General features: G+C 41.9%; 3 protein-coding genes and 2 long non-coding RNA genes across 8 annotated transcripts; 3 read left to right on the forward strand and 2 right to left on the reverse strand.

Annotated features, from left to right (window-relative positions):
- Window positions 1-239: 239 nt before the first annotated feature.
- LOC127374579 (cytochrome c oxidase assembly protein COX18, mitochondrial) lies at window positions 240-13,948 on the forward strand. Its single transcript, XM_051420104.1, has 6 exons — window positions 240-800; window positions 5,665-5,765; window positions 10,440-10,594; window positions 12,269-12,384; window positions 12,459-12,566; window positions 12,995-13,948. Exons 1-6 carry the CDS (start codon window positions 414-416, stop codon window positions 13,154-13,156), a joined length of 1,029 nt encoding a protein of 342 aa, XP_051276064.1. The 5' UTR covers window positions 240-413; the 3' UTR covers window positions 13,157-13,948.
- A 2,518-nt stretch (window positions 13,949-16,466) lies between these two features.
- On the forward strand, window positions 16,467-24,509 carry LOC127374603 (insulin-like growth factor-binding protein 7). The gene is made up of 5 exons (XM_051420153.1): window positions 16,467-16,991; window positions 18,721-18,830; window positions 22,543-22,650; window positions 23,227-23,350; window positions 23,935-24,509. The coding sequence occupies exons 1-5, from the start codon at window positions 16,562-16,564 to the stop codon at window positions 23,955-23,957; spliced, it is 795 nt and encodes a 264-aa protein (XP_051276113.1). The 5' UTR covers window positions 16,467-16,561; the 3' UTR covers window positions 23,958-24,509.
- Window positions 24,510-25,153: 644 nt separating this feature from the next.
- LOC127374471 (DNA-directed RNA polymerase II subunit RPB2-like) lies at window positions 25,154-37,868 on the reverse strand. Its single transcript, XM_051419808.1, is given in 26 exon segments — window positions 25,154-25,342; window positions 25,973-26,168; window positions 26,244-26,404; window positions 26,753-26,866; window positions 26,955-27,062; window positions 27,182-27,271; window positions 27,364-27,614; window positions 27,761-27,855; window positions 27,945-28,041; window positions 28,270-28,438; window positions 29,325-29,523; window positions 30,093-30,247; window positions 30,457-30,568; window positions 30,768-30,907; window positions 31,085-31,228; window positions 31,347-31,533; window positions 31,734-31,853; window positions 32,047-32,243; window positions 34,446-34,610; window positions 34,777-34,935; window positions 35,655-35,690; window positions 35,692-35,875; window positions 36,212-36,324; window positions 36,428-36,578; window positions 37,020-37,092; window positions 37,737-37,868. Coding segments are annotated over 26 exon segments (3,525 nt in total). The 5' UTR covers window positions 37,756-37,868; the 3' UTR covers window positions 25,154-25,252.
- LOC127374673 (uncharacterized) lies at window positions 32,254-34,439 on the reverse strand. Of its 4 annotated transcripts, XR_007887097.1 has the most exons (4): window positions 34,102-34,439; window positions 33,882-34,046; window positions 33,776-33,830; window positions 32,257-33,720 (listed from the first exon to the last, which is right to left on the reverse strand). It is a non-coding gene; the product is annotated as an uncharacterized LOC127374673 (long non-coding RNA). The 4 variants fall into 4 exon arrangements; XR_007887099.1 differs by lacking the exon at window positions 34,102-34,439 and having other exon boundaries at window positions 32,254-33,610; window positions 33,882-34,084; XR_007887098.1 differs by lacking the exon at window positions 34,102-34,439 and having other exon boundaries at window positions 32,254-33,665; window positions 33,882-34,084.
- Window positions 37,869-58,841: 20,973 nt separating the features above from the next.
- Window positions 58,842-67,274, forward strand: LOC127374738 (uncharacterized). Its single transcript, XR_007887252.1, has 3 exons — window positions 58,842-58,907; window positions 66,277-66,345; window positions 66,442-67,274. It is a non-coding gene; the product is annotated as an uncharacterized LOC127374738 (long non-coding RNA).
- Window positions 67,275-72,089: the final 4,815 nt, after the last annotated feature.

Below are 72,089 nucleotides of genomic sequence, written 5' to 3' on the forward strand. Positions count from 1 at the left end.
ATCGATTAAACAAGTATTTCAAATTAGCTCCATTTACAAGTTTAAAAGTCTTCTGACACATTTATTCATCAGTAATAAAGTAACAAAGGTAAAGTTACCTCTCTGTTGTCTGGTCGCTGCTCTCATTTATTATTTGTTTGTTAGTTTGCTTTTAATTCATTTATATTGTTTTTATTTACAGGAAGTTTTATTTTCTTAACGGCGCAATGACGTCACATTTATCAGACGCGCGGCGGTAAACAGTGTGAGGTCACAAGTGTGGGACGCCGCGCTGCCGCTGGATGGAGGGATGAAGGTGAAAGAATAGAGAATAAAAGTTTATTGATTAGCACAGCAGTTATTGGTTTAATATCGTAGAGAATCAATAACAACAAGATTCCGAACTGGTCTCTGATCCTGAAGAGGAGAGATCCATGTTGAGTGTTGGGGGGTCGCTGAGGTCTGGAGTCCTGCGGATTCCTGTTCGGGGACTCTGTTCTGCTGTCAACAGGAAGTCACCTGGACCTGGTCCCGTCTGCTCCGGACCGCCGTCTGCTGGACTCCCTGCAGCCTGGACCCGGTCAGGTTCCAGGACTTCCACAGGGGTCAGGAGGTTCTCAGGCGGAGGCGGTCCAGGAGCTCCGGGCTGGTACAGCAGACTCTCAGACTCGGCTCCGGTCCACCTGTGTGAGGACTTCCTGGTCGGGGTGCAGCAGGTGAGCGGGTTGCCATGGTGGCTCAGCATCGCCATGGCGACGCTGTCGGTGAGGACGGTGGTCACGTTGCCGCTCGCCGCCTACCAGCTGATCATCCTCGCCAAGGTCAGTTCACCACAGACCACATCAGACCCAGACCGGGTCTCTGATCCGATCCACAATGAAAACAACATAGATTTCTTTATGAGCAACAACAATAAATACAGTAACAACAACAACATCACTAATAATAATAATAATAATAATAATAATAATAATAATGTTATAATGTGTGTGATGAGCTTCGGTCTCCTGCAGGTGGCGACAAAATATCACTGAGACAGAATAACCTTTATTATTATAGTGGGGAAATTCTACATCAGCTCCTCCTCTCTCCTCTTTCCTCTCTCCTCTTTCCTCCCTCCCCCTTCTCTTCTCCTCATCCTCCTCTCATTGTCTCCTCTCCTTTCTCCTCCCTCCTCCCTCCTCCTCTCATCGTCTCCTCTCCTCCTCTCTCCTCCTCCTCTCTCCTCTCTCCTCTCTCTCCTCCTCTCTCCTCTTTCCTCTCTCCCCCTTCTCTTCTCCTCATCCTCGTCTCCTCTCCTCTCCCCTCCCTCCTCCTCTCTCTCCTCTCTCCTCCTCTCTCCCCCTTCTCTTCTCCTCGACCTCCTCTAATTGTCTCCTCTCCTCCTCTCTCCTCTTTCCTCTCTCCCCCTTCTCTTCTCCTCGTCCTCCTCTCCTCCTCTCTCCTCTCTCCTCGTCCTCCTCTTCTAGTTCTGAAAAACAAGCCGCCTGTTCATCAGCTGATTGAGAGTGGAGTGTTTATCAGGGACTTATCTGTGCAGGTCTCCCCGCTGTCAGCACCCTCCACGCGGGTCACCGTATCCGGTGTTCCGCCGTTTATTCTCAACGAGCTGTTAGGAAATGAGCTACGTAGGTTTGGATCAGTCAGTTTGGGATGTAAGGTGTCATTTAGGGTAAAACATGGGGACGGGTCATACATGGTGTACGCCAGCTCGGGACATATTAAGTGCTTTGAGTGTGGAGATGTTGGGCACAAACGTTTTGCATGTCCGCATAAACAACAGGTAGAGGCTCAGTCGGGGAGGACGTAGCTGGTAGCTCTGCTGGCGCCGGGCTCGCAGCGGATGCCGCGGCCGGTGCCGGGCTCGCAGTGGACGCTGCGGCCGGGAGTAAGGTGGCGGATTGTGGAGCTGCAGCTGCGTTGTCTGCTGCCACTAGTTCACATTGGGAACAGAGTCTTATTGAGAAGCAACAGGCTTCTGGGGCTGCAAAGAACCTGAGCATCTTGCAGTCTGCAGAGACTGAAAAGATTAAAATACAATCAAAGTTGACAGAAAATGTTGAGGACAGAGCTTCCACCAGTGAGTCAGAAAAAAAAATGCCCCAAATCAAGGAAGAGAGAGAGTAGCGTTTCTTACCTGCTAAAAAATGAACTGAAGAAGTATCATCAGGACCAGTTAATCATTGATGAGGATTTTAACTGTACATTAGATTTTACTGTAGATAGGATGAGTGAGGAACCCCACCCGCAGTCAGCACAGTATCTGCAGTACCATCACACATCTGGACTCATTAGACACATGGAGAGTTAAACATCCACAGTCCAGACAATACACATGGGTGAGGGTAAACAATAACAGGGTAAGCGCAGCTAGACTAGAAAGGATTTATGTTTCCAAGAGCCTCAGTTCCAGACTAGTGATTAAGAACATTGAGGAGGGTTTACATAGGGTTCCTGATCCCACTGTGGGTCATCTGCTGCAGGAAAAGAGGGTGGCTTTGAGGTCTTTCTTGCAAGAGAGGCTGAAGGGAGCTCTTGTCAGGTCTCGCTTCCTCCAGTTAAAAGACATGGATGGCCTGAGCTCTTTCTTCCTCAACTTGGAGAGGTCTGTGGCAAAGAGGAAACAGATGATTTGCCTTCAGCTTCCAGGGGGGCAGCGTGACCACTAGTCCTGGTGAAATGAGGAGTCATGTGATGGATTTCTATGCTAACCTCTTTGGGGCAGAACAGTGTGGCATGGATTGCCGTGAGGAGCTCCTGGAAGGGCTTCCACAGCTCAGCCCAGGAGAGAAAGCTGGTTTGGACTGTGAGCTGACTCTAGCTGAATTGACAGTTGCTGTCAATCAGATGACGTCAGCACGGGCACCAGGGATTGATGGTCTCTCAACTGATTTTTATAAATACTTTTGGAGTATTCTTGGACCTGATTTACACCTTGTGCTGCTGGAGTGCTTTAGGACAGGATCCCTTCCTGTTTCCTGTCAACGAGCAGTGCTTTCCCTGCTGCCTAAGACCTGGCTTTACTCAAAAACTGGAGGCCAGTTGCTCTAATTTGTACGGATTATAAGGTTCTCTCTAGAGCCTTATCTAACAGACTGAAAGGTATACTTGAAATAATTGTTCACAGAGACCAGTCCTATTGTGTACCAGACCGGACAATAATGGACAACATTTTTCTCATGCGTGATGTTATCGATGTATCTAAATGTTATAATATTAATTTTGGTATTGTTTCTTTGGACCAGGAAAAAGCTTTTGATAGGGTGGATCACTCTTATTTGTTCTCCACACTTCAGGGTTTTGGTATTGGTGATGGCTTTGTGGATTGGGTTAGTTTATTGTATAGGGGTGCACAATGTAAGGTGAAGATGGGGTCAGGGCTGAGTCGGCCGATCTCTGTGCAGTGAGGGATAAGGCTGGGTTGCCCTATTTCTGGGCAGCTATATAGCTTAGCAATTGAACCTTTATTGGTTAAGCTGAGAAGTAAGCTCAGTGGTATCTCACTGCCTGTATCCTCTAGAATTGAGCATCCTCCTCCAGTTTCTGCTTATGCAGATGATGTCAATATCCTTGTTTCCAGCCAGCAGGATATTAAATGGCTGCAGGATACTCTGACGCTCTATGAAAGGGCTTCTTGGGTGAAGAGTAAAGCCTTGTTAGTGAGGCAGTGGAGGGATAGGGCAGTACCAAGTCTGCCTGGAGGACTTGAGTGGGGAAAGGAGGGGTTGAAAGTGTTGGGAGTGTTTTTGGGCACTGAGGGGTTTCAGGCTAAGAACTGGGGAGGGAGTGAAGGAGAAAGTGTGCGCTCAGTTGTCTCGATGGAAATGGGTGCTACCTCAGCTGTCGTATAGGGGAAGAGTTCTGGTTGCCAATAACTTGGTCGCCTCGACTCTTTGGCACAGACTCACTGCTCTGACACCGCCAAGAGGCCTGAAAGAGGACGTTCAGAGAGCCATACTGGACTTCTTCTGGTCTGGCAAGCACTGGGTCCGTGCAGCTATCCTCTACCTACCTGGGTTGAAGGTGGGCAGGCACTAATGAGCATCCAAAATCGCCTCATTTAGACTGCAGACTGCACGATTACTGCTGTACAGCTGTGGCCCAGGATGGTGTGATATGGCCCTACTGCTGCTGAGGAGAGCTGGGCGGTTGGGCTATGACAGACAGCTTTTCCTCCTACACCATGAGAACGTGGATCTTACTGGCCTGACGTCATTCTACAGCTCTGTGTTGCAGGCATGGCAGGTTTTTAAGTTTGATTGTGAAGAAAGTCAAACTCCAGGCATGTGGCTGTTTGAGGAGCCATTGTTTTTTAACAACTTTATAAGAACTCAAACAGTGCAGTCTGTGAGTCTGCGAGTCAACTTCAGAGAGGCTGGCTGCACTAAACTGGGCCATCTGATGAAGATGACAGCTGTGGACACTCAGAACAGTAACATCACCTCTATCAGGTTAATCAACAGAGTGGTGGAGGAGGTCTGTGCTGCCCTGCCACAATCCCTAAGGGCTTTTATCACAAACCGAGCTCTGTGTGACCAGTGGGATGAGGAGGGGGAGTACAGTTTCCCCTCTCTGGTTATCACTCCCGCTGTGGGAGCGTGGCGGGAGGGAGGCACTCAGCTGCTGTCTTTCACAGCTCCTCACCTGGACAAGTGTAAGGCTGCAGGGAAACTGGCAGTATATCAAACCTGTGTGAAAGTCCTGAACTTGCGTTCCTTGGTAGGGGTGAATGAGTCGAGGTGGACTGAGTTTTTTGGTCCAGGTTTTTCCCCGAAAGGCAGGTGGCGGTCCCTGTACAAGCTGTAGAGGGTTGTACATGGGGCAATAGCCACGAACAGATACAGAGTGCACCTGGATCCGGAGCTGGGGGAGGAGTGTATATTCTGTTCTCAGGTTGAGACTCTGGAACATTTAGTTACTCAGTGTCCTTGGCTGACGGTACTGTTTCAATTCAATTCAATTCAATTTCAGCTTTTTAAAAGGTGGGTTCAGGGTCTTGGGGAGGTTTTCTTTTTTTGTTTGTTTATTTTTGGTCCAAAGCACTGTGCTAAAAAGAGATCGGTGCATACATTGATTCACTTTTTATCTGGCTCTGCCAAGTTGGCTATTTGGCTGACTCGAAGAAACCGGGTTCAGGGTACTGGCGGTGTGGAGCTGCTGCTGGTTCTGGAAGGACTGCTGAAGTCACGACTGAGAGTGGAACATGCTTATTATCACATGATGGACAATATTCAGGCATTCAGTCGCATATGGGCTGTTGGGGGGGTTCTGTGCTCTGTGGGGGCAGACGGGGAGTTGATTGAACATTTTTTAAATTTGTTCCTGGTTTGTCCTGAAGTGATGATGCAAAGTGATCTGATTTTATAGTTGAAATGGAAAAATAAAGGGATTTTGAAAACCAAACCTCCTCCTGTCCTGCTCTCCTCTCCTCTCGTCCTCCTCCTCTCTCCTCCTCTCCTCCTCTCATCGTCTCCTCTCCTTCTCTCCTCTCCTCCTCTCCTTCTCTCCTCTCCTCCTCTCCCTCTCTCTTCTTCCTCTCCTCCTTCTCTCTTCCTTTCCTCCTCCTCCTCCCTCTTACTCCTCCTTTCCTCCTTCTCTCTTCCTTTCCTCCTCCACCTCTCCTCCTCCCTCCCTGTATGAAGCAGCAGTTGACAGTAACCATGGTAACCTCCAGGTGTTGTGCAGGTGGAGGTGCTGCAGGAGGAGATCTCAGAGCTGGCGAAGAGGCTTCGATATGAAGTTTCACTGAGAGCGAGAGAGAGAGGCTGGACGGAGAAACAGAGCCGGTAAGAACAAACTAACAGGGTTAGTCCTGGTCTGTGTCCCCTATGAAACCTGGTCTGCGTGTCCCCTATGAAACCTGGTCTGCGTGTCCCCCTATGAAACCTGGTCTGCGTGTCCCCTATGAAACCTGGTCTGCGTGTCCCCTATGAAACCTGCTCTCTGTGTCCCCTATGAAACCTGCTCTCTGTGTCCCCTATGAAACCTGCTCTCTGTGTCCCCTATGAAACCTGGTCTGCGTGTCCCCTATGAAACCTGGTCTGCGTGTCCCCTATGAAACCTGCTCTCTGTGTCCCCTATGAAACCTGCTCTCTGTGTCCCCTATGAAACCTGGTCTGCGTGTCCCCTATGAAACCTGGTCTGCGTGTCCCCTATGAAATCTAGAATGTTAGCGCCGCATGAGTGGCAGCTAGTCACAACAGCTCTTAACTTTGTGGATCTTTTTAGTGTTTTTGTATAGTGTTTTAGTGTTTTTAGTGTACTTTTTTTATATATCGTGCTTTAGTTTACTTTTTGTTGCTCACATAGACAAATGACAAACTTTAAGCAAGTGCGAAGCTATGGATGCACACTTCTTGTTTTTTGAATTTTTTGGTGCGGCGTCAGGAGACCCACTCAACCACGGCTCCCTTGTTTACACCCGGGATCAGCTGTTAGCCCTGTGCCACACACCCCTTCGCTGCGCGGAGCGGCTGGAGATCCCCAAGGAGATACGGCAAAGGAGGAGAGGATGCAGAGCGGGAGTTAAGTGCAGACAGCGAAAAAGACGCTTTAAACCATGTTTGCCGTCTGTCATCATGGGGAACGTAAGATCTCTCCCCAAAAGATGGAAGAACTAACGGCGCTAACCCGGCTGCAGAGGGAGTACCGGGAATGCAGCCTTATGTGCTACACAGAGACGTGGCTGAGTGAACTTTCTCCTGATTCACACGTCATTATAATATTCAGATTTATCATAAATAATTGAACATGCACATGTATTTTAAGTTCTGTTAAAGAGGGGTGGAGGTGGGGTCACATTTGAGCATTTAAAAATGTACTTGAAAGTAACGCAATAGTTACTTTCCCTAAGTAACTAGTTACTTTTGTAATTTGTAACTGAGTAACTAATTTAGTTACCTTACGGAAGAAGTAACTATTAACTGTAACTAATTACTTTTTAAAAGTAACTTGCCCAACACTGAGTATGACCCACGGCAATACAGACTATATTAATTTCTGTGTGGAGAACACTGTGCCCTTCAAGTTGATGAAGTGTTTTCCCAACAACAAACCCTGGGTGACCTCCGAGATTAAGGCCCTGCTGAATGAGAAGAAGAGGGTCTTAGATTGGGGGACAAAGAGGAGCTGCGCAGAGTCCAGAAGGAACTCCAACAAAAGATCAGGAAGGGAAAGGACAGCTACAGGAGAAAACTGGAGAAGCGGCTGGAACAGAACAGCGCCAGGGATGTCTTGAGAGGCCTGCAGAACATCTCAGGCCATTGAAAAGGAGTGGGAAGAAACCAAACCAGCAGGGACAAGGACTGGGCAGATGAACTTAATGTTTTTTAACAGATTTGATTCTGCCTCCTCTCCCTCTCCCCTCACCCACCCTGCTACCACTTCACAACTTCCCTGGCAAGCTCCCCCTGCCCCTCCACTACTCAGCCTGCCATCTTCAACACCTGACCTCCACCAGTCCTCCCGTTACTGAAGACACCGTGCCCCAAGGAGGCTAACCACTTCAGACCTGTTGCCTTGACCTCCCACCTGATGAAGACCATGGAGAGGATCATCCTGAGACACCTGCGACTCCTGGTGGGCACACAGCTGAACCCCCTGCAGTTTGCTTACCAGCCTGGTATTGGGGTGGACGACGCAGTAATCTACCTGCTGCACAGATCCCTGTTACACCTGGAGGACAGCGGGAGCACAGCGAGGGTCATGCTTTTTGACTTCTCCAGTGCTTTCAACACTATCCAGCCGTCACTGCTCAGAGTGAAGATTGACAGTGTGGGAGTGGACCAACACCTGGCTGCATGGACAATAGACTATCTCTCTAACAGACCACAGTCTGTGAGGCTACAACACTGTGTGTCTGACGTTGTGCTCTGCAACACAGGTGCCCCTCAGGGTACAGTGCTCTCTCCCTTCCTCTTCACCCTGTACACCTCAGACTTTACCCACAACTCCACGCTCTGCCATATCCAGAAGTTCTTAGATGATACAGCCATTGTTGGATGCGTTTCTGAGGGGAACGAACTTGAACACAGGACTGTTATCAGGGACTTTGTCAGCTGGTGTGAGCTCAACCAGCTTCCGCTTAACACTAGCAAGACGAAGAAGATTCAATTAAATTCAATTCAATTCAATTTTATTTGTATAGCGCCAATTCATAACAGAAGTTATCTCAGGACACTTTTCAAATAGAGCAGGTCTAGACCGAACTCTTTAAAACATTAATTACAGAGACCCAACAGTACCACCATGAGCAAGCACTTGGCGACAAGGGCAAGGGAAAAACTTCCTGTTAAAAGGCATAAACCTAGGACAGATCCTCCGGCTCTAGGTGGGTGGTCGTCTGTCTCGACCAGTTGGGGTGAGAGAGAGAGAGAGAGGCAGGGAGAGAGAGAGACAGACAGGTGCACAGCAACAACAGTATTGGCAATGGCAATCTAGCAGGACCATGGCAGGAGGCTCCACCAGGATCGACAAGAACCTGCGAGACGAGAAAGCACAAGAACTCCGGGGAAGAAGTGAAGTTAGTAACATGCATTAATGGGACATGAATGAGTGCAGAAAGAGAGAGGAAGGGAGGAGCTCAGTGCACCATGGGAAATCCCCCGATAGTCTAGGCCTATAACAGCATAACTAAGGGATGGTTCAGGACTCACCTGATCCAGCCCTAACTATAAGCTTTATCAAAGAGGACTGTCTTAAGCCTACTCTTGAATGTGGTGAGGGTGTCTGCCTCCCGAACCACAAATGGAAGCTGGTTCCACAGGAGAGGAGCTTGGTAACTGAAGGCTCTGGCTCCTGTTCTACTTTTAGAGACTATAGGAACCACAAGTAGCCTAGCATTCAGAGAACGTAGTGTTCTAGAGGGGTAATAGGGTACTATGAGCTCTTTAAGATATGAAGGGGCCTGACCATGAAGAGCTTTATAGGTGAGGAGGAGGATTTTAGATTCTATTCTACATTTTACAGGGAGCCAATGCAGAGAAGCTAGTACAGGAGAGATGTGATCTCTTTTTCTAGTTCCTGTCAGTACTCGTGCTGCAGCGTTCTGAATTAATTGGAGCGTTTTAATGGACTTATTGGGGCAACCTGATAATAAAGAGTTGCAGTAATCCAGCCTTGAAGTAACAAATGCATGGATTAGTTTTTCTGCATCTGTCTGTGATAGTATGTGTCTAATTTTTCTAATATTACGTAAATGAAAGAAGGCAGTCCTAGAGGTCTGCTTTATGTGGGAGTTAAATGACAAATCCTGATCAAAGATAACTCCAAGATTCCTGACAGTGGTGCTAGAGGCCAAGTTAATGCCATCTAGAGTAACTATATCTTTAGACAGTGAGTCTCTAAGGTTTTTGGGGCCAAGAACAAGAATTTCGGTTTTAGTTTAGTTTAACATCAGAAAATTGCAGGTCATCCAGGATTTTATGTCCTTAAGACATGTTTGTAATTTAGATAATTGATTAATTTCATCGGGCTTGATTGATAGATATAACTGCGTATCATCTGCATAACAGTGAAAGTTAATGGAGTGATTCCTAGTAATGTTGCCTAAAGGGAGCATATATAAAGTAAAGAGATGATCGTTAACTTCAGGAGGAAAACATCCCACTTCACCCCGGTGAACATCCAGGGATTGGACATCGAGGTGGTAGATAATTATAAATTCCTGGGTGTTCACCTCAATAAAAAACTGGACTGGACTGACAACACCCATGCTCTCTACAAGAAGGGCCAGATTGTGGGCCTCCACCTGCTGAGGAGACTGAGGTCCTTCGGAGTAAGCAGGGCTGTCCTTAAGACTTTTTATGACTCTGTGGTGGCTTCAGCCATCTTCTATGCTGTGGTCTGCTGGAGAGGGGGCAGTACGGACAGGGACAGGAAGAGACTCAATAAACTGATCAGGAGAGCGAGCTCTGTCCTTGACTGTCCTCTGGACTCCATTGAGGAAGTGGGTGAAAGGAGGATGTTAGTGAAGCTGACTTGCATCATGGACAACACCTCTCACCCCCTACATGACACTGTGGGGTCCCTGAGTAGCTCCTTCAGCAGACTGTTACACCCACGGTGTAAGAAGGAGAGGTTCCGAAGGTCTTTCATCCCTGCCACTGTCAGACTCTACAACACCTGATCAATGTTGTAGTTTCTGTTTTTTTAGAAATTACCACCATACCATAGTTTCTGTTTTTTTTTTTTTTCAAATTACCACCATACCATAGTTTAGTTTTTATCATAGTTTTTTATATCTGTATTTATTCATTTATTTCAAGTTATTGCTGCTGTGACAAGCAAATTTCCCCATTGTGGGATTAATAAAGTAATACAATACAATACAAAAAAAAACCTGGTCTGTGTGTCCCCCTATGAAACCTGGCCTGTGTGTCCCTTATGAAACCTGGCCTGTGTGTTCCTTATGAAACCTAGTCTGTGTGTTCCTTATGAAACCTGGTCTGCGCCCTCTACAGGTTCCAGTTCCAGAAGAATCTGCGTCGTATTGTTTCTCAGCTCTACATCAGAGACAACTGTCACCCCTTCAAAGCCAGTCTGCTGGTCTGGGTCCAGCTGCCCCTGTGGATCAGCCTCTCTCTGGCCCTCAGAAACCTGAGCCTGGACCAGTGTGGTAAGCTGACCCTGGATTCAGGTTTCCTGCGTGCTATGGAATCTGATTTTAGTTATTTCCATTTAAGATGGACAGACGGACGTTTGGAGGAAACTGTATTCAATTATAATTATTATTATTATTATTATTATTATTAATATTAATATTATATCAATTCAATTTCAATTCAATTTTATTTGTATAGCTACAATTCATAACGATAGTTTATCTACAGGACACTTTTCAAATAGAGCAGGTCTAGACCGACACTCTTATAATATAGTTAATATACAGAGACCCAACAGTTACCACCATGAGCAAGTTTATATCAGTTGTATAACAGTTAATAAACTTTACCTAGTTAAAAGGCAGTTTAAAACTTATAGACAGATCCTCCGGCTCTACTGTGTGGGTGGTTTATACGTCTGTCTCGACCAGTTACGGGGTAGAGAGTTTATATAGAGTTTAGAGAGAGTTAAGAGAGAGTTAGAGAGTTTAGAGAGAGAACAGTTTATATAGTTTATACAGTTAATAGACAGTTTATGTTTACAGACAGGTGCATAGCAACATTTTTTTTACTGTACTACTATACAGTTTATATATAGTTTATATAGTTAACATACAGTTTATATAGTTTATATACAGGTTATATTGTTTATATACAGTGTACATACAGTTTATATATAGTTTATATATTTATATACAGTTTATATAGTTAACATACAGTTTATATAGTTTATATACAGTTAATATACAGTTTATATAGTTAATATACAGTTTATATAGTTTATATATTTTTATATACAGTTTATATAGTTAACATACTGTTTATATAGTTTATATACAGTTTATATAGTTTATATACAGTTTATATAGTTTATATACAGTATTTATATGGTTTATATATAGTTAACATACAGTTTATATAGTTTATATACAGTTTATGTAGTTGATACAGTTCATATACAGTTTATATTTTATATACAGTTTATACAGTTAATATACAGTTTATATGTTTATATACAGTTTATATAGTTAACATAAAGTTTATATAGTTTATATACAGTTTATATAGTTTATATACAGTTTATATAGTTTATACAGTTAATATACAGTTTATATACAGTTTATATAGTTAACATAAAGTTTATATAGTTTATATACAGTTTATATAGTTAATATACAGTTTATATACAGTTTATATATTTATATACAGTTTATATAGTTAACATACAGTTTATATAGTTTATATACAGTTAATATACAGTTTATATAGTTTATACAGTTTATATAGTTTATATACAGTTTATGTATTTATATACAGTTTATATAGTTAACATACAGTTTATATTTTATATACAGTTTATATATTTATATACAGTTTATATAGTTTATATGCAGTTAAAATATTTATATGCAGTTTATATATAGTTAATATACAGTTTATATGGTTTATATACAGTTTATGTAGTTGATACAGTTCATATACAGTTTATATATTTATATACAGTTTATATAGTTTATATACCGTTTATATATTTATATACAGTTTATATATAGTTAACATACAGTTTATGTAGTTTATATACAGTTTATATAGTTAAAATACCGTTTATATAATTTATATACAGTTTCAGGACTTGCAGTGACCTGGATCAGTCCTGGACCAGGACTTTAACCACTGTGTTATTGCAGCGCAGCAGTCCGGCCTGGTTGCAGGGGGCACTCTGTGGATCCCTGACCTCACCGTACCGGACTCCACCTGGATCCTGCCAGTCTGTCTGGGACTCACCAACCTGCTCATCCTCGAGGTCAGTCCACTCAGCAGGGTGAGATCACCTGACCTGATGATGTCATCTAACCCCTCTCCCCCCTTTTTCTTCAGGTGTTTTCTCTACAGAGAGTCAATCCATCTCGTTTCCAGAGGATCGTGACCAACGTCATCAGAGGATTTTCCGTCCTGATGGTCCCCATTGCCGCCACGGTCCCCTCTGTGAGTCTCTGTAGACCAGCTTCAGGGTTTTCATTGGGAGTCTAGACCAGCATCAGTCTGCACTTGTTGAGATCTGTCAGACATTCCTCCTTCATCAGATCAAACTCAGACAGGTTTTATCTAGACCAGGAAGCTCTGAAAACATTTTCCTCCAGCAGGATCTTTAAAGTCACTGAGACCTAAACCAGGACCTGAGTTCCAGATTCTGGTCTAATAACATCCTGTTGTATTACTGCAGGTTATCAATCAATCTGCTGATTATCTGATAGATAATAAATAATAATAATGGTTTAATGAATGTTAGAACCTTTTATATAATGACCCATTCTTCTGAACACTGAGTTTTATTTAGAAATTTAAGGGATGTTTGCAGTTTCACTAACTCCAGTTTGTCTCCTCCCCCCTCCCCTCCTCCTCCCCCCTCCCAGTCCATGGCTCTGTACTGGTTTATCTCCAGTCTGGTGGGATTCAGTCACAACCTCCTCCTTCGTTCTCCTGCGATCCACAAACTCCTCAAACTCCGAACTCAGAGATCAGATTCTCCGTACAGAGACCTGCTATCTGCGATCATCACCAAATACTGCAAGTAAATACTCAGAGTCCTGCTCAGAGTACTGCACTCAGATACTGGACTAGTGAGAAGAGACTGTTTCTGATCAATAATATTGATCAGCTCCTTCAGTTACTAACGAGAGGTAGCTCGACTTTTGATGCCCTGGGTTTTGACTGTCAGGCTACAGTCTGCCTTGTTGGTGAAGGTTGTCAGAGTGGTTATTGATTCATTAAAATGTGTATCAGTATAGAGTGTATGTATTTATGTTTATAGATACTGTCTGTACATAAATATAAATCTACACACAGTTTAACGGTGTGAGTACACTCAGTGTGAAAGATGATGATGAAGAACATAAATAAACATCTGTTAAAATGCAGCAGACACAGGTTGTATTGATCCAGTGATTGATTGATCTGTTTATTATTAAAACATGTTGATATGAGGCGTCTGTGTCCTGATTGAATATCCATCAGTTTGTGTCTGAACATTAATAATAATAATTATAATAATTATAATAATCATAATAATCATAATGTGTTACAGATAAACTGTGTGTGTGTGTGTGTGTGTGTGTGTGTATATAATACAAAAACAATAACAGGAAGAGTCACAGTGACCTCTGACCTCTGAGTATTTCCTGTTTGTCAGTTTCCCACCGAGCAGCCGACAATGGTCTGTAGTATTCTGTACTGGTCTGTACTAAAGCTGATAGTAATCAGTTATTAATCAATACATATCAATAACTGATATTCAAACTGTCACAGATTAAATGTACAAAAGCTTGTTAATGTCATAAAAGTGAAAATAAAAATGTTTTTGTCTTTAACTCTTATTAATATTATTGTTTTATTACAATATTAACAAGGCAAAGAAAAACTTCCTTTTAAGAGGCAGAAACCTCTGACAGACCCCGACTTTAGGTGGGAGAGAGATAGAGAGAGAGACAAAGGTGCACAACAACAGCTATACTAATAGAAATGACTGATGACGACAACGATGACAACAGTCAGAGGATGGGGGACAATGAGCAGTGACAATAGTAATAATAGTAGCTGTAGTAATAATAATATTAAAAATAATAATAACACTAATATCAGTAATATTAGCAATGGAAGTCAAGCAGGACCATGGCAGGAGGCTCCACCAGGATCGATAAGAACCTGCGAGACGAGAAAGCACAAGAACTCCGGGGAAGAAGTGAAGTTAGTAACATGCATTAATGGGACATGAATGAGTGCAGAAAGAGAGAGGAAGAGAGGAGCTCAGTGCACCATGGGAAATCCCCCCGATAGTCTAGGCCTATAGCAGCATAACTAAGGGATGGTTCAGGACTCACCTGATCCAGCCCTAACTATAAGCTTTATCAAAGAGGAACGTCTTAAGCCTACTCTTGAATGTGGTGAGGGTGTCTGCCTCCCGAACCACAACTGGAAGCTGGTTCCACAGGAGAGGAGCTTGGTAACTGAAGGCTCTGGCTCCTGTTCTACTTTTAGAGACTATAGGAACCACAAGTAGCCCAGCATTCAGAGAATGTAGTGTTCTAGTGGGGTATTAGGGTACTATGAGCTCTTTAAGATATGAAGGGGCCTGACCATGAAGAGCTTTATAGGTGAGGAGGAGGATTTTAAATTCTATTCTACATTTTACAGGGAGCCAATGCAGAGTAGCTAGTACAGGAGAGATGTGATCTCTTTTTCTAGTTCCTGTCAGTACTCGTGCTGCAGCGTTCTGAATTAATTGGAGCGTTTTAATGGACTTATTGGGGCAACCTGATACTAAGGAGTTGCAGTAATCCAGCCTTAAAGTAACAAATGCATGGATTAGTTTTTCTGCATCTGTCTGTGATAGGATGTGTCTATTTTTGTCTATTAATATTACGTAAATGAAAGAAGGCAGTCCTAGAAGTCTGCTTCATGTGGGAATTAAATGACAAATCCTGATCAAAGATAACTCCAAGATTCCTGACAGTGGTGCTAGAGGCCAAGGTAATACCATCTAGAGTAACTATATCTTTAGACAGTGAGTCTCTAAGGTTTTTGGGGCCAAGTACAAGAATTTCGTTTTTTTTCTGAGTTTAACATCAGAAAATTGCAGGTCATCCAGGATTTTATGTCCTTAAGACATGTTTGTAATTTAGATAATTGATTAATTTCATCGGGCTTGATTGATAGATATAACTGCGTATCATCTGCATAACAGTGAACGTTAATGGAGTGATTCCTAATAATGTTGCCTAAAGGGAGCATATATAAAGTAAACAGTATTGGTCCAAGTACAGAACCTTGTGGAACTCCATGACTAACTGTAGTATTTATTGAAGATTCATCGTTAACATGTACAAACTGCGAACAATCTGATAAATATGACTTAAACCAGCTTAGTGCGGTTCCTTTAATGCCAATTTGATGCTCAAGTCTCTGTAAAAGAATATTATGGTCAATGGTGTCAAATGCAGCTCTAAGATCTAATAATACAAGTACAGAGACAAGTCCATTGTCAGAAGCAATCAGAAGGTCATTATTAACTTTAACCAGAGCTGTCTCTGTGCTATGATGAACTCTAAATCCTGACCGAAAATCCTCAAATAAACTATTGTTATGTAGAAAGTCACACAACTCTTTGGCGACTACTTTCTCCAGAATCTTAGAGAGGAAGGGGAGGTTAGAAATCGGTCTATAGTTGGCTAAAACCCCTGGGTCAAGAGTGGGCTTTTTAAGAAGGGGTTTAATTACAGCTACTTTAAAGGACTGTGGTACATATCCTGATAATAAAGAAAGATTAATCATATCCAGTAAAGAAGTGCCAATTAAGGGAACAACTTCTTTAAGCAGCCTAGTTGGGATCGGGTCTAATAGACAGGTTGATGGCTTTGATGAAGAAATTATTGAAGTTAACTGATGAAGATCGATAGCAGAAAAACAGTCTAAATATACATCTAAGTTTACATTGGCAGAAGTCCCTGAACTTGGAGAGCCACTGATAACTGTTGATGGTAGTTGGTGATTAATTTTTTCTCTAATTGTAATAATTTTATTATAGAAGAAGCTCATAAAGTCATTGCTACTTAAGTTTATGGGGATATGTGGCTCAATAGAGCTGTGACTCTCTGTCAGCCTGGTTACAGTGCTGAAGAGGAACCTAGGGTTATTCTTATTTTCTTCTATTAGTGCTGAATAATAGGCTCCTCTGGCATTACGGAGGGCCTTTCTATATTATTATTATTATTATCATTATTATTAGAACATTATTCAGTCAGTGTTGTTCCTCTGTACACTAGAGCGGGTCTGGACTGGAGCAGGTCTGGGATCAGTTCCTGGTCCCTGTGAGGCGGAGTCAGCAGCTTTAAACCGCCTCGGTCTAAAGACCAGATCTCAGAGTGTTTAGACCGTCACAGAGTTCAGACCAGCAGAGTTCCCATCAGAGATCTCATCAGATCATCATGAAGTCCTTCACCGTCTTTCTGGCTCTGGTTCCGGTTCTGTCGCTGCTTTGGGTCCGTGTCTCTGCTGGTCCTGGCTGCGGACCGTGTGACCCGGATCAGTGCGCTTCTCTCCCGGCGGAGGGCTGCCCCGCCGGGTCTCTGTTGGACTCGTGCGGCTGTTGCACGGTGTGCGCCGCCGCGGAGGGGGAGCTGTGCGGGGGCCGCCGCGCGGCAGCGCGCCGCTGCGGGTCCGGACTGGAGTGCGTCAAAAGCGACGCGGACAAGAAGAACAAGCTGGGACTGTGCGTCTGTAAGAGCGACTATGACGTCTGCGGTACCGACGGAGTGACGTACAAGAGCGGCTGCGCACTGAAGAGAGCCAGCCTTACAGCCCAGAGTCAGGGCAAAGAACCCATCAACGTCCAGAACAAGGGCCGCTGCGCCACAGGTGAGTCTGTACACACACACACACACACACACACACACACACACACACACAGTGATTCTATACACACACACACAGTGAGTCTGTACACACACAGTGAGTCTGTACACACACACACACACACACACACAGTGAGTCTATACACACAGTGAGTCTGTGTACACACACACACACACACACACACACACAGTAAGTCTATACACACACACACACACACACAGTTAGTCTGTACACACACACACACACACACAGTGAGTCTATACACACACACACACACACACAGTGAGTCTATACACACACACACACAGTGAGTCTGTACACACACAGTGAGTCTATACAACACACACACACACACACACACACACACACACACACAGTGAGTCTATACACACACACACACACACACACACACACACAGTGAGTCTATACACACACACACACACACACACACACACAGTGAGTCTATACACACAGTGAGTCTGTGTACACACACACACACACACACACACACAGTGAGTCTATACACACACACACACACACACACACAGTGAGTCTATACACACACACACACACACACACACAGTGAGTCTATACACACAGTGAGTCTGTGTACACACACACACACACACACAGTAAGTCTATACACACACACACACACACACAGTTAGTCTGTACACACACACACACACACACACACACAGTGAGTCTATACACACAGTGAGTCTGTGTACACACACACACACACACACACACACACAGTAAGTCTATACACACACACACACACACACAGTGAGTCTATACACACACATAATATGTAATTTATTAATATCTACATATATACTGTAAAACGAATAAAAGCAGGGGCAGATTAGTGTCTCTTTACGTAATCCATCAGCACCAAAGGATCAAATCAGCAAATCAATGATTCCTAATTGATTGATGATTGATGTTTTTGATGGAAGTAATATTCATACTGGTTTACATACAGTTTCATATTCAGTATTTTCACATATATATATACTGATATATATCACGTAAATGGTATGATAGATACATATATATAAGTCAGATATCAACTCTACAGATGTCTACATACATGTTTATAAATGTAATTATAAGTGACTTTAAGTTAATCATTAATATAATATCTAAATGACTTAAAGTAGTGTGTCCCTCTCTATAAATAATTAATAACATTTATTTGACTTCTGTAGACACAAAATAAATATCAAACATTAAGATCATTATTATATTGATTAAGATCATTATTATATTGATTAGATTTTCTGTATTAATGGATGAATGTGAAGTTGAACATGTTGCAGCCTGAACCTCTGACAGTAACAGACAGTGAGTGATGATGATAATCCACCTTCATCCCTCTGAAAACACTGAATTCCTTTCTACATGAAGAGCTGCACTGAGCGCGCTCAGAGCAAACTGAATTCCTCTGAGGTCACAGAGGATTTACTGTCTGTCGGATTCCTGCGACCTGTTTCATCCTGTTTGTGCCTGAAACTTCAGCCCACCAAACTCAATGTTAATTATCTTTCATTTAACTCTGTCCCTGAACTGTCTCCACCTGTCTGTCTGTCTGTCTGTTTCCACCCATCTGTCAGTCTAATTGTCTCTATCCTGTGTCAGGCTGATGTGGAAACTTCTCTGCAACCAAACTTCATGTTAATTATCATTGATTTAACAGTCACTGAACTGTCTGTCTGGCTGTCTGCAGCTCCGGTCATCGTCACTCCACCAGGTGAGGTCTACAATGTGAGCGGCTCTCAGGTGTACCTGAGCTGTGAGGCGGTGGGCGTTCCCACACCTGTCCTCACCTGGAAGAGGGTGAGTTTCATCAGTCAGCAGCCCCTTTAAAAATGATGTTTCTTTCAATAAAGGTCAGGTTGGATTTAAAATGTGCCGAGAGGAAATGTCTCACATGTTCTCAGCTCAAATATTATAGATATATATAAAATCTATAAAATCCTAAATAGAAATGTTTCCTGTTGGACATATAAAATATAAAACATGAAGATGTGATTTCTCTGAGCATTGCCGCTCTCCGCTTGTCTTCCTGTTTCTGCTGATTTCCTGTTTCCTGCTGCTGTTTGTAGAAACAATGAGAGTCTGCTGAGCTCCAAATATAAAACAGCTTAACTGTTTCACTGCTGAGGAACTTTAAACCACAGAAACAGAACAATCATTTTATATTTAATCAGAGAGTTTATTAATCACGTTTCAGTCTTCAGATTGATTGATTCAAACAAACACAACAGGTGGATAATAATGTATAATATAAACTGGGACAAACCCACCAATCAGAGCACACGTCCTCCATCATTTAACTTAACTAACTGAATTTACAGTCAGTAATTTCTGCCACTAAAACGGTAAGGAAACAGGAACTTTGATGAGGTGGTGAAGCAGCGTGGGATCATGGGAGTTGTTGTCTTCACCACCATTGGCGTCATTGCAGTCAGCTTCTCCCGGTTAGGATTCCTTCAGTGTTCATGGTTCAGGAGGTTTCTACCGGGAGCCCAATGATCCACAGAGGTCTCCTCCTCTCCAACACAAACAGACCCGCTGATTAAAACCACTAAACACACTGAATAAAGCAGTTCCACCTTAAACACACTGAATAAAGCAGTTCCACCTTAACAATCACTGCTTCTCCCACGCTGTTGGACAGACAAAGGACGTCCCGGAGGGGGCTGCGAGCCGAGCTGCTGCTAACGTTAGCTCAGCTTGTTTCTCTGATAACTTAAGATCCAGACGTCCGATGACTAAAATCCTTCATCCGGTTCAAATCTAGAGTTAAAAAGCACCAAGATCTAAACAGTGGATGGTAAACAGTCAGTGTGACAGCTTCTGATTATTGATTATTGATTGAATCAGCTACATATAGAACACAGTTCTAGAGTTTATACACTGTTTAATAAGGTGCTGTTTTGATTTGATGACAGAAATGTGATTAATTGTTCACATAAAACTGACATGAACAAACTGTTGATAAAGACATAAAGAAAGTGGTTCAGGACTGTGATGGTGTCAATTTATTATATGTTAGTGTCACATGTAGTGAGACGGTTAGTTAACAGTTAATGAATCTGTGTCTGACAGTCAGATATCAGTTTGATGGAAAGAGACTCTGGTGTCAGAAAGTCCTGATGAATTAATATTTCCAGAACTTATAAATTAAAGAAAGGTAAGAATGTGATGAGCTCATGAGTTACCTGCAGCCCCAGGTGTTCAGGTGTCTGTCAGCAGGTTCAGACTCTGTCTGTTCAGGTTTGTGGACTTTAGATCAGATTGTGATTCCTCTGCAGACTGAAGAACAAGCTGCAGCCTGTTTCTGAATCTCAAAGTCAAATCTGTTTCCACATCAGTTTCTACACAGTGAATGACTAACTGCACGGAAGCAGTGCTCAGTGATTCAGTACAGACACACAACAACAACAGATTGAGTCCTCTGATGTATCTATCTATGGTCTTTTTTTTATGGTCTTTAAGTCTGAAGAAACAGATATACAAATTATACTCACTATATAATAGAACTATACAGTCTGTAATGTAAAGATAAACAGTTACATAGTCTTCAGTGTAAAGACATACAATATAATATTTAATGTAAAGATATACAATATGGTATTTAATGTAAAGATATACAACTATTTAGTCTGTAATATAAAGATATACAACAATATAGTCGGTAATGTAAAGATATACAACTATATAGTATTCAATGTAAAGAAATACAACTATATAGTCTTTAATATAAACATATACAATAGTCTTTAATGTAAAGATATACAATATAGTATTCAATGTAAAGATATACAACTGTAAAGATATACAACTATACAGTCTGTAATGTAAAGATATATAACTATACAGTCTGTAATGTAAAGATATACAACTATACAGTCTGTAATGTAAAGATATACAACTATATAGTCTTTAATGTAAAGATATACAACTCTACAGTCTGTAATTTAAAGATATACAACTATATAGTCTTTAATGTAAAGATATACAACTCTACAGTCTGTAATTTAAAGATATACAACTATATAGTCTGTAATGTAAAGATAAACTATATTGTATTTTATGTAAAGATATACAACTATACAGTCTGTAATGTAAAGATATGCAACTATATAATCTGTAATGTAAAGATATACAACTGTACAGTCTGTAATGTAAAGATATACAATGATATACAACTACACATTCTATTTAAGATTTTGGGTGGGTGGGCTAACAAATGCATTACACTCATGAATATGTCACACAGCAGCAACAGCAGGAACACATCAAGTTATGGCAACAACATTGTATACTTTGTTATAACAAGTGCTCTACGGCAACGCTGGGGAGACATAGCCAAAAGATTAGCCTGATGCCAAAAAATCTCTCTCTCTCTCTTTGTCACCTTATTTAAAAAACAGCCAGCATCGACAGCCTTTCTGGGATGCAAACAGGTTAATCACCATGTCATTAAAGTCTGCTGATTTTTGGATGAAGTCCCGCTCAATGGACAGCATAGTCAGTGCGTTTCGCCTGTCCTGTCCCATTGTACTCCGAAGAAAGGATCTTCTTCAGTGAACTGGCTATTTGGGTTACTTTCAGTGTTTCAGAAAAAGTGCTCTGAAGATTGTTCTCAGTCCTCAGCAGTGACATTGCGGATGTTAGGCCTGCAAACTCCGCACTGCTGTACATCACCATCAGCTCACCTTTCAGTTTCTCCCTGCAGATCATTGGGTAATGTTCACATGCAATGTCCAGCTGCTTCTGCTGGAAAATGTTCTTAAACAGCGGAAAGAGTTCAGGATCAATAAGTTCAAAAGACACCAAGTACCTGGCTTTCTCAAAGTGAGCCTTTGACAGCTCGACCATTATGTCACAGCACTGTGTGGCTACTGACACATTATCAGAGCGTCCTGCATCCTTCACATCTGGATGTGGCTGATTGTCATCTGTGTTCAGCAGTTCAGATATGGAGCAGGAACAATTCTCCAGGGCCTGTCTTGTTTTGAGAGAATATGTGGTCTTAGACGTGTACTTGGCAACCTGTGTGTTTGACAGGTGATCGGTTGTTGGCCAGTCTGTTGGCTGAAACCATGTAACACAAAAGTTACGATTTTGACGTTTGTCCTGTTATTTGAACATTGTTTGGATGATGTGTCCCCAGTCTCTTTACTTCCAATTTTTCCTCTAAAGACTAAAGTAGATTGATTAGAAAGTAAATAATTTAAAAGATAAACAACTGTATAGTATTTAAAGATATACAATATAGTATTTAAAGATACACAACTATATAGTATTTAAACACAGTTTCAACAGTAAATTACCACACACCTTTGATTAAATAAAAAAAAATATCCATACAGTTTATATATAAAATATATAGTGGTGTTGATATAAGTGTTGCAGTTATAAAGAGGATGATGATGAAGATGCTGTGGTGTCTTCTTTCTGTTGGGTCTTTGTAAATGTTATAAGGAGTTCGGTCTAGACCTGCTCTATTTGGAAAGTGAATTGAATTGAATTCTTTCAGGTCCTCAGTGGGAAGAGGAGGATGGAGCTTCTTCCTGGAGACAGAGACAACCTGGCCATTCAGACCAGAGGAGGACCAGAGAAACATGAAGTGACCGGCTGGGTGCTGGTGAGTGTCACACATTCATATGTACACATAATATACATATGTATATATATATATATAAGATAAAATATTCTTTTATTTATCCCCCTTAGGAGAAATTCAGGTTGACACAGCAGCAATAGGGCAAAATAGTGCATAAACAGAGAACAAAGAATATCACAAATAAAAATATTACAGAATACAAAATATAATAGAAGTATATACACTGCATTGTTCAAGTAGGACAAGGAGTGCAAAATGCAGAAAATGAAATCTGATTAAAACTAAAAAACTAAAACTAAACTGTACAAGTGGAAATTAAATATAAATAGTGCAAAAGGTTTGTGCGTTGTAGGTAGTTATATATATCTTATATCATATATGTATACAGTATAAATACAGTAACATACTGTATGAACACATTGACACACAGAGTGCCGGTGGTTAGTGACACACATTACTGTTGTAAAACAGGATCTGATTCACTGAAAAGGACTTAAAAGTTGGTATTTATTGATCTTCGATATGAAATTAATTAAACACCTTTATAATAGTGGAACATTTACGACTCCATTAGACCAATCAGCAATGTGTTTTCAGATCTCTCCTCTGACCAAAGAAGAAGAAGGATCATATGAGTGTCACGCCACCAACTCTAAAGGCGAAGCTTCAGCTGTCGGCACCATTCACCTGGTCGAGTCCATCGATGACATCGTCAAGAAAGGTAACCACGACGACTCTGACCTCATCATCAACAAATTCACAAACACAGCTGACATGTTGATATCTGAACTTTAATTTCATGACAATAGCGCCTTTAGAAATATATTTACTGAGAAAAATGGTGACGTGTTCAATACTTATTTTATAACTGTATAACAGAAAATCATAAAGGAGATATAACATAAAATATGAATTATAAAGGAGATATTTAGAGTTTGTTTTAGTGATTTAAACACAAACAGTACTGAACTGCTTCATGTTCAAACTTTCAGTCTCAACATGTTTAGAACATGTGCAGTCTCTGGTGGTTGCTGTGGTAACAGGGTGTTTTTAATGGCGAGCTGTAACAGATCCTCAGACTCTTTGTGTGACTGTCAGTCAGGTGATTTACAGGTTACACTCCACCCACCTCTGTTGTTTATGACCTCCACTGAAATCAACAACCTTTAAGATCGACAAGCTTTTAGAAAATGAGCAGAAGAAGCAATCATTTGAATGAACCTGCAGTTTGGTGTTTAAAATATAAATTATTATTTATAAATTTTAATGTAATTATTTGACAACTGTTTAACTTTCTCCTTTCAGTGGCGAAGGAAGACGAACTGTGATCAGCTGATCAGAGAAGACGGTCGTTAGGAAACAGCTGAAGATGATTTTTTTAACTTTTTCTTTTCATGTAGTCCTGAATATAAAAACACTTTTAGATTGAATTTATTGACATTTATTCTAAATGTAGTTGTTTCAGGGTTTAGTTTCGGTTACAAAGCAAATGTTTTAGATAATTAAGATTAATTTTCTCTTTACTTTATGGATTATAAACTGTAGTTAAAACTTTTCTTATTTTAACATGTTATATTTTTTATCATTTGTCTTTTTTCCTCTAAGCAGCAGATGCAGTGAAATCAATCAGGCTTTTATTTTGGAAAGATTTAACCATAGCAACAGTACTTTCACATTAAGAGTTCAGTTAAAGAACACAATGTTCATTCTTTCACCATTAATTAATTGTTTATTATTTGTTATTCGTAATAAAAATCTGTAGATTTGTTCTCAGATCAGTTTATTAAACTTTAATATTTAACATATTTTCTCTTTCTGTTTCTGGAAACTGAAATAAGTTGTTCTGTTTTCCTCTGAATAAAACATCTTTTCTTTGAGAAGTTTGTTCTAGAAAACTTAAATAATGAGTGAATCCTGGTTCTGTAAAATAAAGCATTCAGTTATTTATTTTATTTTGTTAAACTGAATTTGGTAGAAAACGTCAGATTTTATTGGTTCAGACTCTCCCACGACCTCTGTCTGACCTTTGACCTCCTCCATAGTTTGAGGTCACAGCGCTCAAAGACTGTTTTTGTTTCATATGCAGGTTTGATCTTTTATTCGGACATCACCACGACAACCTGATAAAAGCATGAGAAAATGTTTGTGTTTTATTAGTTCACTCCAACGCTGCAGCTATTGATTATCATCATCGTCTGATCATTTTAATTCAGAAAATAAACAAGATATTCCTGAGGATATTTTCCTCCGTTAGTACCTTTTCATAAACAGTCGGTATTATATATCACTGCTGATGTAACCTAAATACTTATAAAGGTTGCATTCACATCAATTTGTTCTCTTCAAATGAAAACATGGTGCTGCTGTTTGTGGTAACACAAACATGTCTAGTAACAACAACAACAACGATGATGATAATTATTATTTTTCACATTAAGACAATCTTTTTATTCATGTGACCTGTTTGATCACATGATGTTTGTAAACCAATGAATACACAGAAAAAGACCCATGTGACCAACAATCATCAGAAGAAAATCTGATTTATTTTACTTTTACAAAAACAAAGACGACAAAAACTACAAAAACTTCAAACTTCCTGCTGCTGATTGGCCGAGCTGCTCTATGACGTCATCATACGAGGAGCGATGCTCATCGACATCAACTCCTGGAAGAGGAGCTTACAGGCGTACGGCATGCGGACCAGAGAGATCTGATGGACAGACAGTCATAATAATAATCATCCAAAACTAATACAGAATCAATACAAAGTTCAACTAGAATATTTGGATTTCATCAAGTGATTGCTGCTGCTTGCAAACACAACTTCAGTCTACAGTCTCAGATACCACCCAACATCTGTCCAAAGCACTGACCTCTGCCTCATATCTATAGCACTGACCTCTGTAACTTAGTACTATTGTCAAATGGACTGAGAGACAGTTTGTGTCAAATTATTGGACTTCACTAAAACATGAAATAAAGTTAGACAGTGCCGACCTCCGCCCTGTGCTCTGTTACTAAGTATTATTGTGGAGCTACTGTCAGTAGAATAAATGGACAGTACTGACCTCCGCCCTGTGCTCTGACCTCCGCCCTGTGCTCTATAACTAAGTATTATTGTGGAGCTACTGTCAGTAGAATTGTATGAAATGTTACACACATGTAATTTACTTTTATGTACATCTGCAGACACGGTCACTAATTACAGAATTACACAATAATTATCCTTAGATAACTGATCTTAAACTGATTATTGATCGCGTTACCTGTATCTTGTTGCGATTAGTTATTGATCCTGTTTACCTGTGTCTTGTTGCGATTAGTTATTGATCCTGTTTACCTGTGTCTTGTTGCGGCAGCCTCGGCACTCATACGTGTGTGTCCGTGTGTTGGCGATGGCCATCAGTCCACACAGGTTACATACGTGAACTTGATACGGGTCAGATGCCTCGAACAGACGCTCTCTGAGGAACTGTGCCGCTCCGTGAGCGATCTGACAGTCACGCTCCATCTCCCCGAACCGCAGACCGCCATCACTGTGCAACAGACAGGTGAGTCAGTCAGGTAAGAAAGACAGATAACACAGACAGGTAGGCGGGCGTCTCACTCACCGTGATCGTCCCTCCATTGGCTGCCTGTTGAGGATCTGGACGGGGCCCCGGGCCCTCGAGTGGATCTTATCGTCCACCATGTGCTTCAGACGCTGATAGTAAGTCGGACCGATGAAGATCTGAGACGTCAGCTTCCTCCCCGTAAACCCGTTATAGAGAACCTGATGACAGATCAATAATATTGACAACTGTTTTATGAAACATTGGTATTTACCTGATGTATTTATAATCAATAATAAAACAAATTGATTCGCATAAAAGGCGACAGGAAACCCTGTGAGACTGACAAGCCCTCCACAGTCACAATGACAAATAAGAATTGGTGACAAATAAGAATCAATAATATTGATCCATTGGTGACACAGACGTGTTCGGGTAGAATATCTGAAGGCATGCACTGGGAGAGAGGAGGGGCTCAGGTGAAGCATCTGCCATTATCAATCTTATTGATTTTAAATCATGACATCACACACACAGGGTTCATGACAAGTGAAACAGGAAGTAGTGACCTCATTTCCTCTCAGATGGTATCCGTATTCAGACAGCAGGTTTGACACTTTCTGCACGTTGACAGCGTCATTAAATGGTGTGGCGTCGCCGATCTCCCCTTTGTTTGCAGAAACCTGAAACGAGCAATGTTTAATAGTGTACTATTCTATTATTATTTATACTTTCTAATGATATTACTGATATATAAGTATTGATTACTACCTTGCCCTGCAGACACTCGATCAAATGGCCGACTGTCATTCTGGATGGGATGGCGTGAGGGTTGATGATGATGTCAGGTGTAATTCCCTCACATGTGAACGGCATGTCCTTCAACACAGAGACGATAAATAAGATGGATGATCAGTTGGTGACTATTTCTGATTGTAACTGACGACATTCAGAATGAAATGACAAGTCTACCTCCCTTCTTCTGACTTCCTGCTTACCTCCTGTCTGTACTGGATCCCGCAGGTTCCTTTCTGTCCGTGTCGACTGGCAAACTTGTCTCCGATTTGAGGAATCCGGACCGAGCGAACCTGCATGAAAGAGGAAGCTCATCAGAAATAAAGACTTGAGCTGTAGGTGTTTTACTGTCAGGTGTCTCAGGTGTGGTGTGGCGTCTTCTCACCCTGATCTTGCAGAACTTGTAGCCCTCCTGGTTCAGGGTCACCATCACCTGGTCCACGATGCCAGTCTCACTGGTCCTCAGAAAGGTGCTGCAGTCTCTCTTGGTGTAGCGTCGGTTGGTGCTGTCCAGCTCGTCGTCGTTCTCCGGCAGCGTCACCGTCTTCCCGATGATCACATCCTCGCCAGAGACACGAACGCCTGGCGCAATGAGCCCATCATCGTCCAGCTTGTCATAGATGGCGTGTCTCATACCTAAGGACAATTTTAAATTGTTCTCAGTCTGACACAAGTCAACTCTGCCCTCAAATGATATCAACACCTGTGACTGGATGCTGCTATCACACCCGACAGGTGTGAACTACAACAGGAAGTCAGATGACAGTCTTTATGGTTCTCACCCTGGCAGGTTTCACGTGTCGGCTTCTCAAAGATCTCCTCCTGATCAAAACCTTTCTTAGACTCCTGCTCTTTGTATGACCGATAGAAAACCGACCTGCAGGGTGAAAAACAGCTTTATACACAGGAACTAATACTCAGATTACAGCAGTAACTGCTACTCTGGTGTAGCAGTAAGTAACTGACCTGAAAAAACCTCGATCCACTGCCGACCTGTTCATGATCACAGAGTCCTCCTGGTTGTATCCAGTGTATGAGGCAATTGCCACAATGGAATTAATACCTGAAACACGACGTTTCAGTTAGAGAATCACAGAAGAACTCTACCTGACAGTAAGCGAGCAGGTCACCAGAAAGTTTCTGTAATTAGAAATTAACATGCTGACCATATTAAACACCTGAAGAACATCATGGCTCTTAACCTTTATAACTGAAACTTACTGAATTTATTCGCACTGAACTCTCATCATCTAGTGAGTGTTTTCTGTCCGACAGTACAGATGAGTATTACCTGCAGGGAGCTCTCTGAAGCGCAGGTACTCCATGGATCGGGTTGTGACCAGCGGTTTCTGAGGGTAGTACAACACATGAGCCAGTGTGTCCATTCGCACATGGAAGTTGGTGATGTAGACGCCCATGGCCTGTTTACCCATAGCAGATTGGTACGTGTTCCTGGGAGACTGAACAATGAGAACAGACAGACATTAGAACCACTGATCTCCTGATCCCACGTTGATTGGGTTCAGGATTCTCAGAGAACTAATGCTGTAAATTGTACAAGGAACCCTCTAACCTGGGGAATTAGAGAAAAAAACCCAAAAATGGGACCAAAGTATCAGAGGATTGTGGCAACACGGACCTTTTCTCTTGTAACACAGGAAGTCTCTTACTGCTGCACTGCTGCATATACTAACTGTACTAGCTGCTATTAGCTAGCTAGCGGTCCTATTAGCTGTCTGTACCCGGACCTGGAAGCACAGGGGGAGTTTAAGTACTACTATCGTAGCAGCAGAGGGAACCAGCGTGGAATACTGCCGGGGAGCGGGGCCCAAATGAGCCACAGAACCAGAGCAGGGCCCGAATGTGCTACTAGTTGAAAATCTTTCGTTGGGGGCAGCCTTACAGGCTAGCACTCCAATCCTTAGGGCGGTGCATGCTGTTTTTTCTGTACGTCCCAGAAAATTCAACCTAAACTATAAAAAACATAAAATCTGTCTGGGCCTCAACAGGAAAAACAGTAGCAAGGTGATTCACAGAGGCTCGAACCAGAACTCTGACTGCATGAAAGTCAGGGACAGCCGGGAGAGGAGAAGAGTGAAGCGGCTCTCCACGCAGCAACTACTGGGGCGGTGAGGACTGGTGTAGCACACACGCATGGACAAATATATCAGCAATCAGCGATTGTTGGACTGACGGTGGCCAGTGAGAAAATTCAACCAACCCTACTGGTAATAGTCGTCCAGTGTTGAGAGGGATGGATGGATGGACAGAAGATAGATGAGCGGTGCCTCTGGCAGTCAGGAAGAGTTCGTAGAACCATACTTACAGATAAATGTTAGTTTGTACCTGGTTGTGGTCGGGGAAGGGAATGATGGAAGCACAGACTCCAAGGATCATGGACGGGTGGATCTCACAGTGCGTGTAGGTGGAGCAATAGGCCACGCCCTTCTCCTGGAGGTCATCAGGGGTCATGGCGAGCATCACCGTTTCCTCCTCCAGAGTGTCGATGTACTCCACCACACCACTCGCCACCAAGTCTTGCCAGCTAACAACCACAAACAAACACACAAAGACAAACTGGAGAAATCAACAGACTACAGGAACAACTGACAGTCTACAGTAGACCAGTAAAACTAGTTTACAATAACCTTTAAATAACAGAATTGTTTTAGTGTAAAGAAGTAGATTCTGAAAACATTAATGAACATTTACAGAACAGATGATCTACAGCCTGAGATCTGTCTCAGTTTCTCCACATTCAGTCAGTCTGCTGTCATAACAATGATGTATACGTTCACATAGGTTTTGGCAAATTCAAATTTCCCAACCGGCTTTAGTCTGAATCAATTTAAAACTGTATTCCCCGTCTTCAAACTAGTCAAAATAAACAATTCATGAAAATATTAATAGTATATAAATAGTTTTTACTCCGACTCATTTTGGAACCATATAGTATTTTTTACTTTACTTTGGACAAACGAGTCAGTGTATTTTAATGAAACATTGGATTTAATGACTTTTCTGTAATTTTCACGCTTTGAAAAGTCATCCAGTGGATCTGACCCTCAGTCGGGCTTGTCAACTGATATACTCTACTTCCTTTAGTTGTCTCACCTGTAGTTGTTGTACTCCCTCTCTTTCAGTTGGTCAATGTGTCGTCTTTTCAGCAGTAGTTTCTGTTTCTCGACAATCAGCAGTGGTCGACAGATTCGTCCAGCGTCTGTGTAGATTCTGATCTCTCGCTCTCTGATGTCTCTGATCATCGACACCTGAAACGTTCAGCAGCAGCAGGAACACTGAGCTACCACTGACTTACATACTCTGTGTGCCCATTGGTTGTGGATACAATGTTAGCACCATTGTAGGCATATTTTACCAGGATTAGCTAAATACTGGACTGGTTGTCAGTGTGGATATGACTAATGTTAAGGTTAGACACATAGTTTTCCATTATAAATAATGAATAGGCTCTGGTTACCTCGGACACGATGATGTCCATCTGTCTGCGGAGTTTCCTCAGCGTGTTCATCAGCTGTTCAGGATCTTTGTGGATTCCGACCCAGCAGCCGTTCACAAAGATCTTAGTGGCACTAAAACACAAATAAGACCAAATATAAAATCACATGTAATCTAAATGTTTGATTATTGATTTTCCATGTAACACTGCAGTATTCATTCTGGAGATTTGGTTGATCCTGTTTTTATTATTGTGACAGAGTGATGCTGCCCTCTGCAGGTCACGTTGAGACATTCATCACTCAAATAAAGACAATGTGAATCAATCAGTACTCTGCAATGGCAGCAGGGGAGATCTCCTCCAGGTTCTCCATACTCCACTCCTCCAAAAACTCGAGGATGGGGGACGGCTGAGAGCCCACAGAGATGTAGGCCATGAGGGCCAAATTCTTCACCAGACCCACAGCGTGACCCTATAACACAGCCGCGAATAATCAGTTATTCAATACGTCTGATAGCTTTTAAATCAGCTCCTGCAGACTCACACTCGTCTCTTGAATTAAACTGGATTAAGATCAGATGGTCAGATAACTTTTTTGTATTGTCACACATTTGTGCGGTCCTGTGTGTTTTTTTGGGGGTGTTTTTACCTCGGGGGTCTCAGCCGGACACACCATTCCCCACAATGTGTTGTGCAGCTGTCTGGGTTTTGCCAGTTTTCCGTCTCTGCCGATGGGAGAGTTAACTCGGCGGAGGTGGGACAAAGTGGAGGCGAAGGTCAGACGGTTCAACACCTTCAGGAAGAACAATAAAAACGGACGAGATTTAGACCTCCGGACATCCAGATCCTCACCAACAGGGACAGACTAAGACCGCCTCACAGCTTTAACTTCTGCAGGCAGCTGTTCTCACCTGTGACACTCCAGCTCGGGCCTGGTGAGCCTTCTTCACATCACCCCAGTTTCCAGTAGCCAGTGAGTACTTCAGGCCGTCTGAGATGATTCGGGTCTTGATGGCGAGCTCCAGATTGAAGTCTTTTCCTCTGTCGATGAACTTCTGAGCGTAAATCCGGATCTCCTTCAGCAGGTTTTTGAACATTCTGAAAACAAAAACATTATTAATTCTTAATATTTCTATTGACACATTATAACCTGATTGAACTGAACCGGAAGTAAATGTATTGAAACATTTTAATATGCAGCAGTATATTAAAATATTAATATCTATTAGTGTGTGTGTTTTTCTGGTGGTTAAAGGTCAATGGTCATATGTGATGACAGTGCGTAGAAGAAGCCCCACCCTCTGAACAGGAAGGCCAATAGCGGCCCGGCGAGGTCCAGCCTCTTGTTGCCGTAGTGATCTCTGTCGTCCAACTCTCGTCTGCCGAGAGCGGCCAGCAGCAACCTGTGGACCATGTACCTGCAAACATTGTAATACACATCATTACTCAGAAATACACACTGTACTACACATTGTACTGCACAGCAATACAATACACAGTGTACGTTATGCAAATCAACATATTTCCCCAATCGATGGCATTGATTCGCCCCAGCCTTCTTGTCTCTTAGGTGGGACTCACCTGTACAGGTGTCTCTCAGATGGGACTTACCCTAAGAAGTAAGCCTTCTTGGTCTCACAGAAGTCACTGACTCCGACGTGCGGCAGCATCTCTTTTTGCAGAACTTCTTTGGCGTATTTGATTCTTCGTTCTTTTGTCACGCCAGGTTTCGCTCCTCTGGAACCGATAAAGTTCAATGCCACGTTCTGCTCCTGGATCACAAACGCTTCATCCAGAGACGGCTTCACCTGGAAACAAAGTGACATCATAGATGACAGCAGCCCCCTTTTGGGTAAATGTAAATTTTGATCTTTGTTAATTTGTTAATCATAAAATAAGAATACTGTAATGATTTTATCTATTAGGATCCTAAATACTCTCTGCAGTCGGTAAACAATGCTGTTGTGTCTTTGTGTACACTGACCCATCCGCACACATTCATACACGGATGGCTGCAGCTGCAAGGTGACAACTGCACCAGAAACAGAAACTAAGCATTCATACACATTCAGTTCGGGGTTCAGTATCTTGCTCAAGGACACTTCGACATGCAGCAAGACGAGCCAGGGATCAAACTGCCAACCTTAGTGGACGACCCACTCTACCTCTGAGCCACAGCCCCACGCAAAGTTCAAGGATGGGGAGTTCTTAGAGGCTAGTATCACCCACTCTTGTGTGAAATTAAATAGGCCAACATGTATAAACACAAGCATTTATTAAAGGAATAATAAAAGTGAAACATGGGAAAACACACAATATACAATCTAACTTAAAGGGGAATTAAGTAAAGGAAAAGGTGTGTTTCTTAAGTGTTTCAGCTTAACATGACAAAGAGCATAGAGGAGCGTGAGGGTTTGATTTCCCTCTCCTCGTGTGTGCTGAGGTTTACAGCTGAATTTAGGTGTGTGCGTGTGTGTGTGTGTGTGTGTGTGTGTGTGTGTGTGTGTGTGTGTGCTCTTAGATTAACGGCAGTTAAAAGAGAGTTAGTTGCATGCAAAGACACAGTGTCTGTGTGAAGCATAATATTAACTAACATTAACATAGCACTGTCTCAGAGACTATAGTTACAGCTGTAACAGTTAATCAGATCAACAAAACAACAACATAACCTGAATAAAACACATCAGTAACATTAACAGTAATAATAAGTTATCTGAAAAAAAAAAAGTATTTCTGATTCTGAAACTGTCTATGCCGAGTACATTAAGCCATAATAACCAGATAATCAGTATTATTTACTGTCATCATAATGTCATGGCTGATTGCTGTATACAGCGACCTTATTGAACCCTGTCTCTGTGTCTGTGACGTTACTGTAAACCAATGTTTGTGTTCATTAATCCAACTTTTACTACGAGACCACAGAAGAAGAAAACAGGAGGGTTTATCTCCACTTCCTGTTACTCTCTGCTGTTCCCAAGGTTCATTATTAGAAGGTAGGTCAGCTCAGTTTATGGGAATTATTAAGGTTCAAATCCCCTCTGCTCCACACTGTCACACCAAACTCCATTCAAAAAATGGCTGTTTTAAGGAAGTAAAACCTTTATTTCCACCATCTCTCTTCAGTCTACAGACACAATCTGCTCACATTGACTCAGTAACATCATTAACTAACCTGTGAGGAAGAGTTGGACACACACACACTCACTGACTGTCTGTCATTAACTAACCTGTGAGGAAGAGTTGGACACACACACACTCACTGACTGTCTGTCATTAACTAACCTGTGAGGAGGAGTTGGACACACACACACTCACTGACTGTCTGTCATTAACTAACCTGTGAGGAAGAGTTGGACACAGACACACTCACTGACTGTCTGTCATTAACTAACCTGTGAGGAAGAGTTGGACACACACACACTCACTGTCTGTCATTAACTAACCTGTGAGGAAGAGTTGGACACAGACACACTCACTGACTGTCTGTCATTAACTAACCTGTGAGGAAGAGTTGGACACAGACACACTCACTGACTGTCTGTCATTAACTAACCTGTGAGGAAGAGTTGGACACAGACACACTCACTGACTGTCTGTCATTAACTAACCTGTGAGGAAGAGTTGGACACAGACACACTCACTGACTGTCTGTTATTAACTAACCTGTGAGGAAGAGTTGGACACAGACACACTCACTGACTGTCTGTCATTAACTAACCTGTGAGGAAGAGTTGGACACAGACTCCTTCAGTCTTCGGTGTTTGAGTTTTTATTGTTATTGTCTGAAGAGTAAAACTTGTATGGATGATGCCACTAGGTATTTTTTATTTATGTCACTTTTAAAGAACTTTACACCCAAAAGAAGGCGTGGTTGTTCTGATGACAGGAAGGTGAGAGCCCTGTGGGCGGGGCTATCAATGACTCTACCTGTAGATTCTCCTTCAGTATATTTACTGTCTGTCCTGTTAGTGATCACTTCATAATCAATAACTGATAATCAGACTGACCATCTCCATCATCTCGGGGTCGTCAAAGTCGTAGATGATGTGTTCCAGGATGTCTCTGTCCGACACGAAGCCCAGCGCTCGAAACACGATGATGATAGGAACTTCCTGTCTGATGTACGGCAGCGTGGACACGATCCTCTGACCAATCGCACTCTTCTTCACTCCCTGAGAGAGACAATCAATAAGTTAATCAACCACATCTGTCTTCGGATTGATGAGTAATATTGTGTTGGCCCAATGTCAGCCTGCAAACAATCCTTTAGATCCTTTACCTCGTCTGGATGTAACATTATTTTATATGAACAATAAAAATATAATAGGGAAGAATCACCTGTCCTCCTCTGGCCATCATGCTGACCCAGATTGTGCTGGTGGGTCGGGACGAGTTCTCCAAACAGGACCGACACTCTCCTGTGTAGGCGTACTTTGAGTCCTTCTTGGCAAACACGTACACCGTGTTGGTGGCCATCTTTTCCTGAGCGATTAGCACCTGAAACCAGCAGGGGAACCAGGTTGATCAGAAAACCACCAATACTCCAGCTTTGATACTGTTGTGGCATCAGCTATTTTCTTTGGAGTGGTCTGCTGGAGCAGCAGCATCTCAGCAGTCGACAGTAAGAGACTCGACAAACTGATTAAGAAGGCCAGCTCTGTCCTGGGTTGCCCCCTCGACTCAGTGCAGGTGGTGGGAGAGAGGAGGATAATAGCAAAGCTATCATCACTGATGAACAATGTCTCCCACCCCATGCAGGACACCATCAGTACACTGAGCAGCTCCTTCAGTGACAGACTCCTTCACCCCAGATGTGTGAAGGAGAGATATCGTGGGTCCTTCCTTCCTGCTGCTCCCCCACAGCATGCACTGCACGAGTCAGTCACGTTGTTTTCGTTGGAACAGGTAACGCGGCCAGCTACACTTGTAAAAAGGAGACTTATAAATGTTTATGGTGAAAGGAAAGTAACTGTAACTGAGGACTTCCTTGCAAAGTGTTTTTGACAAATGTCCAATAAATGCAGCATGTTTCTGAAGTTTAAAAAAACAATCGTTTGAATAATCGTGACTTCAATTTTGACCCAAATAATCATGATTATGATTTTTTTCCATAATCGAGCAGCCCTACTTATAGATCAGAAAACCACCAATACTCCAGCTTATAGATCATAAAGACTCGATGATGTCACATGGTGCATGATGATGTCAGAGCGTACCTTCTCGGAGCCGTTGATGATGAAATAACCTCCGGGGGTCGAGCGGACACTCATTGAGCTCACAGAGGTCTCGGTCCGTCAGGCCACTCAGCAGACAGTATGTGGAGCGAAGCATGATGGGAATTTTACCAATGAAGGTCTTCTGGTGCTGAGTCTGCAGCTGGTCCTCCCCCTCCTTTATGATGGTCTTTGTGATGTCAACGTACAGGGGGGCCGAGTACCTGCAGGGGTAGAGAACAGGTTAGACCAGGTAAGGGCTGGGTACCGACTTTCAATACTTTTTAAGCCAAATTACATCGATACTACACAGTATCAAAAAAAAGTCGGCAGAGATAGGCTCATACTGATCTACAGAGCTAGCTGGTGCAGCTAACGTGTATCTGTGGGTCAGTTAGTCAGTACAATCATTGTACCGTAACTTATGTTATTTGTTGTTAAAATTAGTAGGTATCAAAAAAAGTATTTTCAGAGTATATCTATAGTATGTTGTTCAGAAACCAGTAATGAAGTCAAGGTATCAGAAAACGATACCCAGCCCTGGACCAGGTGAGACCTACGTAAGGTTTCGTAGTCGGGCTTCATTGGGCATCATGGGAGATGGTGCCCCATCTCTCTCCCAGTGGGTGGGCTTGGACAGGTAGATCTGCTCGAACTTCAGCAGGTAACGAGGCTGAAACAGGAAACGGAGGTCAGAGTGACGTCACAGTGACATTACAACTAAAAGAGGGGGCTCTGGAACCAGATCCTGTCCAGTTCCAGGTGTTGTTCCTCACCGGCTCCTCCACCTCTCCAGAGGTGTGCTGGGCTTCAGCCTGCAGGTCGATTGGTGGAGCATCCTCCACAATCCTCTGCACCGACATCTGGATGAACTCATCGAACGAATCCAGCTGCTGACGCACCAGACCCTTCTCATCAAAATAAGAGCTGGAACACAACAGAGTCTCTTCAAAATAAGAGTTGGAACACAACCAAAAGTACATCTACACTTTTCTCTAACATTGTGTTTTGTGCTGTTACTTCAGCAAAGCCTTTCTCACTCACAGTACAAGTATCTGTTATTGATTAAATATTAACAATCTGCCCCCGCTCTGCCCCTCATCCTCACTGCAGAGACACAAAGGGCTTCGCAGGTAGAGGAAGAGCTGTATGTGTTGTATTGACAAAGTGCTGATCAGCTGATTTGTTGTGTCTTTGTTATGAAGAGAAATGTTTTAGGTAAATATCAGGTATTCAAAATAAAAGTCTGTTAAATTTAATTAAAGAAATGTTTCACATCAGCGAATTTTAGACTCATTAAATAAAACAAACGACATTATTGATGATGATCATGCTCTTCAGTCACAGGTGAAATCCAGGTGAGTTTACCTGATGACAATCCAGCACGCTTCCTGCCACAAATCTGGAGTGATTTCATCCTCCTCTTCATCATACTGATTATCTGACAGACACACAAACATCAGAGACATTGGTGTTTACCCGACTACTTCATCTCAATGGCTGCTGTGAAAAAGGTCTGTTAACTCCCAGAGAAACATAAATATTGATTATGTAAGTACTTTATTGTGTATCAATAATTGTGTAGCATTGGTACCTGAACTGAAGTAATCTGAGTACTTTCTGTGGTTAGCCGTTAGCCTGTTAGCATGCTAGCTGAAACAAAGCACCGCGCCATTAGCATTAACTGCTGTTAGCATGTCGGTCAGTGAAGGTTTTAGATGGAGCTAACCTTAGCCTGTGTTAGCAGCTAACCTTAGCTTGTGTTAGCAACTGTTTCCAGGATGTTAATATGAGCTAACCAATGTTAGCATTCGTTAGTTTGGTGAAGCTAACAGTAGCTAGAAGCTAATGAGTGCCGCTGGTTCATGTTTTAACCTTAATAACGTTTAATCAGTCTGTGTTAATAACGTTTAATCAGTCTGTGTTTAATCAGTCTGTGTTAATAACGTTTAATCAGTCTGTGTTTAATCAGTCTGTGTTAATAACGTTGAATCAGTCTGTGTTAATAACGTTTAATCAGTCTGTGTTAATAACGTTGAATCAGTCTGTGTTAATAACGTTAATCGTCTGTAAACAGCAGCTTACCTTCGTCCTGGTCGTACATCTTTTATCTCCGGATAAAATTAAAATCCACAAAATCAAATTCCGACGTTGTGACGAAAAGCGAACCCCGGAAGTACTATGGAACGTCCGGTGCTCTTCTTCTTTAGTGATCCGGATGCAGAGCTTCTTCTTCTTATAAGATTCCGGCAGTGTAGACGCTGTTAAGCGTATTACTGCCCTCCACAGGTCAGATTTAGAACTAAATTCTCACATACAATCCTGTATCATGCAGAAACTGCAGAACTGCACCGGAGACCAATTTGTATTTCTCACTGTGTCCAAACAAAGATGCAACAGAAAAAGCCTCAACTCCAAGTCCTGTCAATCTAACAAAGAATACCTTTCTCTCTTCCCTATACTTTCTACATTCTAGGAAAACATGCCTTACTGTTTCAACGATCCCACATTCACACAATCCAGAAACATGTTTTCCTACAATGCACAAAGAATCATTGAACCCACAATGACCCAACCTCAATCTACAGAGTTTCACTGAATCCCTACGAGACTGTGAATCACATAAACATATTTTCCTAGCTTTAGGATGTATAGAAAATAAGTGTCTACCCCTGGCTTCCCTTTGCCATCCTCTCTGCCATTCTTTTGTTAAGCCCGCTTTGATTATTTCTCTTAATTCCACTCTCCCCATGGATAAATGAACATCTACTTCTCTGCCTAAGCTTTCCTTTGCAGTGCGGTCCACCTGCTCATTCCCCCTAACCCCAGCATGCCCTGGAACCCAGCAAAAAGTAACGCTGCAAGCAAACCCAATTCTAAAAACCACATTCAAAATGTCATTCATAATGTCAGGACGAGCTGTAGTTTTTCCTGCTCTTAAAGTTTCTAGTGCAGCTGCAGAATCAGAGCAGATAGTGACTTCTTTAGGTCTGGCTTCCTCAATCCACCATAAAGCCCATAGAACTGCCATTAACTCAGTAGTGAAAACAGAGCTTCCATTAGAAATACGTCGACCAATCTTCAACCCAATCTGCTCCACATACACCCCAAAGCCGGCTCTCCCACTAACTGGATCTCTAGATTCATCTGCAAAAACAATTAAAGTACTCTCACTGATTGAATTAAGATGTTCCACTATTCTTGGAGTCACTTTCCTCTTATCTTTTTCCTGAAGAAAAGAAAGCTCAATATTCAATTCAGGCATCACCCAATAAGGCATAGGTAGCCATCTTGTGTGCTCTACATTACCTCCCTGTTCCAAGCCCAGCTTCTTAGCCCACTGGTTTACAATGACAAAAAAAATATTATATTTATTATCTACTATCTCTTGTAACAGACACCTTGCTGGAAAGGTATGACTACACCCTCTAAGTTTAACCCAGTACTGTAGCCCTAACTTAATGCGCCTTAACCATAAGGGCATTTCTCCCATTTCAACAAGCAGGGCAGGGACTGGGGAAGTTCTAAAGGCCCCACAACAAAGCCTCAATGCCTTTGCATGCACCACATCTAACTTATCCAGAACAGTTTTAGAAGCAGATCCATACACAAAACTCCCATAATCAAGAGCAGATCTGATTGAGGCCTGAAAAATTACCAACATCGTCTCCCTCTCAGCCCCCCACTCACACCCAACCAGACTTCTCATAACATTTAGAACTTTTCCACATTTCAGCACAATTTTATCTACATGCACAGCCCAAGTCATACGCTCTTCAAACCATACACCCAAAAATTTAAAAACCTTTACCTTCTCCAATAAAGACCCATACATATACAGCCCTTTATTAGGTAACTTTCTTTTAAAACCAAATACAACGTATTTAGTCTTAGATGCAGAAAATTTGAAGCCCCATGTGTTCCCCCATTCCTCTATAGACAATAATACTCTTTGAATCTGTTTTAAAACAAACTCTACATTACGCCCTCTTTTCCAGATGGAAAGACGAGAAAGCACAAGAACTCCAGGGAAGAAGTGAAGTTAGTAACATGCATTAATGGAACATGAATGAGTGCAGAAAGAGAGAGGAAGGGAGGAGCTCAGTGCACCATGGGAAATCCCCCGATTGTCTAGGCCTATAGCAGCATAACTAAGGGATGGTTCAGGACTCACCTGATCCAGCCCTAACTATAAGCTTTATCAAAGAGGAATGTCTTAAGCCTACTCTTGAATGTGGTGAGGGTGTCTGCCTCCCGAACCACAACTGGAAGCTGGTTCCACAGGAGAGGAGCTTGGTAACTGAAGGCTCTGGCTCCTGTTCTACTTTTAGAGACTATAGGAACCACAAGTAGCCCAGCATTCAGAGAACGTAGTGTTCTAGTGGGGTAATAGGGTACTATGAGCTCTTTAAGATATGAAGGGGCCTGACCATGAAGAGCTTTATAGGTGAGGAGGAAGATTTTAAATTCTATTCTACATTTTACAGGGAGCCAATGCAGAGAAGCTAGTATGTGTCTAACTTTTGTAATATTACGTAAATGAAAGAAGGCAGTCCTAGAGGTCTGCTTTATGTGGGAGTTAAATGACAAATCCTGATCAAAGATAACTCCAAGATTCCTGACAGTGGTGCTAGAGGCCAAGTTAATGCCATCTAGAGTAACTATATCTTTAGCCAGTGAGTCTCTAAGGTTTTTGGGGCCAAGAATAAGAATTTCGTTTTTTTCTGAGTTTAACATCAGAAAATTGCAGGTCATCCAGGATTTTATGTCCTTAAGACATGTTTGTAATTTAGATAATTGATTAATTTCATCGGGCTTGATCGATAGATATAACTGCGTATCATCTGCATAACAGTGAAAGTTAATGGAGTGATTCCTAATAATGTTGCCTAAAGGGAGCATATATAAAGTAAATAGTATTGGTCCAAGTACAGAACCTTGTGGAACTCCATGACTAACTGTAGTATTTATTGAAGATTCATCGTTAACATGTACAAACTGCGAGCGATCTGATAAATATGACTTAAACCAGCTTAGTGCGGTTCCTTTAATGCCAATTTGATGCTCAAGTCTCTGTAAAAGAATATTATGATCAATGGTGTCAAATGCAACACTAAGATCTAATAATACAAGTACAGAGACAAGTCCATTGTCGGAAGCAATCAGAAGGTCATTATTAACTTTAACCAGAGCTGTCTCTGTGCTGTGATGAACTCTAAATCCTGACTGAAAATCCTCAAATAAACTATTGTTATGTAGAAAGTCACACAACTCTTTGGCGACTACTTTCTCCAGAATCTTAGAGAGGAAGGGGAGGTTAGAAATCGGTCTATAGTTGGCTAAAAACCCCGGGGTCAAGAGTGGGCTTTTTAAGAAGGGGCTTAATTACAGCTACTTTAAAGGACTGTGGTACATATCCTGATAATAAAGAAAGATTAATCATATCCAGTAAAGAAGTGCCAATTAAGGGAACAACTTCTTTAAGCAGCCTAGTTGGGATCGGGTCTAATAGACAGGTTGATGGCTTCAATGAAGAAATGATTGAAGTTAACTGATGAGGATCGATAGCAGAAAAACAGTCTAAATATATATCTAAGTTTACATTGGCAGAAGTCCCTGAACTGATAACTGTTGATGGCAGTTGGTGATTAATTTTCTCTCTAATAGTAATCATTTTATTATAGAAGAAGCTCATGAAGTCATTGCTACTTAAGTTTATGGGGATATGTGGCTCAATAGAGCTGTGACTCTCTGTCAGCCTGGCTACAGTGCTGAAGAGGAACCTAGGGTTGTTCTTATTTTCTTCCATTAGTGCTGAGTAATAGGCTCCTCTGGCATTACAGAGGGCCTTTCTATAAATTTTAAGATTATTATGCCAAATTGAGCGATATTCTGATAATTTGGTAGAGCGCCATTTCCTTTCAGATTTCCTAGCTATTTGTTTTAACTGGCGGGTTTGGTGGTTGTACCACGGTGCTAGTCTCCTCTGTTTTAATAATTTCCTTTTTATAGGAACGATAGAGTCTGATGTTGATCATAGTGAGCCTGTAGCACTATCAACAAGATTATCAATTTCAGAGGGACTAAAGTTGTTATAGGACTTAAATTCAGACATGGCATTGAATTAAACACTGAAGGAATCTCCTCCTTAAATTTAGCTACAGCACTGTCAGATAGACATCTGCTGTAGGAAGTTTTGCCTAATGGGTTATAATCTAATAGTATGAATTCAAAAGTTATTAAATAATGGTCAGATAGGAAAGGATTATGTGGGAATACTGTTAAATGTTCAATATCAATGCCATATGATAGAACAAGGTCAAGAGTGTGATTTAAACAATGAGTTGGTTTATTTACACTCTGACAGAAGCCAATTGAGTCTATTAATGATATAAATGCGTTACTAAGGCTGTCATTGTTAACATCCACATGAATATTAAAATCACCTACAATAATTACTTTATCTGATTTAAGGACTAAACTTGATAAAAACTCTGAGAATTCAGATATAAAATCAGAGTACGGTCCAGGAGCGCGGTACACTATAACAAATAGAACTGGCTGCAGTTTTCCAGTTTGGGTGAGAAAGACTAAGAACAAGGCTTTCAAATGAATTATAATTTAGTTTAGGTTTAGGGTCCATTAAAACGCTCGAATCATATATGGCTGCTACTCCACCTCCTCAGCCAGTGCCGCGAGGAATGTGAGTATTAATATGACTGGGGGGGTGGATTCATTTAGGCTAACATACTCCTTGTGGTCATAATCATAATCTGATATTAATTCATTCACTAAAACAGCTTTAGAGGACAGAGACCTGATATTTAACAGCCCATATTTCATTCTCTTATTTTGTGCTACTGAGGAGTTGGTTTTAATTTTTATTAGATTTTTATGTTGATCTCCTCTTGTTTTTTATTTCTTTAAATAATTTAGGTGGTCGGGGGACAGACACAGTCTCTATGGGGTTTTGGGTGGGTGACTGTTCTAAAGAAAGCGCAGAGAAGTGTGTAAGACAGCAGCTCTGCTTCCTGGTCCTAACTCTGGACTGTCAGGTTTTAGAAATAAACTTCACCATATTTCTAGATAAGAGAGCCGCTCTATCCAAAGTGGGATGGATGCCGTCTCTCCTAATCAGACCAGGTTTTCCCCAAAAAGGCTTCCAGTTATCAATGAAGCCCACATCGTTTTCTGGACACCACCTCGACAGCCAGCGGTGGAATGACGACATGCGGCTATACATGTCATCCCTGGTCACATTGGGCAGGGGTCCAGAGAAAACTACGGAGTCCGACATTGTTTTAGCATAATTACACACCGACTCCACATTAATCTTAGTGACCTCCGATTGGCGTAAACGGGTGTCATTACCGCCGACGTGGATTACGTGCTACGGTAAGCATACTGACTCATTTCCGGTTTAGTTCCTGCTCTGTGTACACTGTTTGGTGCTGTAGCTCTGTCAGTGAACGCTAAATATAAATTTGTTTTACTCGTTACAGCGGTTATTTTCCCGCTTAACATTTAAACGTAGACTAGTTCTACCTAAGCACTCGGAGTTACTCCTTCTTTTAGCGACTTTTCGCTATTTTCAAAGTTTTTCATACACGCTAGCTTCATTAGCATTAGCAGTTAGCAATGGCTTCTCCCTCTCCCTCTCCTCTGTCCTGCTCAGTGTGTCAGATGTTCAGTTATTCCTCTGCCTCCTTTAATGATAATGGTACATGTATTAAATGTAGTTTATTTACTGCGTTGGAGGCGAGGCTGGAGGTGAGGCTTAGTGAATTATAGGAACGGTACCGCACCAGATATCTTTAGCCGCTATAGTTAGACAGCCCCCAGTAGCCGGTTTGGTCCGACCGAAGGTAGCGTCTGCTAGCCGTCCTCCGGTAGTTCCCCTGGTAGTTCCCGAGCAGCCGGGAAGACAGGGAGGCTGGGTGACTGAGCGAAGGAAGACTAAAACGCCGAAACCCACAGTTCACCACCAACCCATTCATGTTTCTAATACATTTTCCCCACTCAGCGACACACCCGCTGAGGAACCAACTCTGGTTATTGGCAGCTCCATAGTCAGAAACGTGAAGTTAGCGAAGTCAGTGGCCATAGTTAAATGTATCCCTGGGGCCAGAGTGGGCGACATTCAATTCAATTCAATTCAATTTTATTTGTATAGCGCCAATTCATAACAGAAGTTATCTCAGGACACTTTTCAAATAGAGCAGGTCTAGACCGAACTCTTTAACATTAATTACAGAGACCCAACAGTACCACCATGAGCAAGCACTTGGCGACAAGGGCAAGGAAAAACTGCCTGTTAAAAGGCAGAAACCTAGGACAGATCCTCCGGCTCTAGGTGGGTGGTCGTCTGTCTCGACCAGTTGGGGTGTGAGAGAGAGAGAGAGAGAGAGAGAGAGAGAGAGAGAGAGAGAGAGAGAGAGAGAGCGACAGACAGACAGACAGACAGACAGGTGCACAGCAACAACAGTATTGGCAATGGCAGTCAAGCAGGACCATGGCAGGAGGCTCCACCAGGATCCATGAGAACCTGCGAGACGAGAAAGCACAAGAACTCCGGGGAAGAAGTGGAGTTAGTAACATGCATTAAAGGGACATGAATGAGTGCAGAAAGAGAGAGGAAGAGAGTAGCTCAGTGCACCATGGGAAATCCCCCGATAGTCTAGGCCTATAGCAGCATAACTAAGGGATGGTTCAGGACTCACCTGATCCAGCCCTAACTATAAGCTTTATCAAAGAGGAATGTCTTAAGCCTACTCTTGAAAGTGGTGATGGTGTCTGCCTCCCGAACCACCACTGGAAGCTGGTTCCACAGGAGAGGAGCTTGGTAACTGAAGGCTCTGGCTCCTGTTCTACTTTTAGAGACTATAGGAACCACAAGTAGCCCAGCATTCAGAGAACGTAGTGTTCTAGTGGGGTAATAGGGTACTATGAGCTCTTTAAGATATGAAGGGGCCTGACCATGAAGAGCTTTATAGGTGAGGAGGAGTATTTTAAATTCAATTCTACATTTTATAGGGAGCCAATGCAGAGTAGCTAGTACAGGAGAGATGTGATCTCTTTTTCTAGTTCCTGTCAGTACTCGTGCTGCAGCGTTCTGAATTAATTGGAGCGTTTTAATGGACTTATTGGGGCAACCTGATAATAAAGAGTTGCAGTAATCCAGCCTTGAAGTAACAAATGCATGGATTAGTTTTTCTGCATCTGTCTGTGATAGTATGTGTCTAATTTTTCTAATATTACGTAAATGAAAGAAGGCAGTCCTAGAGGTCTGCTTTATGTGGGAGTTAAATGACAAATCCTGATCAAAGATAACTCCAAGATTCCTGACAGTGGTGCTAGAGGCCAAGTTAATGCCATCTAGAGTGACTATATCTTTAGACAATGAGTCTCTAAGGTTTTTGGGGCCAAGAACAAGAATTTCGGTTTTTTCTGAGTTTAACATCAGAAAATTGCAGGTCATCCAGGATTTTATGTCCTTAAGACATGTTTGTAATTTAGATAATTGATTAATTTCATTGGGTTTGATTGATAGATATAACTGCGTATCATCTGCATAACAGTGAAAGTTAATGGAGTGATTCCTAATAATGTTGCCTAAAGGGAGCATATATAAAGTAAATAGTATTGGTCCAAGTACAGAACCTTGTGGAACTCCATGACTAACTTTAGTATTTATGGAGGATTCATCGTTAACATGTACAAACTGAGTACGATCTGATAAGTATGACTTAAACCAGGTTAGGGCAGTTCCTTTAATGCCAATTTGATGCTCAAGTCTCTGTAAAAGAATATCATGGTCAATGGTGTCAAATGCAGCACTAAGATCTAATAATACAAGTACAGAGACAAGTCCATTGTCAGAAGCAGTCAGAAGGTCATTATTAACTTTAACCAGAGCTGTCTCTGATGAACTCTAAATCCTGACTGAAAATCCTCAAATAAACTATTGTTATGTAGAAAGTCACACAACTCTTTGGCGACTACTTTCTCCAGAATCTTAGAGAGGAACGGGAGGTTAGAAATCGGTCTATAGTTGGCTAAAACCCCTGGGTCAAGAGTAGACTTTTTAAGAAGGGGTTTAATTACAGCTACTTTAAAGGACTGTGGTACATATCCTGATAATAAAGAAAGATTAATCATATCCAGTAAAGAAGTGCCAATTAAGGGAACAACTTCTTTAAGCAGCCTAGTTGGGATCGGGTCTAACAGACAGGTTGATGGCTTCGATGAAGAAATGATTGAAGTTAACTGATGAAGATCGATAGCAGAAAAACAGTCTAAATATACATCTAAGTTTACATTGACAGAAGTCCCTGAACTTGGAGAGCCACTGATAACTGTTGATGGCAGTTGGTGATTAATTTTTTCTCTAATAGTAATAATTTTATTATAGAAGAAGCTCATGAAGTCATTGCTACTTAAGTTTATGGGGATATGTGGCTCGATAGAGCTGTGACTCTCTGTCAGCCTGGCTACAGTGCTGAAGAGGAACCTAGGGTTGTTCTTATTTTCTTCTATTAGTGCTGAGTAATAGGCTCCTCTGGCATTACGGAGGGCCTTTCTATAAATCTTAAGATCATCTTGCCAATTTGAGCGATATTCTGATAATTTGGAAGAGCGCCATTTCCTTTCAGATTTCCTAGCTATTTGCTTTAACTGGCGGGTTTGGTGGTTATACCAAGGTGCTAGTCTCCTATGTTTTAAGAATTTCCTTTTTATAGGAGCGATAGAGTCTAATGTTGATCGTAGTGAGCCTGTAGCACTATCGACAAGATTATCAATTTCAGAGGGACTAAAGTTGTTATAGGACTCTGTTAAATTCAGACATGGCATTGAATTAAACACTGAAGGAATCTCCTCCTTAAATTTAGCTACAGCACTGTCAGATAGACATCTGCTGTAGGAAGTTTTGCCTAATGGCTTATAATCTAATAGTATGAATTCAAAAGTTACTAAATAATGGTCAGATAGGAAAGGATTATGTGGGAAGACTATTAAATGTTCAATATCAATGCCATATGATAAAACAAGGTCAAGAGTGTGATTAAAACAATGAGTTGGTTTATTTACACTCTGACAGAAGCCAATTGAGTCTATTAATGATATAAATGCATTACTAAGGCTGTCATTGTCAACATCCACATGAATATTAAAATCACCTACAATAATTACTTTATCTGATTTAAGGACTAAGCTTGATAGAAACTCTGAAAATTCAGATATAAAATCAGAGTACGGTCCAGGAGCGCGGTACACTATAACAAATAGAACTGGCTGCAGTGTTTTCCAGTTTGGGTGAGAAAGACTAAGAACAAGGCTTTCAAATGAATTATAATTTAGTTTAGGTTTAGGGTCCATTAAAACGCTCGAATCATATATAGCTGCTACTCCACCTCCTCGGCCTGTGCCTCGAGGAATGTGAGTATTAATATGACTGGGGGGGGTGGATTCATTTAGGCTAACATACTCCTCGTGGGACAACCAGGTCTCAGTAAGACAAAACATTGAATCCTATTTAAAACTGCTGGCTAAAGATAAACGTAAATACAGTAAGATTGTTATCCACGTCGGCGGTAACGACACCCGTTTACGCCAATCGGAGGTCACTAAGATTAATGTGGAGTCGGTGTGTAATTATGCTAAAACTATGTCGGACTCCGTAGTTTTCTCTGGACCCCACCCCAATGTGATCAGTGATGACATGTATAGCTGCATGTCGTCATTCCACCGCTGGCTGTCGAGGTGGTGTCCAGCAAACGATGTGGGCTTCATTGATAACTGGAAGCCTTTTTGGGGAAAACCTGGTCTGATTAGGAGAGACGGCATCCATCCCACTTTGGATGGAGCGGCTCTCTTATCTAGAAATATGGCGAAGTTTATTTCTAAAACCTGACAGTCCAGAGTTGGGACCAGGAAGCATAGCTGCTGTCTTACACACTTCTCTGCGCTTTCTTTAGAACAGTCACCCACCCAAAACCCCATAGAGACTGTGTCTGTCCCCCGACCACCTAAACTATTTAAAGAAATAAAAACAAGAGGAGTTCAACATAAAAATCTAATAAAAATTAAAACCAACTCCTCAGTAGCACAAAATAAGAGAATGAAATGTGGACTGTTAAATATCCGGTCTCTGTCCTCTAAAGCTGTTTTAGTGAATGAATTAATATCAGACTATGATATTGATTTACTTTGCCTTACTGAGACCTGGTTGTCCCACAAGGAGTATGTTAGCCTAAATGAATCCACCCCCCCCAGTCATATTAATACTCACATTCCTCGAGGCACTGGCCGAGGAGGTGGAGTAGCAGCCATATATGATTCGAGCGTTTTAATGGACCCTAAATCTAAACTAAATTATAATTCATTTGAAAGCCTTGTTCTTAGTCTTTCTCACCCATCCTGGAAAACACTGCAGCCAGTTCTATTTGTTATAGTGTACCGCGCTCCTGGACCGTACTCTGAGAATTCAGATATAAAATCAGAGTTTTTATCAAGTTTAGTCCTTAAATCAGATAAAGTAATTATTGTAGGTGATTTTAATATTCATGTGGATGTTAACAATGACAGCCTTAGTAACGCATTTATATCATTAATAGACTCAATTGGCTTCTGTCAGAGTGTAAATAAACCAACTCATTGTTTTAATCACACTCTTGACCTTGTTCTATCATATGGCATTGATATTGAACATTTAACAGTCTTCCCACATAATCCTTTCCTATCTGACCATTATTTAATAACTTTTGAATTCATACTATTAGATTATAACCCATTAGGCAAAACTTCCTACAGCAGATGTCTATCTGACAGTGCTGTAGCTAAATTTAAGGAGGAGATTCCTTCAGTGTTTAATTCAATGCCATGTCTGAATTTAAGTCCTATAACGACTTTAGTCCCTCTGAAATTGATAATCTTGTTGATAGTGCTACAGGCTCACTACGATCAACATCAGACTCTATCGTTCCTATAAAAAGGAAATTATTAAAACAGAGGAGACTAGCACCGTGGTACAACCACCAAACCCACCAGTTAAAACAAATAGCTGGGAAATCTGAAAGGAAATGGCGCTCTACCAAATTATCAGAATATCGCTCAATTTGGCATAATAATCTTAAAACTTATAGAAAGGCCCTCTGTAATGCCAGAGGAGCCTATTACTCAGCACTAATGGAAGAAAATAAGAATAAGTCACAGCTCTATTGAGCCACATATCCCCATAAACTTAAGTAGCAATGACTTCATGAGCTTCTTCTATAATAAAATGATTACTATTAGAGAGAAAATTAATCACCAACTGCCATCAACAGTTATCAGTTCAGGGACTTCTGCCAATGTAAACTTAGATATATATTTAGACTGTTTTTCTGCTATCGATCCTCATCAGTTAACTTCAATCATTTCTTCATCGAAGCCATCAACCTGTCTATTAGACCCGATCCCAACTAGGCTGCTTAAAGAAGTTGTTCCCTTAATTGGCACTTCTTTACTGGATATGATTAATCTTTCTTTATTATCAGGATATGTACCACAGTCCTTTAAAGTAGCTGTAATTAAACCCCTTCTTAAAAAGCCCACTCTTGACCCAGGGGTTTTAGCCAACTATAGACCGATTTCTAACCTCCCCTTCCTCTCTAAGATTCTGGAGAAAGTAGTCACCAAAGAGTTGTGTGACTTTCTACATAACAGTAGTTTATTTGAGGATTTTCAGTCAGGATTTAGAGTTCATCACAGCACAGAGACAGCTCTGGTTAAAGTTAATAATGACCTTCTGATTGCTTCCGACAATGGACTTGTCTCTGTACTTGTATTATTAGATCTTAGTGTTGCATTTGACACCATTGATCATAATATTCTTTTACAGAGACTTGAGCATCAAATTGGCATTAAAGGAACCGCACTAAGCTGGTTTAAGTCATATTTATCAGATTGTTCGCAGTTTGTACATGTTAACGATGAATCTTCAATAAATACTACAGTTAGTCATGGAGTTCCACAAGGTTCTGTACTTGGACCAATACTATTTACTTTGTATATGCTCCCTTTAGGCAACATTATTAGGAATCACTCCATTAACTTTCACTGTTATGCAGATGATACGCAGTTATATCTATCGATCAAGCCCGATGAAATTAATCAATTATCTAAATTACAAACATGTCTTAAGGACATAAAATCCTGGATGACCTGCAATTTTCTGATGTTAAACTCAGAAAAAAACGAAATTCTTGTTCTTGGCCCCAAAAACCTTAGAGACTCACTGGCTAAAGATATAGTTACTCTAGATGGCATTAACTTGGCCTCTAGCACCACTGTCAGGAATCTTGGAGTTATCTTTGATCAGGATTTGTCATTTAACTCCCACATAAAGCAGACCTCTAGGACTGCCTTCTTTCATTTACGTAATATTAGAAAAATTAGACACATACTATCACAGACAGATGCAGAAAAACTAATCCATGCATTTGTTACTTCAAGGCTGGATTACTGCAACTCCTTATTATCAGGTTGCCCCAATAAGTCCATTAAAACGCTCCAATTAATTCAGAACGCTGCAGCACGAGTACTGACAGGAACTAGAAAAAGAGATCACATCTCTCCTGTACTAGCTTCTCTGCATTGGCTCCCTGTAAAATGTAGAATAGAATTTAAAATCCTCCTCCTCACCTATAAAGCTCTTCATGGTCAGGCCCCTTCATATCTTAAAGAGCTCATAGTACCCTATTACCCCACTAGAACACTACGTTCTCTGAATGCTGGGCTACTTGTGGTTCCTATAGTCTCTAAAAGTAGAACAGGAGCCAGAGCCTTCAGTTACCAAGCTCCTCTCCTGTGGAACCAGCTTTCTCGTCTTGCAGATTCTTGTCGATCCTGGTGGAGCCTCCTGCCATGGTCCTGCTAGATTGCCATTGCCAATACTGTTGTTGCTGTGCACCTGTCTGTCTGTCTGTCTCTCTCTTTCACCCCAACTGGTTGAGGCAGGCGACCACCCACCTAGAGCCGAAGGATCTGTCCTAGGTTTCTGCCTTTTAACAGGCAGTTTTTCCTTGCCCTTGTCGCCAAGGTCTTGCTCATGGTGGTACTGTTGGGTCTCTGTAAATAATGTTTTAAAGAGTTTGGTCTAGACCTACTCTATTTGAAAAGTGTCCTGAGATAACTTCTGTTATGAATTGGCGCTATACAAATAAAATTGAATTGAATTGAATTGGATTTTCTTCTGTAGATATTTCTGATTTCTACCCCTTACCCATAATGCCCCATCATCAGCAAATAATTATTTACTTATTCCTCCCCCCACCTCCTCAAAGATGTCATTAATCATACAGTTAAAGAATATTGGACTACATACACTCCCCTGTGGTGTTCCATTTTCAACCATATATACTGGTGAGTTCTCTTTCCCTACTCTGACCTCTATCGTCCTCCCAAACAGGAAGCTTAATACCCAGTTATACATCTTCCCTCCCACTCCCAACTTATCCAGTTTGATTAGCAGGCCTTCCTTCCACAACATGTCATACGCTTTTCTATATCAAAAAACACAGCAACCACTATCTCTTTATTTGTCTGTGCTTTCCTAATTTCTGATTCTAAGCACAATACTGAGTCCATTGTATTTCTTCCTTTACGAAACCCACTCTGACATGAAGAAAATAAATCTCTACTTTCTATGAAATACATCAACTTCTCTATTACCATCTTTTCCATAGTTTTCCCTAACTGCGATGTAAGGGCAATTGGTCTGTAGTTTGATGGATCTGATGCAACTTTACCTGGTTTTAAAATTTCCACTATAACCGAGTGCTTCCATGCAGCTGGAATCTCCCCTAAATCCCATATTCTGTTAATTAATTTCAATATAACCTCTAGTGACCTGTCATCCATGTTATCTAACATACAGTAACATTCCCTGGCGTTGACTTCCTGGTGCTGGGGATGGCCCTCCTTAACTCATACATACTGAATGGAAGATCCAGATTCTCTTCCGTTGTTAGTTTTTTCTTGTTAATCCATGTATTTTGTGCTAGCATAATACTCCTTTGCTGATTTGCCTCTGCTGATAGATTTTCCGAACTATGAACTTTAATTAGTGTTTCAGCCAATAGCATAGCCTTTTTTAACCCAATAATTGTGGTTCTACTATTACTTATTAGTATTGGGATTGTTATATTCCTTCTTATTCCACTCATTTTCCTGATCATTCCCCAAACATCTGACAACTTTACCTCCCGCCCTATCTCACTACAATATTTCCTTCAGCATGCACACTTAGTTGCTCTAACTGTCCTTCTAACCACTGCTTGTGACCTTTTATACTGAACTAATGACTCCATTGAATGATGTTTCTTTAACAGCCTAAATGCCCTATTCCATGCTTTAATTGCTTGTTTGCAATTTTCATCCCACCACGGCATATTCTTTTTGTTTCTGCACCCTGATGCTTTTGGTATCGACTCATTTGCTGATTTTATTACAGCTGTTACTACTTCCTTATTCATTTCATCCACATCTGCCCATTCCTCCTTACGTAATTGTTCAAATCTGTTTCTACTCAGTTCTTGAAAAAGTCCCCAATTAGCTTTATCAATTTTCCATCTTGACAATCTAATGTCTCCTCTCGTTGCAACTCTACTCCAATCTTAACCAATTGGATAGTGGTCACTACCCATTAATGTTTATTTATCACTTTCCAAGCAGTGATGCCTGCTATTTCATTTGATGTCATTGTTAAATCAATCACACTCTCCTTATTTTGCACACAGTCATACCTTGTTCCCCTCCCATCACTCATACATACTAATCCTTTATCTTCTATAAATTCTTCTACTATAGATCCATTTGCATCAGTTCTCTCACTCCCCCATAGAGTGCTATGCGCATTAAAATCCCCACACCACACTACTTTCCCCTGCACTTCCCCCAACACCATATTTAATATGTCTACACTTAATTTGTTGCATGGATTATAGTAATTAATTATTGCTAGCTCATATTTGCCTGTCCAAATCTTTATTGTTATGGACTCACATTCTCTCCCTAACTGAACAGTATTGAACCTTGTTCCATTTTTTACAAAAATGGCCACCGCACCACCTTTCCCCATCTTCCTGTCATTCCTTATAGCCGTGTATCCTTGTATTATGAAATCCCATTGTGCTCTCAGCCATGTTTCTTGAATACATTTATACTGGGTTTATCCTGTAGACCTGACTTGAGTTTAGCTCCTCTTTCACATTTCCCATATTCATGCTCCCCTGCACACCTTCCACACCTTTGTTTACCCTTACATACTGCCGCTACATGCCCATATTTCTGACATTTGAAGCACCTCAACGGCGGAGGAACATAGAGTCTAACATCATAGCAACACCGCAACACCGACAAGCTGTCACATTTTTGGCCCTCACGAGTAGTTTTCAGGCGTCCGACTTCCCTCACTTTGGCACCTTTCACGTTTTCTTTTATCTGTTCAGTAGATACACTAAGGGGAATCCCAAAAATCACTCCTCGAGTGAGACCTCCACCCTTAGCTATCGTTGCTTTAAATTTCTTCCCCCCGATCTTATTCAGTCTAATTGCTTTCTCTAGTTGAGCGCTGTCTCTGCAAAAAATCAACAGTGCTCCACTGCGCAGAACTTTCACATTCTTTATCTCTCCCACTAGACTGTTTATCCCCTTGATAAGTAGAACCGGGTTCCACTCACCGAATGAAGCACCTTCTTGTTCCAGTCTGATGATTACCTTAAGCTCTTCCTCATCCCCTCTCACTTGTTCACTCTCTGTTTCTTCTGACATTGAGCTCCTTCCTATTTTCCTCACTTTTATTTTCTTGCGTTTTTGCCTGGCTTTCCCCGTTTTCACTTCACTCCAACTTTCATTTCTCCCGCCACCTATCTCCATTCCTAACTCATTTCCTGATCCTTGACTTCCTTCTGCCATCTCCTGTCCATTCACAGTCCCGTCTCCGTCTCCTCCGCCAACGACCCTCTCGTGCTGCCCTCCTGTGTGTTTGTATGTGTAATAACATTAAATCAGTGATCTGATCGACGTTATTGCTGCTGCTGTTAACTGAAAGTAAGTATTATCATGTATCTTATTATTATTATTTAAAATAAATAAATATAATATTTATTAATCCAGTGGCGTCTGATGAGGTTTTCATGGCTACATTCACACTGCAGGTACAAGTGGCATAAATCAGATAGTTCTGCTCATATGTGACTGTTTTATAAATCTGCAGCCTGTTGCACTGTTTTCCCATGAGGCACTGAGCTCCTCTCTTCCTCTCTCCCTCTTTCTGCACACATTCATGCCCCATTAATGCATGTTACTAACTTCACATGTACCCACAACTCAGAATATAAGATAAATCAATTAAATAAGAAAAGTACAGCTGCCACAGTATTCTCATAAACGTCTACTGTTCTACTAAAAAGACTCTTATGACCTGAACTTCATAAAGTCTGACCACATGAACTTTGAACAGAGTTGATCAGAGTGGATCTGTGCTGTAAAAACACAAGATTGGACCATGTCTCAGACTGTCTACAGGCAGTACATAACAGACAGACAGATAATTTCAGAAGTCTCTAGCTCTGCTTTAATTACTCTTTTGTATTATTTTAATGTATTAAATTTATTGATTTGATTTATTAACTATTCTACCCCATACATTCCATTATCTCTGTTTTCCACCGTTTCATCTGTGTATTTGTCTAAATGTTTTCAAATAATTCAATGTAAAGCATTTTCATCATTGAAGATTCTATAAACTATCAACTTGTGCAAAGACATTTGACTTGAGCTTGTCGAAATAATTGAAATGTTTTTATAAAATATGTTGCGCTTGTTTTTCTGCTTTAATTCATTCATGTAAATATGTTATCCCACTTGTGACAGAGCCACACTTGTTTTTCTCTGTGGTGTTTGTGTTGGAGTCGTTCCTCTTGCTGACAGTTTTCATGTCGTCAGCGATATTTCAGTGTAGACAGAATGTTGATCCCGAGATTAAAGCCTGAACAAAAGAGAGCAGCAGCCGTCACAACAACAGCAGCTCATTGTTTGAGACGACAACACCGAGCCCATCCTCTATATGACAACAGCACGCCCACGGCAAACATCACAACCACAGAGGACCGGCACACAGACACATCAGTAGCTACTCACACACCAGGAAAACACAGAGATTCAACCTCCTCTCAGATCATTTCAGCATTGTTTTTTGCTGGTTCCATTTCACTGTCTGAGTTTTTATTCAGGATGTTTGGCAGGACTCTTTTGCTCATCTGTATTGCTGTTTTCTTCTGTGCAGGTAAGACTGAACGGGGCCAGAAGGCTGTACTACGAGGGAAGTGGAACCTGCTCAGATTTAACTTTGTCATTTTAGAGTTCATTTACAAGATTAAAGTGATAAATTAACAAGATAAATATCTCAAAAACTGACCCGTTAATGAAGGATTAAAGCAAGAGAGATTTGTGAGCCTCAAAAGTTAGTGTTGGTGTGAAATGACTTTGTATTCACATAATCCTCCTCTTGTTCTCCCAGAGGCACTAATGAGGATATGAGTACAGTCAATCACACCAATCACTCTCTTGATTCTTCTGGACATAAAGTGTTCTGTATATTGGTCTAGTCTATGGATATTAAACAGTATTTCTATTTTGTGAATTACTGCAACCATAAATAGCCTCTCTGATCTTTATAAGGATTAAATGGGAACAGAACAGATGCATGGTGGTCCTAGAAGGTCAGATACTGAACATCATCAGGGTAAACTAGAGGAGTTTTCCTGGAAGTTACACAAGACGTCACAGAGTTATTCCTGAAATTACCTGGATAAGACTGTTACCTGGCTTTGTACTACAGTCCTCTGGTGTATACTGGTGACTGTACACGTATTCTAACAGTAGCATTACATTCACACAGGGAGCCTTCAGTCTCGCTGATTTAGGGAGCAGATTTTAATTCAGACACCATGTCTGATTTCAGACAAAGAGCAGTTTTACATTCATATAATACTTCATTCAGTACATTGGAACCATAACCTCTGGAGAACTTTTCACACTCACTTTCTTCATTTAATCCCTGTTGGTTCATTTTTAACAGGTCAGTTTCTGAGATATTTTTATTGATAATTTACCACTTTAAAGTAAATGAACTGCAGTTGCATTTAATCAAATGACAAAGCAGAGTCAGTGAGAGAACAACAGAAAAGCTCTGACATGAACTCAGCATACAAGGAGTTCAATCTGACTGCAGTAACAAAGGCTGCTCATTGTCCTCAGAGTGAATCCATCAGTAATATAAGATTTTCATTGGACAGTCTTCTCTTTAATCACCGTCGTAGTACCACTTTAACAGCAGTGAAAACCCGGACTTTCATTAAATAACCACAAGGTAAATCTGAGCAGGTTCAACTCCCTCACAGGGTCAGGTTGTACAATTTCTAAACAGTGTATAAACAATGGCAGGTGTAAACAACATTAACATTAAATTATTTATATTTAAACATTATCAGATTGACAGTTAACTGTGTTAGCCTCCTAAAACTGAGCGTGATTTCCTGTTTACATAGTTGTCATTGGACAGCACTATGATGTTTCCTGGGAACACTTTTATACATAAAGTCTTAATTTCTTCACTTTTAATGGAGCAACCTGGTTTATTCAAAACATTTAAAATGTGTTAGTAACTGCCGAAAACTTTACAGTCCAGGTAACACTGTTAAGTCTAGGTAGGAGAGTCAAATGTACAAACAGCTAATAGAAGCTATAATTAACCTGATAAACTTTAATGTCTCTGTTTCAGACGCTGAGGATAAATCCAGGCTCTACAGGAGGGTAAGACTACTACTACTATCAACTGAGATCAATTCAATTCAACGTCATTATTTAGGGACATCAATCCAATGGGCTTTACAATTGAATAGTTCTGCACTGCATCAAGAAAAATATTAAAGTTGTTCCTTAATTTTTTTACACAAAAAGCAGGAAAGCTTCAGGAGGAAATGCTGACGTAAAACAATTGGTTGGATCGGATACATAAAACTTAATGTAGCCTGTAGCAAGCATTAAAATGCCTTTGGTTGTTGAGATTGGAGTAGGGCATCTCTATGATTAAGTAGTTTAACCAACTGCTGACTGATCCCCACAGGTTTATGATCAGTGTGGATTTAAGTGTAACGTGTTGTTGTTGTTGTTATTATTATTGCTGTTGTTGAAGCCCTCCTGTGTGGGGATGAGCGTGACTCAAGCATGTCCTCTGAACTACTCTCCGGTGTGTGGCAGTAATGGCATCACTTACCCCAACGAATGTTCTCTCTGTGTCCACAGACTGTGAGTCTTTAATTCTTCACTCTGGTAGTTCACATATTAATAATAACATATTGATTATCCCACCACTGATTAATGAAGTGAATTATTGAACTGAAAACTGTAAATATAAAGAAGACAGAATCTGCATCAATGTTAAAGGACCAGTGTGTACGATTTAGTGGCATCTAGAGGTGAAGTTGCAGATTGCTCACTGGACACCTCTTATGTCCGTATATGACGACTTGGGAATGAGAGCGGGCTATGTTATAATAGTATGTATAATAAACTACAGTAAAGTCTCTATCTAGATACAGTGTTTGGTTTGTCTGTGCTGGGCTACTGTAGAAACATGGTAGATAAAAGCATCTCATTCTAAAACAACGATTCTTATTTTCAACTGATTAATAAAAACATACCTATGGATGTTATATTAATGTTACACACTGGAGCTTTAAATGCAGGAACAGTTATTATAAGTGGAACCTTGTGATCAGTTATTGATTATTGATTGTGTTTGTTCAGGGAGAAAAATGCTGACATTTTGATTGTGAAGGATGGGCCCTGCTGAGGATGACATCATCATCTCACTTGTCCCTGACTGATGACATCATCAGACTCCTACGTAACCGATGACATCATCACAGGCATCTTTGACTTTTGTTTGAATGTAGCCGTTAGCGTGTAGCGCACACATACAAAAACATGCAAATACATAAACACACACTCATGACTGCAGCCATATAATTCCAACACACTTCTTTTATAATGCTGTGTTTTATATTTTCATATTTCTGTAAAGACATTTTTCATTGTAATCTTCCATCAATAAAGATTTCTGTTTGTGGCATAAATGTGTAATTCCCTGTTCAGTGAATCAAACCTGAACCCAGAGACCAGAATCTGAGAAATCACACTCAGTGTCATATTTTATTTAGTCACTTACAGTTTAACTGTCCATGAAAAATGTCACCAAGCACAACCATTACCTGAAAAGGGGGCTTCCCTCCCTAGAACACATTCAGATAACAACCAGGTGGTTTGAGGTGAATCTAATGCTAATTTAAATGATATTATTAAATATCAATATTGATTGTTTCTGTTCACCCAGACATTTGATATTAAAGGTAGTCAAACTGCTACATAAATTATTTCATGGTATTCTTGCTACATCATTTTGGTGGCCAAGTGTGAAGCATTTTAGTTATTGCTGCATATTTTGTCTTTTTAGGGTGTTAACCCCACAAAACATTGAACATAGGCATGAGTTATAACTTTAGGATAATATGGTTCCATTTGTTTAAACACTCCTTTTTTGCTACCTCCAATTGTCCATTTGGGAAACTTTGCATGAATTGATAAGTGTTTTCAATTGTCAACCCAAATGTCAGCAGGGACCACATCCCCTTCTGGGACATAGGTGCACTTTGCACTTTGTTCCCAGATGTCACCATTCAATGGGAGCTAAGAGTCAACCACATTGTCACATTTTTTTTACAATGGTAATGTCTAATTTCGTATTAAGATCATATTCATTATCATGGCTGCCACTTAGATACCTCTGGCTCATGTCTGTCAAGTGCCTTACACAGCCCCTTATTCATGTGCATGCATGTGTAGGGAGAATTACAGTAAACACAGTGCAAGTTTCTAGCAAAGCTGTGCTGCTTCCCGGTTTGGCCACCTGGTGGAGCCATCTTGCCCTGATTAATCTTCTGGAAGTGCAATAGTGTGTTTTATGTCACAACTAAATTTGGATAGCTGGGTAGCAAAGAAAGATTCATTTATTATTTTAATTATTTTATTTAATTTTGGTCATTTTGTTTTAATTTCGACAGGGACTGCAGAAGCAAAGACAGGAAAGTGGGAAGAGAGAGGTGATGACAGACTGGAATCCAACCTGGGTACATGAGGAGCAAGCTCTACCAGGTGAGCTACCAGGGCGCCAGATTTATTATTTAAAAAAGTTCCAATAAATAATAATCAAAAGGGACAGATGTCAAGTCTGTGTAATGTGCACATAAACAACTTTGAATTAACACAGATTTTAACTCATATAATCTGTTAGACAATTTGAATGTTGGCTGCTCAATACTTCATGCATGTCATGAAAAATTAAATGGACCTGTGTGACATTCTGTTAAAATAATTAGTTCATAATTTCAGTGTGAATTAAAGAGATACCTTCATTATTTCATATGCCTTTCAAGATGGCACCATCCTAGCGGGAGCCTGTTGTAGAAGCTCTGGGTATTACTGTCGTTTTTTGTGTTTTTAGTTGTTTTGTAGCTTGTTTTTTTATCTTTATTTGTACACTGCCCTGCATCTTCGCACCACATAATGTGGAGATGCTTTTTCAGTGGATTGGGAACTTTTTACTACTTTTTATTGCACTTGGGTCTCTCCGGATAACTGGGAGCCATGCCTGCAACACTGCTGGCATTGTTTACACCCACGACCAGCTGATTGCCCTGAGGCACCCAACCCTCTTGGCCGGAAAGAGACCCACCATACCAGAGGAGCTAAAGAGGAGACGGCAAGGCTGCAAAGTGGGGGTTAAACGGAGGATGAAGAAGAGAAAGTTTAAACTCTACATCCCTGCAGTCATCAGTGGAAACGTTCGCAAATAAAGTAGACGAACTGGAAGCGCTCACCAGGACACACAGGGAGTACAGGAAGTCTAGTATCATGTGTTTCACGGAAACGTGGCTACATGAGCAGATGCCGGACTCCAACGTTACCATTCCTGGCTTCCAGACGGCTCAAGCCGACAGGGACACCACCACGACTGGCAAGAAGAAAGGAGGGGGGCTCGGCGTGCTCGTAAACAACAGGTGGTGTAACCCCGGGCACGTTTCTGTGAAAGAGCGTGTCTGCAGCCCGGACGTCAAGCTTGTCGCAGTTGGACTACGTCCATATTATTTGCTGAGGGAAGTGTTTTCCAGTGTGTTTTCATCACTGTTTACATTCCTCCGTCTGGGAACGCAGAAGCAGCGTCATCCACACTGTGACTGAAGGACAGCAAACAAAACACCCTGGGGCCTTCATCATCATCACAGAGGACTTCAACCACGTTTCTCTCTCATCCACGCTCCCAAACTTCCACCAATTTGTCACATGCACCACCGGTGAAAATTCAATTCAATTCAATTCAATTTTATTTGTATAGCGCCAATTCATAACAGAAGTAACAGAAAATAAGACTTTGGACCTGCTGTACGCAAATGTTCAACTCTAACTCCCCCACCCCCAGCAGCCCCTCTAAAGGCTGTTATATACTCGCTGTTCCCGACCTGTCGCGTGACAATGTGATGTTAAAATCACGTAGATCTCACTGGCGCGCCAGGGTTTAGGCCGGGTCGTGCCAGGTCGCGCACCACTTTTTTTTTCAGCTGAGCGTGCCAAAGCATTATTAAGCATTAGTTAGGCATAAATAAATAATGAAATCATCATTTATAACGCATGAATACACATTAGTATGTAGTTTATAAACACAGTTAAAAATGTTTTATTCATCATTGATAAGCACATTAGTTATGGATTAGTAAATACTGAATTCATCATTTATAAAGCATGATTCTGCTGTAAATAGTCATTTCTATGTGGTTTATAATCACAGTTATAAATGTTTTAATCTTCATTGTACTGTACATTTCTGCATGCACTTGCACATCCACTATTCAGACATGTATTAATGATTAGTGACTGTGTTAGCAGATGTTCTATAAAAACTCACAACAAATTCATTTTCTAATAATGGCCTATACATTCAATTCAATTCAATTCAATTCAATTTTATTTGTATAGCGTCAATTCATAACAGAAGTTATCTCAGGACACTTTTCAAATAGAGCAGGTCTAGACCGAACTCTTTAAAACATTATTTACAGAGACCCAACAGTACCACCATGAGCAAGCACTTGGCGACAAGGGCAAGGAAAAACTGCCTGTTAAAAGGCAGGAACCTAGGACAGATCCTCCGGCTCTAGGTGAGTGGTCGTCTGTCTCGACCAGTTGGGGTGAGAGAGAGAGAGACAGAGAGAGAGAGAGCGAGAGACAGACGGACAGACAGACAGACAGGTGCACAGCAACAACAGTATTGGCAATGGCAATCTAGCAGGACCATGGCAGGAGGCTCCACCTGGATCGACAAGAACCTGCAAGACGAGAAAGCACAAGAACTCCGGGGAAAAAGTGAAGTTAGTAACATGCATTAATGGAACATGAATGAGTGCAGAAAGAGAGAGGAAGGGAGGAGCTCAGTGCACCATGCGAAATCCCCGGATAGTCTAGGCCTATAGCAGCATAACTAAGGGATGGTTCAGGACTCACCTGATCCAGCCCTAACTATAAGCTTTATCAAAGAGGAATGTCTTAAGCCTACTCTTGAATGTGGTGAGGGTGTCTGCCTCCCGAACCACAACTGGAAGCTGGTTCCACAGGAGAGGAGCTTGGTAACTGAAGGCTCTGGCTCCTGTTCTACTTTTAGAGACTATAGGAACCACAAGTAGCCCAGCATTCAGAGAATGTAGTGTTCTAGTGGGGTAATAGGGTACTATGAGCTCTTTAAGATGTGAAGGGGCCTGACCATGAAGAGCTTTATAGGTGAGGAGGAGGATTTTAAATTCTATTCTACATTTTACAGGGAGCCAATGCAGAGAAGCTAGTACAGGAGAGATGTGATCTCTTTTTCTAGTTCCTGTCAGTACTCGTGCTGCAGCGTTCTGAATTAATTGGAGCGTTTTAATGGACTTATTGGGGCAACCTGATAATGAAGAATTGCAGTAATCCAGCCTTGAAGTAACAAATGCATGGATTAGTTTTTCTGCATCTGTCTGTGATAGTATGTGTCTAATTTTTCTAATATTACGTAAATGAAAGAAGGCAGTCCTAGAGGTCTGCTTGATGTGGGAGTTAAATGACAAATCCTGATAAAAGATAACTCCAAGATTCCTGACAGTGGTGCTAGAGGCCAAGTTAATGCCATCTAGAGTAACTATATCTTTAGACAGTGAGTCTCTAAGGTTTTTGGGGCCAAGAACAAGAATTTCGTCTTTTTCTGAGTTTAACATGAGAAAATTGCAGGTCATCCAGGATTTTATGTCCTTAAGACATGTTTGTAATTTAGATAATTGATTAATTTCATCGGGCTTGATCGATAGATATAACTGCGTATCATCTGCATAACAGTGAAAGTTAATGGAGTGATTCCTAATAATGTTGCCTAAAGGGAGCATATATAAAGTAAATAGTATTGGTCCAAGTACAGAACCTTGTGGAACTCCATGACTAACTGTAGTATTTATTGAAGATTCATCGTTAACATGTACAAACTGCGAACGATCTGATAAATATGACTTAAACCAGCTTAGTGCGGTTCCTTTAATGCCAATTTGATGCTCAAGTCTCTGTAAAAGAATATTATGGTCAATGGTGTCAAATGCAGCACTAAGATCTAATAATACAAGTACAGAGACAAGTCCATTGTCAGAAGCAATCAGAAGGTCATTATTAACTTTAACCAGAGCTGTCTCTGTGCTGTGATGAACTCTAAATCCTGACTGAAAATCCTCAAATAAACTACTGTTATGTAGAAAGTCACACAACTCTTTGGTGACTACTTTCTCCAGAATCTTAGAGAGGAAGGGGAGGTTAGAAATCGGTCTATAGTTGGCTAAAACCCCTGGGTCAAGAGTGGGCTTTTTAAGAAGGGGTTTAATTACAGCTACTTTAAAGGACTGTGGTACATATCCTGATAATAAAGAAAGATTAATCATATCCAGTAAAGAAGTGCCAATTAAGGGAACAACTTCTTTAAGCAGCCTAGTTGGGATCAGGTCTAATAGACAGGTTGATGGCTTCGATGAAGAAATGATTGAAGTTAACTGATGAAGATCGATAGCTTAACTTAACTTTCTTAACTTTTATTTTCTTTTGTCTGTTCTTGTTTCTTCACTGTAACTCTGTGAAGTTTTGTCCTGTCTAACGAGGTTGTTTTCAGAGAGTTTTCATGCTTTTCTTCGTGTTGTTTTTATCATGCCGCTTCCACCGGGACACGCTGCCTTTGTTTACTCTGGAGAACAGCTGATCGCACTAATGCCGGCTGGCGTAGTGGCCAGACCAGCTGAAATACCACCTTAACTCTGGAGGAAAACACACCGAGGTTGCAGAGGAGGGAAACAACGTTGGGGGATGAAAGGAGGGTCGAGACGGGACAGGTTTATGGAGAGGAGAAGATTTAAGCGTTGTCTCCCCTCTGTTGTTATGGGAAACGTACGGTCCCTTAGCAACAAAATGGACGAGCTAACGGCGCTGACACGGAGCCACCCGGAGTACCGTGAGTGCGGTCTGATGTGTTTCACAGAGACATGGCTGCACAGGGACATTACGGACCAGATCGTCTCCGTTGATGGCTTCCACACCGTCCGGGCAGACCGGGATACCAGGAGTGGTAAGCGGAAAGGAGGGGGGCTTGCCATTCTAGTAAAGAGCAGATGGTGTAAGCCGGGGCATATCACCATTAAAGAACAGCTCTGTAGCCCGGATGTTGAATTGCTGGCCGTTGGACTTCGTCCATACCATCTGCCTAGAGAGATCCTGCACGTCATCATTGCAGTCCTGTACATCCCTCCCTCTGCAAACCCAACATCTGCCTGCAGCATCATACACACCACCATCTCCAAACTACAGACTCAACACCCCAGTGCCCTCATCATTATGTCGGGAGACTTTAACCACGTCACCATGGATAGAGTTCTGCCGACCTTCAAACAATACGTGAGCTGTCCTACAAGAGAGGAGAGGACCCTGGACCTGATGTATGCTAACATTAAGGATGCATACATCTCCTCTTCTCTCCTTCCTCTGGGCAGGTCAGATCACAACCTGGTTCACCTCAAACCCTGCTATGTGCCTCTGGTGAAGAGGAAGCCTACGACCACAAGGACTGTGAGGAGGTGGTCGGAGGAGGCTTATGAGACACTGCAGGCCTGCTTTGAAGTGACTGACTGGCCTGCACTCTGTGAGCCCCACGGGGAGGACATTGATGGGCTCACAGAGTGCATCACGGACTATATCAACTTCTGTGTGGACTGCAATGTCCCAGTTCAGACTGTAACCTGCTACGCCAACAATTAACCTTGGATCACTAAGGACACTAAGGCCATTCTGAATGAGAAGAAGAGGGCGTTCAGAGATGGCAACCGTGATGAGGTGAGGAGAGTGCAGGGGGTACTCCAAATCAAAATCAGGGAGGCAAAAGACAAGTATAGGAGAAAGCTGGAGAATAAACTCCAGCGAAACAACATGAGGGATGTGTGGAGTGGCATGAGAACCATCCCTGGGTTCCAGAAGACTGGTGGCATGGGGTTGGAGGGCCATGTCGACCGGGCCAATGAACTGAACCTATTTTTCAATAGGTTTGATACTGCGGCCCATCCCCCACAAGTCTCTGCTGCTGGCTACCCAACAACTGCCACTTTATCTCCCCCTACTCCTCCTCCTTACAGACCCCTTGTCTGCTCCTCACCACCTCAATTCACACCCACCTACTCCACCCCTCCCCCCTGCTCTACAACATGTCCTCCACAACCTGAGGACCTCACCCCTCCCCCCACTGTCACCTCTACAGTGCCCTTCACGCCTGACCTGGTGAGAAGACAGTTGAAAAGACTCCACTCCGGCAAAGCTGCAGGCCCTGATGGTGTACTTCCCAGGATGCTTACAGCCTGTGCCCCCCAGCTGTGTGGAGTACTTAGTCAAGTCTTCAGCCTGAGCACCTCCAGAGGGTCCCCGTGCTGTGGAAGACGTCCTGCCTCGTTCCTGTGCCAAAGACGCCGCGTCCCAGCAGCCCTAAGCACTACAGACCGGTGGCTCTGACGTCCCATATCATGAAGACACTGGAGAGACTCGTCCTGGAGCAGCTAAGGCCTATGGTCAGGCCCTTCACTGATCCACTGCAGTTCGCCTACCAGCCCCGCCTGGGAGTTGAGGGCAGCATCATCTACCTGCTGAACAGCGTCTACCCTCATCTGGATAAGCCAGCGAGCACTGTGAGAGTCATGTTCTTTGATTTCTCCAATGCTTTCAATACCATCCGTCCGGCTCTACTGGGTGAGAAGATGGCTGCGATGCAGGTGGAGGCCCCCATCGTGTCCTGGATTGTTGATTACCTGACGGGCAGACCACAGTACGTATGCCTACAGAACTGTGTGTCTGACAGGGTGGTCAGCAACACTGGGGCCCCACAGGGGACTGTCCTCTCTCCCTTCCTCTTCACCCTCTTCACCTCAGACTTCAACTATTGCACCGAGTCCTGCCACCTTCAGAAGTTTTCTGATGACTCAGCAATAGTTGGCTGCATAGATAATGGTGATGACAGTGAATACAGGACTGTGGTGGGCAGCTTTGTCACTTGGACTGAGCTGAACCATCTACAGCTCAATGTGACAAAGACGAAGGAGCTCATTGTGGATCTGAGGAGGGCAAAAACACCAGTGACCCCTGTTTCCATCCAGGGGGTACCTGTGGACACTGTGGAGGAGTATAAGTACCTGGGGGTGTACTTTAATAATAAGCTGGACTGGACTAGAAACACTGAGGCGGTCTACAAAAAGGGCCAAAGCTGACTCTTTTTCCTAAGGAGGCTGAGGTCCTTTAACATCTGCCGGACGATGCTGAGGATGTTCTATGAGTCTGTTGTGGCCAGTACGATCTTCTTCGCTGTTACATGCTGGGGCAGTGGGCTGAGGGTCACTGATAACAACAGACTAAACAAGCTGATCAGGGGGGCCGGTGATGTCGTAGGGGACGAGCTGGACACCCTGACGACCGTGGCAGAGAGGAGGATGCTGTCCAGGCTTCAGTCCATCTTGGACAATGTCTCTCACCCTCTCTACAACACACTGGCCCAGCAGAGGAGCACCTTCAGCAGAAGACTCCTCTCACCCAGATGCACCACAGAGCGCCACAGGAAATCATTCCTGCCTGTGGTCATCAATCTCTACAACGCCTCCCTCAGAGAGTCAGACACCCCCCCTCTGTAATTCTGAACTCAAAACGTAGACTATTATTCTTTTGCACTTTTGCACATTTAGTTACTGTACATTTGATCTTGTATATATATATAGTTATATATATATATATATTTATATTTTTTTGTGCTGAATGTTGTATATATATATATATATGTTGTTTGTATAATATGTTGTTTGTATATCTGGAGTGTTGTAACGAAAATAATTTCCCTCTGGGATTATTAAAGTATTTCTGATTCTGATTCTGATTGTTCCCTTTGTAGGTGGTGGTATCCAGGAAGTCCACTGACGTGGTGGACTTCAGTGTGATGGATGGGTTGTGATTATTCAAGGTAAGTACAAATTAGTCAAATTCTTCCATAGAGTGGGGCCAGACCCCCCAGATGTCATCCAGATATCTATAATAATGTAATGGCTTTTTGTTGCAGGCTGCCAGGGCGGAGGACTCCCATTCGGCCATGAAAATGTTGGCAATGTTGAAAATGTTCTTCTCAAGTCAGGGGCGCGGCTCTGCTGCTGACCCAGTGTCTCACCTGTCTGTCTCGTCTCCTGTCATTTTCATGTTTTATTGTTGTTTTAAGTGATCGAGCCCGCATTCTCTTTGTGGCAAAATGAAGCTCAGCGACGTCATGCTACTTTGGTTGGCTGTGTGCCTTCTCAGCAGTTTAATCGCAGAAGTATGGAGTTTACACGGAAAAGTTGGCATCCTCACTTACACGCGGGACCAGCTGCTGTCACTCAGGCACTCAATTAAACCGGGAGACTCTGGGCTGGAGCCACTGCTCAAGTACCCACAACTCAAAACAAGGGACTAAAATAAAGGAAAGAGGATCGAGAGGTGGAGTGAGAGAAAGACTAAGGAGGCGCGGCAGCAGACATCCTCTACCGGTAATAACATTTTCTAATGTTCGCTCTTTGAGCAACAAGATGAATGAACTGATCGCTAAAGTTCAATACGATAACGAGTTCCATCAGAGCAATCTCATCGTCTGTCTGTCTCTCTCTTTCTCGCTCTCTCACCCCAACTGGTTGAGACAGACGACCACCCACCTAGAGCCGGAGGATCTGTCCTAGGTTTCTGCCTTTTAACAGGCAGTTTTTCCTTGCCCTTGTCGCCAAGTGCTTGCTCATGGTGGTACTGTTGGGTCTCTGTAATTAATGTTTTAAAGAGTTCGGTCTAGACCTGCTCTATTTGAAAAGTGTCCTGAGATAACTTCTGTTATGAATTGGCGCTATACAAATAAAATTGATTTGAATTGAATTGAATTGAATTGAATCTTTTTTACTGAAAGCTGGTTGAAAGAGGAGATGTCAGACCCCAACTTGTCGGGTTACACAATTATTCGGGCTGACAGAGACAGTAATTCGTCACGGAAATCTATTGGCGGTGGCTTGTGTGTCTACATGGATGCACGCTGGGCTACCCAGTACACCATCCGGGAACGTGTGTGCACACATGACTATGAAATCCTGGTGGTCTCATTTCGTCCCTTCTACCTCCCGAGAGAGTTTGGCCAGATTACAATCATATTGGCCTATGTACCTGGGCCGGACTTCGTGGGAGCTGCGGCCAGGATAGCCGAGAGCTATAACATCGCCCTGTCCTGCGCAGTTAACCAACCCGTCCTGTTGCTCGGGGACTTTAACTCTTGTGACCTGTCCGATTATCTACCCACTTTACATCAATACGTCCGACCCGCCTGACACATACCCTGGATAAGTGCTATGGCAATATACCAGACGCCTATAAATCCACCTGTATGCCTGCCTTGGGGAAGTCTGACCACAATGTCATTCATCTATTTCCACGTTACAGGGCTAAACTGAGACGGGAAAAGACAGTGACTAAGGAAATAGAGACCTGGACTGAGGACTGTATGGAGGAGATGAGATGCAAGTTGGAGACCTCCGACTGGCTTTTTCTTAACTCATGTGACACTCCTCGTGAACTAATTGACACTTTTACATCCTATCTGTTGTTTAATGAAAGTAAAATCATTCGAACAAAAACTGTTAGAATATTTCCTAATAACAATTTATGGATGTCTAGTGATCTTAAGGAATGTATTTGTGAGAAAAAATGTGCTTTTAAAAATGGCTATATTGAGTTACTTAAGGAAAAAAGATGTGAACTAAGATCTAAACTGAGTAAAGCAAAAATAGAATACAAGGATAAAATTGAATATCACTATTTCTCAGGAAATCCCAAGAAAGCATGGGAAGGTTTAAATGTGATGATGGGCAGGGAAACTAAGCAGAAGCGTACCCCCTGTCACACCCCTCTCCATCTTTTGCATACGATCTAAATGTCTTTTTCAGTAGTTTTGACAAGAATGATTTCAGTGCTGAACGTGATAGTGCGTGCAGGTCCATTTTGGGATATGCCCCTATTACACTAAACAACATGAGATTGTAGCCGGCCTGTCTAGTATCAAGCCCAACTCGGCCCCGGGGCTAGATGGCCTCAGAGGTAGAGTTTTAAAAGAAAATGTTCATGCACTTAAAGGTATTATGTTGGAGTTATTTCAGTATTTGCTCAATTCTCTAAAAATGCCCAAATTATGGAAAATGTCTTATATCATGCCTCTCCCCAAAAGGCCTGGAGCTACCGAATTAAAAGATTTCAGGCCCATTGCTCTTACTTCTATCTTGGGAAAATGTTTTGAGAGAGTTATAAGCAGACAAATTACAGCGTCTGTTTCTAACAGCTTAGATCATCTCCAGTTTGCTTAATTTCAGAGGGGAACTGATGACGCAACTGTCAGTATGTTCCACACCCTGTCAAGGCAACTTCAAGTCCCATCCCACCTTGCTTGTTAATCGATTTCACTTCTGCTTTTAATAGCATGCAGATTCACATCCTGCTGCAGAGACTTATTGATATAGGAGTAAACGGTGGTATTATCCAGCTTGTTAGGGACTTTCTCTCTGACCGCCCTCAACAGGTTCTGGTCAATAATACTCGGTCCGACATCATTGTGCTTAATACTGGTGCCCCGCAGGGCACTATTTTATCCCCATTACTTTTCTCGATATACACAAACGAATTCCAATTAGATCTGGAAAAGTTTGGGTTAGGGTTAGGTCTTAGTAGATAACTACTCAGAGTCTCTCCCTATGTTGACCAACAACAACATAGTTTTGTGGGAGACAGAGGAAGTGCACTGGCCGACGCATGTCAGTCCCCAGACCATCGCCCACCTGCTGTCATGGGCCATATTAGAAGAGGAAAGAAGAAGGAATAGGGATGAGTGCAACATTAGACATTGGTCTAATGAGCATGTGTCTCCTCACAGGAAGGTTGTAGAGAGATCAAAGCAGGTTCAATCTGTTCATTTTTTCCTTCCGCTTCTTTGGGTGTCAGTCTCGACTTCCGGTGATAACCGGAAGTGGGCGTAATTCCGGAAATAGAGGTGAAAATCCTTGTATCTCGGCAAGCGTAGGTCGTAGAGACTCGGGGACAAGTGTTCCTGCGTGTTCAGAAGGGTCAGATTATGGCAGGGTTAGGGTTAGGGTTAGGGTTAGGGTTAGGGGTTAGGGTTAGGTTTGGGTTGGGGTTGGGGGCTCCACCTAAGTGGAGGCCCCCAAAGTGCACTCTCCACCCTGTGGATGGCCAGCTCTCCGTCCCCATCTTCTCTAAAGAGGTTTTATATACTCGTTCTATGAGTTATATTAGACTGGTTTCGCCTTTGTTATATGAAGTATTAAGTTTGGCAGTTTTTACATGTTTTTTTTTTTTGTTGTGTGGTTCCTTTAAATTTCCTCCATGTGCTTTGGTTAACCTGCTGTGTTCTCTCTCTTGTATGTCAGGTGGCGTTCGCTCGCGACGTTTCGTCCGCTTCTTGGGACTTCTTCAGGCGGCCATGACATACAGGTATTCTTTATTTCTTTTTTTCAGGTAGAGGTAAGTATCCCCTTATGGTGAGGTAAGTATTCCCTTTGGTTGAGGTAAGTATTCCCTTTAGTGGAGGTAAGTAATCCCTTTAGTGGAGGTGAGTATTTAGTTTAGTTGAGGTAAGTATCCCCTAACAATGAGCCCCTCTGGGGACATGTGGCTCCCTCAGAGGGCCGTGCCAAACTGAAAACAAAATGTCTGCTGCTCCCTTTTGTACTCATAGCCCCTCCCTTTCTGAAAGTTCGTGTTGCTCCTGGTGTCAATGTAGTGATTTTTTTATGTACCCTTCTTTCTCATGCCTTTTTCAATTAAAAATCCTTTTTCCCTGGCTCCAATTCTTTATCCTTTAACTTATATAGTGTTCATATCTATGATTTACACTTTCTCCATTGGGTATGTGTGCCTCCCTTTAATGGCTACACTTCATCCATAGTATTATCAATGCCTACTGTAGTTAGTGGCTTCATCCATTATATGGGTTATAAATGTCCTTCACTGAGGTTTGAATAAGTTAAGGCCAGTGTTTTGGGGTCAGGGTGGGGGGTTGAAATTGAGTCAGGCCTTGAATGTTAGGGTTAGGGCCACAAAAGGGGCTTAGTATAGGTCCAATTGGTTAGGGTTAGTTCAGAAATGTATGGGCTGGGGTTAGATGGGATAGAGTGTGGGACTTAGACTAGGTTTAGCTTAATATAGCTTAGTATGGATAGGAGCACTGACCATTGATCCACAGGAGGCCCTGGCTGGTTAGGTTTGGGTTGGGGTTGGGGGCTCCACCTAAGTGGAGGCCCCCAAAGTGCACTCTCCACCCTGTGGATGGCCAGCTCTCCGTCCCCATCTTCTCTAAAGAGGTTTTATATACTCGTTCTATGAGTTATATTAGACTGGTTTCGCCTTTGTTATATGAAGTATTAAGTTTGGCAGTTTTTACATGTTTTTGTTTTTTGTTGTGTGGTTCCTTTAAATTTCCTCCATGTGCTTTGGTTAACCTGCTGTGTTCTCTCTCTTGTATGTCAGGTGGCGTTCGCTCGCGACGTTTCGTCCGCTTCTTGGGACTTCTTCAGGCGGCCATGACATACAGGTATTCTTTATTTCTTTTTTTCAGGTAGAGGTAAGTATCCCCTTATGGTGAGGTAAGTATTCCCTTTGGTTGAGGTAAGTATTCCCTTTAGTGGAGGTAAGTAATCCCTTTAGTGGAGGTGAGTATTTAGTTTAGTTGAGGTAAGTATCCCCTAACAATGAGCCCCTCTGGGGACATGTGGCTCCCTCAGAGGGCCGTGCCAAACTGAAAACAAAATGTCTGCTGCTCCCTTTTGTACTCATAGCCCCTCCCTTTCTGAAAGTTCGTGTTGCTCCTGGTGTCAATGTAGTGATTTTTTTATGTACCCTTCTTTCTCATGCCTTTTTCAATTAAAAATCCTTTTTCCCTGGCTCCAATTCTTTATCCTTTAACTTATATAGTGTTCATATCTATGATTTACACTTTCTCCATTGGGTATGTGTGCCTCCCTTTAATGGCTACACTTCATCCATAGTATTATCAATGCCTACTGTAGTTAGTGGCTTCATCCATTATATGGGTTATAAATGTCCTTCACTGAGGTTTGAATAAGTTAAGGCCAGTGTTTTGGGGTCAGGGTGGGGGGTTGAAATTGAGTCAGGCCTTGAATGTTAGGGTTAGGGCCACAAAAGGGGCTTAGTATAGGTCCAATTGGTTAGGGTTAGTTCAGAAATGTATGGGCTGGGGTTAGATGGGATAGAGTGTGGGACTTAGACTAGGTTTAGCTTAATATAGCTTAGTATGGATAGGAGCACTGACCATTGATCCACAGGAGGCCCTGGCTGGTTAGGTTTGGGTTGGGGTTGGGGGCTCCACCTAAGTGGAGGCCCCCAAAGTGCACTCTCCACCCTGTGGATGGCCAGCTCTCCGTCCCCATCTTCTCTAAAGAGGTTTTATATACTCGTTCTATGAGTTATATTAGACTGGTTTCGCCTTTGTTATATGAAGTATTAAGTTTGGCAGTTTTTACATGTTTTTGTTTTTTGTTGTGTGGTTCCTTTAAATTTCCTCCATGTGCTTTGGTTAACCTGCTGTGTTCTCTCTCTTGTATGTCAGGTGGCGTTCGCTCGCGACGTTTCGTCCGCTTCTTGGGACTTCTTCAGGCGGCCATGACATACAGGTAT

The sequence above is a fragment of the Dicentrarchus labrax genome, unplaced genomic scaffold, assembly GCF_905237075.1.
Source record: "Dicentrarchus labrax unplaced genomic scaffold, dlabrax2021, whole genome shotgun sequence".
NCBI classification, from domain to species: domain Eukaryota; kingdom Metazoa; phylum Chordata; class Actinopteri; family Moronidae; genus Dicentrarchus; species Dicentrarchus labrax.

What these genes read in the sequence shown, in the direction of transcription:
- LOC127374603 (XM_051420153.1), top strand. Translation starts at nt 16,562, where the DNA reads ATGAAGTCCTTCACCGTCTTTCTGGCTCTGGTTCCGGTTCTGTCGCTG. An exon ending in CAAGGGCCGCTGCGCCACAG is followed by an intron (nt 16,992 to 18,720) that starts GTGAGTCTGTAC and finishes GGCTGTCTGCAG; the next exon opens with CTCCGGTCATCGTCACTCCA. An exon ending in CGATGACATCGTCAAGAAAG is followed by an intron (nt 23,351 to 23,934) that starts GTAACCACGACG and finishes TTCTCCTTTCAG; the next exon opens with TGGCGAAGGAAGACGAACTG.
- LOC127374579 (XM_051420104.1), top strand. Translation starts at nt 414, where the DNA reads ATGTTGAGTGTTGGGGGGTCGCTGAGGTCTGGAGTCCTGCGGATTCCT. An exon ending in AGCTGATCATCCTCGCCAAG is followed by an intron (nt 801 to 5,664) that starts GTCAGTTCACCA and finishes GGTGTTGTGCAG; the next exon opens with GTGGAGGTGCTGCAGGAGGA. An exon ending in CCTGAGCCTGGACCAGTGTG is followed by an intron (nt 10,595 to 12,268) that starts GTAAGCTGACCC and finishes GTGTTATTGCAG; the next exon opens with CGCAGCAGTCCGGCCTGGTT.